Consider the following 72,089-nt stretch of genomic DNA (forward strand, 5'->3'; position numbering starts at 1 on the left):
AAACAAATGCTTTGTTTCAAACACTTTTTGCAACCCACGAAAAGTCAGCTCATGACCCACTGGTGGGTCCTGATCCACATTAGAGCAAAATTGCATGACCCACGTGCAATTACAAGTGTGAGTAATTGCTTTTTTGTTTTGTTTTGTTTTGTTTTGAGGGGAGCTATTATGAAGAAAAAAGTGTTTCTTTTCCAAGCTTTCTAATTCTGTCTTCTTCACTCATACTCAACAGGTTTTGTTTTTTTTAAATACAGTCCATTTATTTCTTGCAGTATGTATGGATATTTTCATTTTGATTTCAAGCACATACTAGTTTATATGACATTTACACAGGCCAACACACATTTTGCTTCCTTAAACGTTACACCAATTCCTGGGTATATTTGGGGTGCCGATTCCAAAAACGGCATCCGTTTTGCCCTATCACGCTCTGGCATCGCTAGGGGGCGCGGGCCGCACTGGGTGATGTGCCGGGGTGTTGACGTGCCCTGAGGGGAGGACGTGCTAACTTTGTGGCATTAGGAGCTACAGCATCATGCCATACACCGTTGGATGTGGAATGGCCGGCGGAGTGCAATGCAAAAATCTGAAGTGAAATAGCTCCTTTCGTACAAAAGTTATGGCCAAAACACCAGAAGGAAAAAATCATGGAGCTCTATGGAAAGTAAAAGTGAGCCATATCACGCATTTACTCGTGAGTAGGTGTACTTGCCATAGTTCATTGGAAAGGGCAGGCTGAGAGGAATCCAACAACACCAGAATGGTCCCGATCCAATGAATGCAGCCCCCAAAACATGGAGAAGGAGGTCCCCCCTCCAGCTGCAAGTCTATGGAGCCCTATGGAAAGTGAAGCTACCTCATGCCGCGTTTACTCACAAGTAGGCAGACGTGCCTTGGCTGGTGGTCAGGCCAGGCAAAGGGGAATGTGAGGACACCAGAATGGTCCCAATCGAATGAAGCTAAAGTGCAGCAAATGTCTAGAGCAGGGGTGCTCAATAGGTGGATCGCGATCTACCAGTAGATTGCGAGGCAAAATAACTAGATCGCGGAGTGCCGACCCCCCCTTCAGGTGCCTCTGGGAGGAAATGCCGGGAGTAAGGCCCATTGTATTCAATGGGGATTACTCCCAGGTAAGTGTGGTTAGGATTGCAGCCTCACAGCCTAATCCTAGGCATGTCTACTCAGGAGTAAGTCCTGTTATACTCAGTGGGGCTCAAGGTACACCAACATACATTGTACACATAAATGTTATATGTTATGATGGCACGAACATTGTAAAAAAAACTCTGGTAGATCTCTGGGCCTTGCTGGGTTTCAAAGTAGCTCTCGAGCCAAAAAAGGGTGAGCACCCCTGGTCTAGAGGCAGCCTCACCCCCCTCCCCCCACTAAGAAGGACAAAAAAGAGGCTTGAGCTGGTAAGGGGAAAGTTTTCTATTTTGCACTTGTGAAGCCAGGAGGGCCTTTGTATTGATATGCCTGAAATACAAGAACCTTAAACTGGACACTGGGGAGGGCTGCAAATCTCACTGATTCTTTTTGGGGGGTGTTATTGCAGGCAGGCTACAGAGTAAGCTCCATTGACCACTATGGGACTTACTTCAGAGTAGATTCACTTGGTGGATCAGGACTGGCTCCCCCTTATTTAATTCTTTTATTTTAATTTAATTATTTATTTTAATTTGCTTGATGATGTCACTTCTGGCCATGACATCACTTCCAATGGGTCCTGGACAGATTGTCATTCTAAAAAGTGGGCCCCAGTGCTAAAAGTTTGAGAAGTGCTGCAATAAGTTGTTAGTAAGTTGACATGTGTGTGTCAAGTCTACAAGTTTGTGTGTGAGACTCTACAAGTTTTCAAAATCACTAAAATCAGAGTTTGGAGGACTAATCCCATCATGTTATATATCAATCAATGTGTAATTTCATGCAGAATGCAATGAAACAAACCACATTGAAATATCTGTGTTCTAACAAAATGTACAGCCAAAAAACCAGTGGGGGCAGGGCGATGGTACATTACCACACCCACCACCTGGGCGTTGCCCCACCCACTGCATGGGGTGATGCACAGGCCTCCCGTATTGGGTGACTCGAATCCTAGTGACGCCACTGCTATCACTTCTAGTTTTGGAGACACGGCATAGCCTCTTTAGTGAATGGTTCAAGCAGCTTCCTCATGAGGAAAACTATACCATGGCTTCCTCATGAGGAAGCTATTTGAACCATTCACTAATGAGGCTATACTATATCTCCAAAACTAGACATGATAGGGCAAAACGGATGCCATTTTTGGAATTGGCATGTCGCCTGCTTACCTGTCTCAGACCCCTTCTCTCCTCCCAAAGAACCTGTAGCAACCATCAATAAGAACAGAGAGGGAGGGGGAGCAGAAACAAAGACAGGAAAAGCAAGAACTTAGGGGAAAAGCTCAAGACTTACTGCCTTGCTAATTTTATCATTAACAGACCCTTTTTGCTGACAAGTTAACAAAGTGCTTAATGTCACTAACAGACCCTTTTTGCTGACAAGCTAACAAAGAACCTAAAAACCGCAAGCCAGACATATCCACCAGACATATGCATCAGACGTGGCTGGAAATAGAAAACACAAACATGTTCGAAATGGTCAAACCAAAACCAGTCTACTTCCCTGAGAAGGGGGGGCAAGTGCATGAGAAGGACAGTGGAGGGGGGTGAGTGCATGAGAAGGACAGTGGAAAGCTACCAGGGAAAGTTACTAGGGAACTTCCCTTTTTGGGAGACTTTGTTCTGAATTACAACACTGAAATGTATAAAAGTGTCTCGAAAGCCTGAGGGGGGGCTTCTGGATTTGAGCTGTGTCTCCCAGAGGCCACGGACATGTCTTGTTGAAACAATAAACAGCCTTCATAGCCTTCCACCTTTCAGTGTCTTGCTCATCGATCTCAGCGGCACTGGACAGAACCTACACCCGTCTACCAACTGGCTCTGCCCTTCGGGGCAGGGGTACGAAAGGCACCCCAAATTCATATCAAACCACCATAAAGTTTGAGAAAAACTTTTCTGACCCTCAATTTTGTAGGCCTGTGTTATCAATACTGGAAGCAAATGGCCAAAGTCAAAAGGAGCACACAAGAAAACTGGCAGACTTTCTTTTCTTGGAAGATAAAGCTATGTACTTCCAAATGTAGTAAAGTATATCCATTTAAGATTATCAAGCAAAACAACAACCTTGTGTAGTGACATTGCGGAAGATATTACCGAGGAGATAGGGTGTGGTGTCCACAGTGCCCCTTGCTCTAAGTGAATGCAGGATTAAGGCCCAGGTGGTAGCTGGAGCTGTGCTGCACAGCTGCAGCCACTAGAGGCCAAAGGAGATCCCTCAGGATATAAGGAGCACCTGAGATAGAAAGGATTGTGGGTTGTAGGAGGAGTGAATGTGGAGAGATGTGACTGACCTTGGACTGTGACGTGGCTTGCTGACTTTTGCATGCTGTACTGGTGAGTCAACCAAGGAAAACTAATCAGCCTTAAGTGGGCACAAGGCCCAGTGGGGAGGAGCTGTGACAAGACACCTTGCAACAGTTATATCTGCTATAAGATGTGACTATCCTGGCAATGTTCTTATGTTAAACTTCCTGGTTTTTAAACCCCTGCATATCAGGAATGAGGCTAAGCATGCACCACTCTTATGTAGTTTGCATGAGAAGCATGGCAAATTCTTCAGCATGTTCACCAAACATTTGGTAGTAGCATGGCTGAATACACGAGTTCTCACTGCACGGTGATAGAGGCCTCTTCTGTGTTTGTGGTATGTGAACCACAAACCACAAGTGTGCTCCCTGGAGCATTTGGTGGGCCGCTGTGAGATATAGGAAGCTGGACTAGATGGGCCTATGGCCTGATCCAGTGGGGCTGTTCTTATGTTCTTAACACAGAGCCAGGTTCTTGGCATTTGCTGAAAGACAAGTTTCAAAGAACTACTTGATTCTGTACAGGACTCTGTAGCTTGCAAAATATTTTTATTTCGTTAATTCTTCAGCTTGCAGTTAAGACAAAATCAATGGTTATAGATGTGGAAGAGGCTGCCAAGAATATCTTGAATTTAAATGACTATTGAGAATGCTGATTTTGGTTCTGTATGCTCATCACTTGCTATTTATTAATGATTTGTGCAATTCTTGCTTCAAGTGAAATAGACGCCTTAAGGTACTGTATATCAAGCCCCTTTGCTGGTCATGTATCTTTGTGATTGTCATAAAATCCCTATATTTTATGTGTGTTCTATTCCCTTTTGTGCAGTTTTGTCTGTATTCTCTGTACGTTCTATGTAATCATCATGGTCTTTTACTCCCCACCTCTGCTACCAAAGAGTATTTCAAAGACCCTTCTTAGGTTTGCAAGCTGTCATTAGGATCTCACTTCCTGCTGGAATTCAGGAATGTTTGAATTAGGGTTGAGCTGGCTGATTGGTCTTTTAGGCAGAGAAAGACGCGCGTGGCCTCTGGGAACCAAGTGCCTCGGGAACTAAGTGCTAGGTAAGGCACAAGAGTTTAGCATCTGGGCGAGGAGAAGGCAAGGAGACCTCTGAGTTTTGGAGAAGGAGAGGAGGAGGAGCAGGAGGAGGAGGTAAGTGTACTCATTCTAACGCTTTGTCTTTCTAACTCCCTGTCTTCTAACCTTCTTCTAACCTGTCTTCTAACTCCCTGTCTTCTAACCTTAACCTTACCTTTAAAGCAACCTTAAATCAAAATTGAAAGTTAGCACCTAAGGGAGGTACATAGGGCTACTCGTGAGTAAGAGCAGAGTCCTACTTGTGAGTAAGAGCCCAAGGGTCAGGCATTTAAATCAAAGTTGAAAGTTAGCTGCACCTAAGGTAGCACTTAATCGAAGGAAGGGAGGAGGATAAAGTGGAAAGCAGGTTTTTTCTACTTGTTTAAATTAAACCTATACTTAACCCAGGTTAAACCTAATCTAAGTTAGAACATAACCTAAACAGGTCAGTAAATTGGGACACAGGATCTAGAGAGCAATAAATAATTAAACAAACCCAAATAAAAACTAGCTTGAGGTTACAAAAACAGTCCAGCCTAAGAGAACAGAACTAGGAGGGAAAGGACCTAGGAAGGGCCAATTCCCAACCCATTAAGAGCCCCATTAGGCTAATCCAAGCAGTCCATTCAGGAGCCTGCAGAGTAGGTCACGCCCATCAGCAGCCATTTGCCTTCCTGAGCTTTTGTAAACTCACCTGGGAAGGCCAGCCCCCTTTCAATCAGGAAGGAAGGAGGGGGGAGGAGCCAGCCAGGAGTATAAAGCTAGGTAGGCCATCGCGTGAGGCTCTCTGCAGACGCGTGTGGCCTCTGGGAACCCAGTGCCTCGGGAACTAAGTGCCAAGTAAGGCACAAGAGTTTAGCATCTGGGCGAGTTCAGCAGCAGGGTGAGGAGGCCAGGGCCCCATACGCTGCCCTTCCTCTTCCCTTGAGAAGAGGGCTGCTATCCAGTGTACGGTTTTTAAAAGGACCCCTAAATAAAACAACAACAACAACAAAAAAGCTATGCAGTCAGACAGCCAGCAGCAGGGTGGGGGCTATCCAGTGTTCTGCATCAAGTGCCACATGTATGATTATATGCCTCTGGGGCATAAGTCATGGGTGTGTCCTCGATGCAAGGAGCTCCAGGCTCTCAGGGAACGCGTCCGCTCCCTTGAAGCCTTGGTGGCCGACCTGGAGAAGCTCAGGCAGCCAGAGGAGGACCGTGGGGAGACTTCCGGGGACGATCAGGCTTCGTCCCAACCTCAGGCGTGCAGCTCCTCGGCTGCCCGGGTGGGAAGTCTCGGGACTGGAGGACGTCATCCTGGAGAGGAGGGAAACAATCCCCTAGGGGGGATCCCTTCTCCAGGGGATGGGCCCGTATCCGAGCGCACTCGGGATACTCCTCGGCGGGAGGGGGGTCGGGGGCTTCTTGTAGTGGGGGATTCGATTATTAGAAACATAGAGAGGGGGGTTTGCGATGGATGTGAGGACCGCATGGTGACTTGCCTGCCTGGTGCGAAGGTTGCGGACATCACTTCTCGTCTAGACAGGCTGGTAGACAGTGCTGGGGGAGAGGTAGTGGCTGTGGTGCATGTCGGCACCAACGATGTGGGCAAGTGTAGCTGGGAGGTCCTGGAGGCCAAATTTAGGCTTTTAGGCAGGAAGCTGAAAGCCAGGACCTCAAAGGTAGCATTCTCTGAAGTGCTACCTGTTCCACGCGCAGGGCCAGCTAGGCAGGCAGAATTCAGGGGTCTCAATGCGTGGATGAGACGGTGGTGTAGGGAGGAGGGGTTTAGATTAGTTAGGCACTGGGGAATGTTTTGGGACAAGCGGGGCCTGTACAAGAGGGACGGGCTCCATTTGAACCAGAATGGAACCAGACTGCTGGCGCATAACATTAAAAAGGTGGCAGAGCAGCTTTTAAACTGATCCCTGGGGGAAGGCCGACAGGAGCCGAGGGGCATCCAGTTCGGGACTCCTCATCCCTATGGGATGAGGATGGGGAGGTTAGAGAACAACAAGACAAAGGCAGGGTAGGAGAAGAAATTGGGAAAGGTAGGGTGATGGGATGTGATAGACGGTTTGGCACAATGAGAGGATGCGGGGACAAAGGAGCGAATAAGCAGCCCATCCTGGGGCATTCCGTGTATAAATGCTTTTATGCGAATGCCCGAAGTCTACGAGCAAAGGTGGGAGAACTGGAATGTCTGGTGACAAGGGAAAATATTGACATAGTGGGCATAACGGAAACCTGGTGGAATGCGGAGAATCAGTGGGATACCGCAATCCCGGGCTATAAACTCTACAGGAGGGACAGGCAGGGGCGTGTTGGAGGTGGGGTGGCCCTTTATGTTAAGGAAGGGATAGAATCCAGCAAAGTAGAGATTGAAGGTGGGTCCGACTCCACCGTAGAATCTCTGTGGGTTAAATTACCAGGCTTGTGCAGCGATGTAATACTGGGGGCGTGCTATCGTCCTCCAGACCAGAAATCGGATGGGGACCTTGAAATGAGGAAACCGATCAGGGAGGTGACAAGGAGGGACAGGGTTGTAATCATGGGGGACTTCAATTATCCTCATATTGACTGGGTCAATTTGTGTTCTGGTCACGATAAGGAAACCGGATTTCTTGACGTGCTAAATGACTGTGGCTTAGATCAGCTAGTCACGGAGCCCACCAGAGGACAGGTGACTCTGGATTTAATTTTGTGTGGTACGCAGGACCTGGTTAGAGATGTAAACGTTACTGAGCCATTGGGGAACAGTGATCATGCTGCGATCCGTTTTGACGTGCACGTTGGGGGAAGAATACCAGGCAAATCTCTAACAAAAACCCTTGACTTCCGACGGGCGGACTTCCCTCAAATGAGGAGGCTGGTTAGAAGGAGGTTGAAAGGGAGGGTAAAAAGAGTCCAGTCTCTCCAGAGTGCATGGAGGCTGCTTAAAACAACAGTAATAGAGGCCCAGCAGAGGTGTATACCGCAAAGAAAGAAGGGTTCCACTAAATCCAGGAGAGTGCCCGCATGGCTAACCAGCCAAGTTAGAGAGGCTGTGAAGGGCAAGGAAGCTTCCTTCCGTAAATGGAAGTCTTGCCCTAATGAAGAGAATAAAAAGGAACATAAACTGTGGCAAAAGAAATGTAAGAAGGTGATAGGGGAGGCCAAGCGAGACTATGAGGAACGCATGGCCAGCAACATTAAGGGGAATAATAAAAGCTTCTTCAAATATGTTAGAAGCAGGAAACCCGCCAGAGAAGCGGTTGGCCCTCTGGATGGTGAGGGAGGGAAAGGGGAGATAAAAGGAGACTTAGAGATGGCAGAGAAATTAAATGAGTTCTTTGCATCTGTCTTCACGGCAGAAGACCTCGGGCAGATACCGCTACCCGAACGGCCCCTCCTAACTGAGGAGTTAAGTCAGATAGAGGTTAAAAGAGAAGATGTTTCAGACCTCATTGATAAATTAAAGATCAATAAGTCACCGGGCCCTGATGGCATCCACCCAAGGGTTATTAAGGAATTGAAGAATGAAGTTGCAGATCTCTTGACTAAGGTATGCAACTTGTCCCTCAAAACGGCCACAGTGCCAGAAGATTGGAGGATAGCAAATGTCACGCCTATTTTTAAAAAGGGAAAGAGGGGGGACCCGGGAAACTATAGGCCGGTCAGCCTAACATCCATACCGGGTAAGATGGTGGAATGCCTCATCAAAGATAGGATCTCAAAACACATAGACGAACAGGCCTTGCTGAGGGAGAGTCAGCATGGCTTCTGTAAGGGTAAGTCTTGCCTCACAAACCTTATAGAATTCTTTGAAAAGGTCAACAGGCATGTGGATGCGGGAGAACCCGTGGACATTATATATCTGGACTTTCAGAAGGCGTTTGACACGGTCCCTCACCAAAGGCTACTGAAAAAACTCCACAGTCAGGGAATTAGAGGACAGGTCCTCTCGTGGATTGAGAACTGGTTGGAGGCCAGGAAGCAGAGAGTGGGTGTCAATGGGCAATTTTCACAAGGGAGAGAGGTGAAAAGCGGTGTGCCCCAAGGATCTGTCCTGGGACCGGTGCTTTTCAACCTCTTCATAAATGACCTGGAGACAGGGTTGAGCAGTGAAGTGGCTAAGTTTGCAGACGACACCAAACTTTTCCGAGTGGTAAAGACCAGAAGTGATTGTGAGGAGCTCCAGAAGGATCTCTCCAGACTGGCAGAATGGGCAGCAAAATGGCAGATGCGCTTCAATGTCAGTAAGTGTAAAGTCATGCACATTGGGGCAAAAAATCAAAACTTTAGATATAGGCTGATGGGTTCTGAGCTGTCTGTGACAGATCAGGAGAGAGATCTTGGGGTGGTGGTGGACAGGTCGATGAAAGTGTCGACCCAATGTGCGGTGGCAGTGAAGAAGGCCAATTCTATGCTTGGGATCATTAGGAAGGGTATTGAGAACAAAACGGTTAGTATTATAATGCCATTGTACAAATCGATGGTAAGGCCACACCTGGAGTATTGTGTCCAGTTCTGGTCGCCGCATTTCAAAAAAGACATAGTGGAAATGGAAAAGGTGCAAAAGAGAGCGACTAAGATGATTACGGGGCTGGGGCACCTTCCTTATGAGGAAAGGCTACGGCGTTTGGGCCTCTTCAGCCTAGAAAAGAGACGCTTGAGGGGGGACATGATTGAGACATACAAAATTATGCAGGGGATGGACAGAGTGGATAGGGAGATGCTCTTTACACTCTCACATAATACCAGAACCAGGGGACATCCACTAAAATTGAGTGTTGGGCGGGTTAGGACAGACAAAAGAAAATATTTCTTTACTCAGCGTGTGGTCGGTCTGTGGAACTCCTTGCCACAGGATGTGGTGCTGGCGTCTAGCCTAGACGCCTTTAAAAGGGGATTGGACGAGTTTCTGGAGGAAAAATCCATTATGGGGTACAAGCCATGATGTGTATGCGCAACCTCCTGATTTTAGAAATGGGTTAAGTCAGAATGCCAGATGTAGGGGAGAGCACCAGGATGAGGTCTCTTGTTATCTGGTGTGCTCCCTGGGGCATTTGGTGGGCCGCTGTGAGATACAGGAAGCTGGACTAGATGGGCCTATGGCCTGATCCGGTGGGGCTGTTCTTATGTTCTTAAAGGTAGAGAACAGAGATCCAATAGCATGATGTCATTGCAGCAGAACAATAAAACTCCCAGGTGGAAAGAAGTTGTTCTTTTTCTAACAACCTCACTCCATGAGCTCCCAGGAGGAAAGGCCCCTTGCTGGATGAAAGAGTAAAGAGTTGGTGATTCCATCACTCAGTTAAAATAGATAAGGACTGTGTATTTAGTATCATCAGGTTTTTGTGTTATTTTAGAGTTTGTCTAAACCAGGGGTGCCCAAACCCTGGCCTGGGAGCCATTTGTGGCCCACGAGGAATTCCAATCTAGATCCCAGCCTCCAGTGAGCCTCTGGCCCTCTGGATACTTGTTGGAGCCCATGCTGGCCTGACGCAACTGCTCTCAGCGTGACGGAGACTGTTTGACCTCTCGTGTGAGCTGTGGGACGAGGGTTGCCTCCACTGCTTGCTGTTTTATATCTGTGATGCAGCAGCGGCAGCAAAGGAAAGGCCAGCCTTGCTTTGTGCAAAGCCTTTTATAGACCTTGAACTATTACAAGACCTTCATTCATTCATATAAAATCCATCTCTAATATATTCATTTATGTCAATTTATTCAAATTTTAAATGTAAATTAATTCTTTTTATTCAGCCCCCAATACAGTGTCAGAGAGATGATGTGGCCCTCCTGCCAAAAAGTTTGGACACTAAACCCTTCATGATCTAAACCCTTCATCCCCTCTTTGTAACATACTTCTTTGGAATTCAGACTGAGACTCTGAATGAAAAGGAACAAGATTCTGCAACTCCTCAGTGCCATCTGTTGGTGGCCAGTATTATTGCAGGAAATAACCCATTTCTACCAAATTTGATACGGTTTTCTTTTTTTCATTCGGTTTTGTTATGCCCTTTTTCTTTCTTAGGACTTTTAATTACCCTTTTACAGTTTAACTTTGAGGCTGCCTGGTTCCTGATACAGGAAGTCCAGGGGTTTGTTATGACTGCAGCACTACTGTGAAAATGATTTTGATAGCAAGTCCTGAGGAAGTTGTTGTTGAGGTATTGTTCTAAGAAGGGGGTTCTGTCCAAGCAGCCTCTCTAGCTAGCCTGGCCTCCTGGGCTGGTGGGCAGTGGATTCATTATAACCAAACTTTTCCCCAGTAAGCTGTGTCAGGCCTTTGGCATCCCAGGCCCTGAATTGTTATTAGCCAGGAAGTGGCAGGAGGCCCTGATATCTGGGCCTGGTGTGCAACAATCTGTAAAGCAGCACAGCTGATACAATCTACTGCACCTGTTGCAGGTGGGAGTCATGTGACTTGGGAAGAGATGAGTGTTGAGTCACGTAGGCTATGGAGGAATGGTGCAATGCACCACTGGACAGCCAGTCACAGTGGGTCACAAGACTGTCTTGTGACTATGAGGTCGCCCTACTCTGATTGGCTGGCCCTGGTATATATGGGGGCAAGCACAGACTCCAAGTGTGGGTGGTTGAGGTGGAGTTTCTGTGTGTTGTGCTGCTGGTTTGTTCTGTGACTTGGACAGCTTATCGTGACTGTGCATCTCTGTATCCCTGATTCCTGGACCGTTTGACTGACTGCTCTTCTGCCTGCTCCTTTTACCAATACATGCTTTTGCAAAAACAAGCCTGTGCCTGCTCCTTTGGCTCTGTTTGGGATCACCTGCTTCTTGTGCTGTCTTCCTACACTCCCATGCCACTCTGCTATCAGGAAAGCAAGGGCTATCCTTCCCTGCTGCCCTGACAAGCTGCGTGTCCAAATGGGAGAGAAAGAAGCAAGAAGAGGGTGAGAATGTTAACCACTAGGCACTACTGCCCCAGATCAGCATGTGGTTACTAGTAGCCCCTCTCTTGACTCTGACAGTGCTTCTGGAGGAAAATTCAAAATCCTGAGTTGTTAATGTATTTCTTAAAAAAAAAGAAAAAAAAAGATTGGCTTTAGTGGGGTTGATTTTGGAGGTAATGGAGGCCATCATCTCACAGCCCAATTCTGAGTTGCCTGGCGCACCCAGGCTTGGCGGCACTGAGAAGGGCTGCTGCCAAATCCTGCACCTCCCGCACTACCGCGGGAGGCGCTTCAGGAGAAGGGGACGGGAGAAGGCAGGACTCTGCAATGCTGTGGGATTGCACTTCATCTTCCATTGAGCACTTCTACAGGTGCTTTGGCATACACAAGATAGGTAATGGAATTGCTGCACCCTAAAGTCCAGATTCTAAGGATACATACCTTAGTATGCATCTATGTGCTATTCTTGTAGTTCCACAGTTTATTGTAGTAGGAATCTTTTCGTATTTTAGAAAGTTGACAGATGACAGGCAAATCAGGGCAATCATGTTCTGATAGGTATAAAAATCAGGAAGAAAGAGCTTCTGCTCTATCCTTCCTTGAAAATTAGAACTCATCTCAGCCCAGAATCTCCCGAACGCACTGCAGACATAGTTACTTATTTCCAATCTTTCTTTTTCGCCATATCAAACAGAGCTAGCAATGCACAGTGCAATTCTATGCACACTAACTCACAAGTAAATCCCATTGTGTTTTTTATATTTTCACATACGTGGATAAAGAATTACAGTTTTACAGGTATATTGTAACGCTACACACAGTGTTATGGAAGAAAGTCCCATTGACCTAATTTGAATTTTCTACTGAGTAGACATGCATTTGATTGGGCTCTTCTATGCACAATTACTCAGTAGTAAGACCTGTTATGTTCAATTATCTTTTCTCCCATGTAAGTACACCAAGGATTGCAGCCTTACAGCCCAATTCCATGCATATATATTCAGATGTAAGTCCTATTATAGTCAATAGGGTTTACTTCCAGTTAAGTGTGGATAGGATTGCAGCCAAAGGGCGCAATCCTAACCCCTTATGTCAGTGCTTTCCAGCACTGGCATAGCAGTGCCAAAGGGACGTGTGCTGCATCCTGCGGTTGGGTGTCACTCACTGAGTCCTCCTCAAAGTAAGGGAATGTTTGTTCCCTTACCTCAGAGCTGCATTGCCCTTATGTCAGTGCTGGAAAGCACTGACATAAGGGGTTATGATTGCGCCCATAGTTTATTTAAAATTCTACCTAGTCATAAAAACAGGTACCTGGGCCAAGGGCCAGCCCAAGACATTCTGCTACCCGAATCAAAGACTGAGAGCCAAATCCTGTGGTTGGCAGCATGGAGCTGTGCTGCTGACCTCAGTTGCAAATGTGCCGTAAGGCACGTTTGTGGGGCTCACTGCCGGGCTCCTGCCAGTGCTAGCCCAGCAGCGGCCAGTGCTGGGCTAGCGCAGGGCACTTGCCCAGTTTCTGCGGCTCCGCAGTCTCCCGGATCATAGAGCAGTGGAATGGCGGGTGGGGCATGGACGGGGGGAGGAGGCATTCTGGGGAGGGGGGAGGCTGGCAGGGGGTGGAGAGAGCGCAGAGGGAGGTGTGCTAGGGGGCGGGCAGGAGGCATGCCAGGGGCAGGGAGAAAGGAGGATCCGTGGAGCTCCGCTCCGCAGGATCCAAGGCACTGGTGCAGGGCTGCGCGCCTTACACGAGCGCCTTTACCTTACCACCAACCTTTTTGTCTGCGGTAAAGTGAGTAGCCCCATTGCGGGATTATGGAGCACATAATTTCAGGAGCACATTTCACAACCTCACTCTATTCCATGGGCCTGTTGGAATAAACCAATGAAATGCGTTTTCTCAGATGTAACACTACAGGAGATTTTACACCTCTTTCAGCTAATGCAGGGATGCAAATGCAAACCTCAAAATGCATTTGAATGCATGAGACTTTCCAAAGAATATTGTACTCATGTGCCAATGAATGAATTGCACAAAGTTCATCATGGTGCACATTTTTTTTCTCCTACCAAAAAAAAAAAAAAAGGAATAAAAGGATAATCATGAATCATAGTTTACAGGTATGACCCAATTCTGTGAGCTTTCTATGACAGCAGATCTTATCATCCACTGTCATAAAAGGCTCAGCAACAGCGCAAATATCGCGCTGTCATTGCACACAATCGAGCCATTGGTGGAAGTGGCCAGTGGTGCCCTGTGTGAGCCAGAACCTCCAGGATGCTGAGACGGAAACAGTAGGTTAATGGTATGGGTGGTTTAGGGGACGTATGGGTGGGGAGGGGAAGAAACCTGGTGGTGGTTTAAGGGAAAGTTGAATCCTGGTGGCAACCACTTGCACAGGATGCTATCCCCTCTTTTACTCCCCAGCATGTTCTCTTCATCTCTGTAGACTTATGCCAGCTAAATAGCTGTTGTGGGTCTGATGAGACCCATTGCTGACCAGGCAGCCCATGAGAGCTGTGTGTGTGTGTGTGGGGGGGGGGGGCACCTGTACAAAAATGAGTGCTTCTTTTGGAACTCTGAGAAATGCCTTTGTCATTCAAGAGGTTGTATTACTATGATTTACTACTTCAGCCACAGGCCAATTCAGCTGAATAGTAAAATTCTAGGAAAGCATGGAAGGAAGTTGTTTTCTAATCATGGAGCAGTGGCATGTGAGGATGCCTGAAAATAAGAAATTATATTGCAGCTCTCAGAGATGAAGCTGATAGTATTGAGAGCTGATGTTGAAGCCTCAGAAATGGAAAAGCCTTGGAAATGGAAAAGGTGCAAAAGAGAGCGACTAAGATGATTACGGGGCTGGGGCACCTTCCTTATGAGGAAAGGCTATGGCGTTTGGGCCTCTTCAGCCTAGAAAAGAGACGCTTGAGGGGGGACATGATTGAGACATACAAAATTATGCAGGGGATGGACAGAGTGGATAGGGAGATGCTCTTTACACTCTCACATAACACCAGAACCAGGGGACATGCACTAAAATTGAGTGTTGGGCGGGTTAGGACAGACAAAAGAAAATATTTCTTTACTCAGCACGTGGTCGGTCTGTGGAACTCCTTGCCACAGGATGTGGTGATGGCGTCTAGCCTAGATGCCTTTAAAAGGGGATTGGACGAGTTTCTGGAGGAAAAATCCATTATGGGGTACAAGCCATGATGTGTATGCGCAACCTCCTGATTTTAGGAATGGGTTAAGTCAGAATGCCAGATGTAGGGGAGAGCACCAGGATGAGGTCTCTTGTTATCTGGTGTGCTCCCTGGGGCATTTGGTGGGCCGCTGTGAGATACAGGAAGCTGGACTAGATGGGCCTATGGCCTGATCCAGTGGGGCTGTTCTTATGTTCTTATGTTCTCAGGGTCAGCTCATCCATTAAGTAGAAATGTGTAAAGAAGAAGCAAAGTATGTAACTCGTGCATCTTCATTCCTTGGTTCTGATTAACAGTGAACCAGCTCTCAGTATCTGGGAGATCCTGAGTTTATTATATGAAATCAGGATTACTGCACTGAATGTCATGTGCCATGCCTCAGGGCAGCAATCATAGGGAGAGGTATGCCCAGTGGCATAGCTGGGGGGGTCAAAATGGTAAATACTGCAGGTACCACAATGTGCTGTGTAAGCAGCCCCTCCCACTTGGAGAGAACACCTGCACATTGCCATTGCTGCCCAAGTGGCTCCAACAGTGAGTGGGAAGGGTCACCTACACATCACATAACATTGCCTGCAGTACTTACTGTTTTGCTCTGCTTCTAGCTATGCTACTGGTTATGTCCTCATCTTCTACTTGTGGGCACTGCAGTTGGAAACAGGATGCTGGACTACATCGGCCTGATCTAGCAGGTCTGTTCTTATGGCTGTATTCTGTATAATTGTTCACATCAATTCAGTAACTACACACTTACATGCGAATAAGTCCCATTGAGCCTTACTTCTGAGTAGGTATGCAAAGACTAGGAGTGCAGTGCATACAAGACTGTTTTCCCAAACTTCATCCAATGCTGTCTGCTATTGCTTGTTTTAAATCCTGCCACATGGCTCCATAAGTGCCCAGGGTAGCTTCCAAAATCACAAGAAAATAATTTTAAAGCATAGCATCATTTATAGTGAAACAGTCCTATCTATAAATAAAGAAAAATTAAATCCCATTTAAAATGACAAAGCAATGGACAAAAGAAGCACAACTCAGTTCAAAGCAGCAGTCTTCCTCACCTTTTGAATGTCTGATGGACTAATAATAATGTCTTGATTAATTTTCCGAAAGTACAGACCGAACTGAGTGGGTGACCTGCCCTGGGCGTGGAATTTCAAAGAGAGGGCACCACTGCCCTTGTCCCTGAAAATCTGATCTTAGATAAAGAGAAAATTCAGATCATGGCCTATTCTGAAAAAAATCTACTAATTAAAGTATCCCTTTATGTAACCTAGGCCCAGGCCATTTAGAGATTTAAAGGTTAAAGCCGCTACTGTGAATTATGCCTGGAAATAAATTAAGAGTCAAGGTAGCTGTTACAGCACTGGAGTTTTGGAGTGCTAGAGGTAATCATGACACACACAGTCCAGCCATACTCTAAGTATCGGTATATGCAAAAAATAAAAATAAAAAAAAAATCAACATTAAATGTCGTCATTAGAGCATATTCTTCTCTCTGCTACTTATTCTTATTTTGAAACTTAGTATACTTCAGTGCTTCCCAATCTCCTACAAGGGAGTTGGGAGCATTCTAAGTGTATGTGTGTGTGTGGGGGGGCGCTCTGGCAGCAACATGATTCCCAGGATTGTGATGCTGGGTGGGGGAAGAAAGGTTTTTACACTTATCAGAGGAAGTACCAACCTTGTGGCGGTGTGCGTGGGGATCCCTACAGACACTTCTGCAGGGCTGTCCAAGCCACTGTAACACTAAAGAAACCAATCGAAAACCACTTCCTGTTTTCAGTTGAAAACTGGAAGTAGTTTTTTTTGATAGCTGTATTTTACTTATTGAGGCCTGGGGAGCTGCAGGGCTCCCCACACCCCTTGGAGGCTGGCATTCCCTCTGGTAAGTGAAAAACCCCCGTCCCCCAGGCAGTAACAGCAGGGACAAGCGCTTCCCTAGCTGGTGGGTTGCAACCCACCAATTTGGGAACCACTGGTTTACTTCATTTGGGATCTAGCTCTTTTCATCACCAACTCTTGGAGTGGGTTGCAATAGCTTATAACACAAATGTATACAAAATAAAAGGTGGGATTAGAAAATACCCATATAAATATAATATCACTGATAAATCCTGCTGTCTGTTTTTTTGTGGGGTAAATCCCACCAATACCTGGGCCAACTAAGCAAAGAGGCACTTTTTCAAGTGCTGGTCCTCTTGTATTTAGCAGGCGGAGAGTAACTGTCCTTCTTTTTTCCAGCACAGTGTCTTTTCTGTGGCTGTTTGCTGGTGTTTCTTCTGCATCTTTTTAGATTGTGAGCTGTTTTCAGACAGGGAGCCATTTAGTTATGTGATTTTCTCTGTAAACCATTTTGTGAACATTTTTGTTGGAAAGCTGTATATAAATATTCTTAATCATGACAATAATAATGTGGAGTCTGTTGTTTATTTTCAATTCTCAAAAAAGTTTCAAGGGCAGCACCAGAGAGCTCATGCTTTTTCTACCACTACATCATTTTGATCCTGCATCTGGCAAATTTTTCTTTTCTGTACAACTCAGGACTGGAGTTGCTACAGAGAGCCTCTTAGAGTCCAAACCCAGAATGCCTTGGCAAGAGGAGAGACTTACTGCAGCATGGAGAACAGTGGTTGGGGGGTGGAAATAAATTCAGGAACTTTTTAAACAGCCCTCCCAGCTGCTGCCTCTCCCTATAAATCTCTCCCCCCACATTTTGCAATGAAAAAGCAAAAACAAGCCAGATTCCTATTTCTTAACCTATGTTTGCTGCTGAACATTCAGCTTGGTTCTGAGCTTACAGCCCTTTCCATTTAAGACAAATAGTTTCAATATTATTCTCCCAACAGGAGATCAGCACTGTTCAAGCTCACTGCATACAAGGATATATGGATCAGGACAACTGGATATAAAACGGCTTAGATACAAATAGACTGGCTTAAGCAGTTTTTGGTTCAAAGCTTTAAGTAACTAGATTTTACCACAAGAATTCGTTGCTGACCACATTGGCTGTCAGCGTGTGTTCACATAGGTAGATCTATTTCTTTAAGGTATCATAACTTAAGAAACTAATAAAACTCCTGAAGTGGGAGGATGAAAAGTATAGTTACAAAGTAAAAGATGGGGTGAATAATTGAATTCACCTTTTTTCATTCCAAAAGAAACAACTCTTTTTTTCATCACCAGATAAAACACAGACTGTTTAGTTATAGCACAACACTTTCCAGTGCTTTCACTTCTTTTGCCTGCCTGTGTTTTCCGCTTGTCCAAAGGAGAAAAACTGAGCCCAAACTGAAAATTAACTATGACTATTAGTGAGGCTGCTTTTCTTGACTAATAGGGGAAAGCACAAAAGACTTCAAGTTCTGTGCCCATCTGTGATACTTTGAATTAGGCTGCTTATTCTTAGATGCTGGGCAAACAATCTGTGGAAGAACCTTTCTAAAACAAAATATAGTATCTACTTGGACATGCCAGTGCTATTACTCTTTCAGCCTGAATTGTCAGTCTTTTAAATCTCGTCAGCCTGCATCTGTGCAAACTGTTTGGAATGTTCCATTTCCCCCAACCCTTTTTGGTTCTAAAATGCAGAAAGTTTTAGAGGACAATGATTCAGAATGACTGTAATGTATCTGAAAGAAGTGGTAACAGCTGTTCTGAGAGATGCTCTTCTGGACTTGTCCTTTTGTCCTTGGTCTCATGTTTTTGTGACACTTGCTCTAGAAGTAGCTTGAGAACATTATGCTATATGCTACCCCAGTGGATCCCAAACTGTAAGTCACGGCTCATGGGGGAGCCTCAGAAACCAGGCAGGGGAGCCGCAGAATCCTCACAAAAATCCCACTGCCTATACAGTGTATAGGATTGTAGCCCAAATGGGGAGCTGCAGCCAATGGCCCACTAGGCCAAGGGAGCCGCCAGTCAAAAAAGTTTGGGAACCACTGTGCTATACTATCTTCTATTCCTACACTGCCAAAAGTGTGCTTCAGCAGCCATACCATCATACTTCTATTCTGCCAGCTTCATGTTACAGTGGAATATGCCTACTGGGAGGTAAGCAAAAAGTATTTTTACTTACCTCTCACTGGCAGTCTGATTGCCCTCCCACCATTGCATGCAATGCACATTTCATCAGTGCAGCCGCCTGTTACTTAGCCTACTGATTAATCCATCTGTGGGATGGGACTGCTTTTAGAATAGCTGATATTTTAATTCTGTTTTTTTTTTTAAGAAAAAACACCCAAAGAATTAGCTTCCACGTGGGAATTACTGTAGCTGGAGATAATTAGGGCTGCCCAACTCTGGCCAGGAGCCTTTGAAACTGCAAAGCTGTCATGCATGAGGAGTGAATGGACTTCAGTCAGCTTTGTTAGATTTGATCCAGGATTTTGCATTCAGTAATAACTGTGCTCCCAGAGCCTATTTCCCAGGGTTTATGAAAACAGGACTTTAAATGGAGAGTGCATCAGCTTCAAATATCATCATGTTCTGAGGGGGGAAATAAGCTACATCCCTCTATAGCAGCCTTTTTGGGGGGTATATTAGAAATTCCTGACAACACAGATTACCTCAACTGTCAAGAACTATTCAAAGACTTTCAGCCCGGGATTATGGCAGAACCGCAAAGTACATAGTAATAATTCACTGATTGCAGGAGCAAAACTATTTCCTATTAAATGTAAATCTCCTTCTTCTGCACATTCTTCTTCCACTGCGATTCTCAGGGAAATTGAGACAAAACCGAAGTGGAAGGTGTGAACATTCAAGAGTTCTGTGCATGTGAATTAAGAAAATGTTTCAACCAAAATTAATGAGAACAGAACATGAGTTTTTTTAAAAATTGTTAATACTCTGCTGTGACCATGGCATAATTTTAGTAATTATGCAGGTGTGTATGTTACCTTTAGCATGGTGATAATCACATGAAGGCCCTTGGGATATTGTCCCCCTGGGATATTGTCCATCTCTCTCCCCCCCCCTCCCCCCACATTCCAAGGTAATGATTACAGGGAGAAGCTCTCTGCTTTCAGATGAATACTGATCAGATGAATACTAATCTCTGAGAAAGAGTGGGGGCAGGTGTAGCAGCATACATGCAAGGAAAACAAATGTAAGCATGGGGGCCCCACACATGTTCTTCACTGTGCTAAAGGTAATATCTGCATAGGGCTGCTCCCTCTGTCAGGTTTGGAGGCAAGCAGGTACAGATCTTGCAAGCAAGGAGTTGAGCAGGCTCGTGGAGCAAGCAAGTAGGCCAGTGGAGACAGACAGCCTGAGAGCAGCTTGATCACTGCGTACTCAAGCAACAAAGTGATGAAACTGGGAAGCCAGTTCAGTGTCAGAAGTCTTACATGGAACCCTCTTGTATCATCTGATTTTTGCTAAGCTGTAGTTTTGCCAACAATGGTGGTGCAGCAGAAAGAAAGGGAGCATATTCAACCTCTTGCAAAATAGGATTGGGGTGCCATCCTATGCATGTATACTCAAAAGTAAGTCCCTAGCCAAAGGCTCATCTAGATCAGCTTCCTGTATCTCAGTGGCCCACCACATGGCTGTGAGAGCATACAAAACAAGACAACAAGGTAGGTTGCATGCAGTCATCATGTCTGGTAACTTGTGATGGTTGTTTCCTTCACAAATCTGTCCAACTTCCCTTTAAAGGAATCTAGGCCAGGTTCTATCATCACATCCTGTAGCAAGGGGTTCCACAGATTAATTACATGCTGGGGAAAGAAATATATTCTTTCCTCTGTTCTGATTCTCCTGTCTGTCAATTTCAGTGCGTGACCTCCCATTCTTGTATTATGCATGAGGGAAAATAACTTCCCTTTCATCCACTCTGTTTATCCTATGTTCAGTTTTATATGTCTCAATCATGTCCCCACTCAGGCTTCTTCTTTCTAGACTGAAGAGCCTAAACATTGTGGCCTTTCCTTGTAAGGGAGGTGCTCCAGCCCACTAATCATTTTGATCACTTTCTTCTGCAACCAGAAAAAGTTTAGTATCATCTGCAAACCTCACTGCATATCCCCACCTCTAGATCATTTATGAATGGATTGAAAAGAACTGGACCCAAGATTGAAAAGAACTGGACCCTGGGGGCAAAGAGCTTTTCACCTCTCTCCACTGTGTAAATTGCACCCACTCTTGGTTTCCTGTTCTTCAACCAGTTCCTAATCCATAAGACCTGCCTTCTTACTCCCTGCCTATTGAGTTTTCTCAGGAGCCTTTGGTGTGGGACTGTGTCAAAAGCCTTCTGAAAGTCATATCAGTGAGTTCACCCACATCCACTTACCTCATTGCAATTGAGGCAATTGAGGCAAAGGCACTCTGTGTTCACACAACTCTGTAGCCTTGGTTACGACTCCATAACTCCATTGCTATGGAATGATGAACATACTGAATAGCCTGGAGTACAATGGGGTTTTTAAAAATACAAGTATAATAATAAACTAATGAAAGGATAAAATATTCTCGTGTTCTTTAAAGTAACTCTGAAATCACTGAGCTCCTTTTTGAATTGCAAACACATGCCAATGTCAAGAAGAAAGATAATATACTTGGTAAATTAGCATTTTTATGGAAGAGAGGAGAGAAAACATTCACTTTGAAAATCTGAACTTCCTTTATAGTACAATTAAAATCCACTTTAAAACAATTGTCATAGAATCAAACTTTTTAAGAAATCTGTACGTATAAGTAGAGCATTTGAAAGCTTTGAAAACGTGGTTATTACAGCTGGAAATTACTGTTCAGTGGAGTTCATTTTGAATCTCTTTGTTTCATGGAAGAAATACATGCCAGACAAACTTTTGCCCTTTATTAGTGCTGCTAATTTTGGTATTACAAGGAGTGTCCACAAGCTTTAGGGTTGTTAGAAACGTCAGGAGTTAAGAGGTATCCTGGACTAAGTGTCTGCAGAGGGCATTTTGCTAAGTGAATATATATACTGTACCAAAATCCACAAATTTAGGGTGCAGTTTGAACCCGCGCTGGAGCAGGCAAGCTAGGAGGCTTGCACTGCATCCAACGCAGGATTGCAGAGAGCAGCGGCTCAGCCATGAGCAAGGGGAAGCTCTTCCCCTTACCCGTGGGTAAGGGCTGTGTGCCCCTGTGGGTCTCCTCGGACCTGCGCCACCTCCAGAGGTGGCGCAAGTCCAAGGAGAGCAGAGCAGCTTGAAGCTGCTCTGCTCACCCCGGGGACGGGGGTTGGGATCCGGCATAACTGCCGAGTCCCAGCCCTGCCCCAGCTCCCTGCGCGTTTAGATTTTGTTTTGATAAAAGTATAGGATGTACACCATACATTGATGCATGACCTAACAGGATTTTATGTTTGTTAATGTGTGTTGCATACTGAATGTAATGACTAGATCAGAGGTGTCAAACTCATTTCATGTACTGGGCTGAATAGCTTTCATGGCACCTGCTGAGGGCCAGAAGTGAAATCAGTAAGCAGGAAGTGATGTCATTAAGTGGATGATGGCCATAAATAAGTACTTTGTTCTCACATAGAAGTTCTTTAGCTGCAAATGAAAGAGGAAATGTCCAAATCTTGATCATACATTCAAGGTATCAGAGAGCCCAGTTATCACAGGGAGTGGATAAAGAACTTCCGGAGGCTGCCACCCCTGAACTAGATCATTGTTCTACTCTAGATGTTGGTGATTCTAAGGTAGGCCCTGATATGTAATTGTGGTGTTGATTACATGGTGACAAAATACTGAATTCCAGTGATTTCCACAAAGTCCATTTTCATGTCTGTATTTCTCATGAAATACAGACATTTCTCTCCTTACTGACTTACGTATAGATAAAGATATCTAGAAAACATTGGAAATACATTTAGCTAAAATTATAATTTCATAAAGTTGGAATGCTATGTGAAGATTTTATTTCCAGAATTTTGAACATTGATTTTTTTTTAACAAAATCAGTCATTTAAAATTAAGATAACATCTACTGACAGTGGACCACAGTCCCCTGATAAGGCTGAATGATGAAGCCAGCCGTTTTCTGCATGTTACTGCAAGAGGCAATAGAGCCAGGAGAAGAGTGCTGGACCCCATCATGTATGTCTATACAGGTAAGCCACCAGTGGGAGTTGGGATGGGTGGATCGGGGGCATGTCAGGCCCTGGCAGAGGTACCGCCTTTGTTTTGTATATACTCTGCAGCTTCCTTAAAAGGAGAAAACAGCACTATAATGTATACAACTGCTGATGATAGTCAGAAATAGTTTGCTTGGAAATGCTTGGATTTAGAAGTACGTATTAGAAGCTTCGGTAATGACTGTTCACCTGGGAATGAAGTAAAATCACAGCCGCAATAAAGTTTGATAGCTGTACTGAAACTTGATTGGATTTTCCACTGTGGGGCTCCTTCTGAGGCAGAAAGTTAAAAATGCATATCTACAAAACAGAGGGGGGAAAACAACCCTCACATTAAATAAAATTATAATATGCTGTGATGTAAATTCAGTATGCTGCTTGGGAGTAAATTAAAAAAGAACAACTGGAACAACAACAAAAATGTGGCCATGCTATATATTCCTGAGAGAGCGACAGAAAGAATCCAATGTGAACACTAGTAAAAAGGAAATGGACTACTGTATTACACAGTGGGAAACAGCATATGGCTGTATTTTAGTGCTGCTTGTTCATAGTATTCTGTTCTTTTTTTTTCCTTCCTTGGTTTATATTCGGTGAGACTCTATGAGGAGCAACTGCTGTTTTTATTTCATTTAGAATTTGACTGTTAGTATTTATATGGAACTTTATGAGGAATATAGGAAGCTGCCATATACTAAATGTGGAGCCGTGGAGCTTGGTATTGGAGTGAAGTCAGGGATTGGCCAATTTGGGCACTGGTTGAGGGCCCATGGCCATCAAAAGGCCCACCTGGTTTGACTGAGCCTTGAATTTTCAGTGTCAGTGGTAACTGTTGGAAGGGAGAGGAAGGAAGGGAAGCAGTGTAAGCAGTGAAAAGCATCCCTTTCTTGTGGTAAAAACAACCCACCATCCGGACTGGTAGCTATCAATAAAACGTATGCAGGAATGGAGGCTTGGTTTCATAAGAAATACTTTGCATACAGTTCATAGTTGAATACAAGCATCTTCTGATTGTTCAGAGTTCATAATACTTTAGAAAACCCAGAGCTGTTCCCTTTGTGTGCAAGAGTGGGTGGGGGAGATGCCATTGTGGAAATAGAGCACGCGTCCTTCTTATGTGATGGTCTGGAGAAAAGCGAGAAATGTGTGAAGGATGGGAAGAATCTAATAGTGTTAAAGACCACATCTCCTGCAAGAACCACAGAGAGGGATAGGTAGATGGTCTTAGGTGACCCTCCAGAGTCCTGACAGCAGTTGGGAGCCAAATGGGTCCTAATTGTAGAGCTTTGCCGGAGTAACTTGGTGCCAGCACTGTTCAGTATTATTATTTATGAAGACTTTGCCTACCATCTGCCGTCTTTGCATCTAGCTTTGCACCCACTGTCCCACCCTATTTCGGTATGAGATCAGGGCTGAGAAGAAATTTGTAGCAGCCACTAGGATTAAACCATTAGTTTGCCTACTTTCGTACCATAAACCTTTATTGGCATTAAACCCTACTTCATGTTAGGAATTGGGCTGGGATACGAGTCTTAGTGAATAGTACCTTAAGTAGTATAATCTGCTATCACAACTGCAGGTCAGCACAGGACATCTTTGAGTGTTATTGGTGAGCATCTGGAGAACACTTTTATGGTGAAAGAGGATTTTGTGCAAGAACCCCTGTAGGGCCTGGGAATGTCCTACAAAAGGAATGAAGATCTATCGGGGAATTGCCTGCTTTGCCCACTCTGAGGCTTGAGCAGTGATGATTCAGGTACTTATCTCTCCAACACAGTGTGGCTTTGTGGCTTATGTGGGACTAATCATGTAAATGGCTGGTTTCTGAGCCAGGATGTATATGGTTCTCACAGTGGTGGGGATGTCACCACCTTGAAAGTTTAGTACCAGCACTACAATTGAGTAATGGTTGATTAATGGATAGAAGCGCTAGCATACAGAAGTCTTTCCCCTGATGTGACAGGATCCTTCAATCAGAGCAAAACCTTGCCCTGAATAGTAATGCTTCTTGTCCATAGAAATTCCCATTGTCTCTTTATTGCATCCTTTGACAGCATCAATGTAACAGAGACATGCAACAGGGAGATTTTACTCTATATCTACTTTGCCCTTTTTGCCCCACACCCTTTGTCCACTCCTTTTCCATTCATAGCCCTCTCCCTGCCCCCAAAGACAGGAGCCCTATTCAGGTATGGAGAAATCAGACAGTGTCCACAGTTAACCAATCCTTGGAGCATGGCAATTTGCCCCCTCCCCCGTCCTCTTATCTTGCTTCTCTCACTGTGTAAACCCTCTAAACAAAGCAGGAAGTATGGGAAATGATGGTGTGCTTGTCGTTTTGTGCTTCGTTTAAAATGCCCAAGTGGAGCAAGGTAAGTGTGTGTTTTGCCAAATTCCCTTTCTAAACTTGGCCTAGAGAACATATGCCCACTTTGAGCTAATTAGTCCCCCGCCTCAAGCACAGTTAGCTCTAGTGGTGTGTAAACTTACTGCTGAGCACCAGCAAGAAGGTGACTAATAGGTAGTTTGCCTCCGAAACTGCAGGGTCCCTCCTCCCAGTTCTCCAAGCAGCAGCTCCTCTAGGTACAGCAGCACCACCTCAGCTCTCCACCACTCAGCAATCTCTGTTTGGTTAGTCAGTTAGCTAGTTCATGAGTCAGTTCACCAGTTCATTGTCCATCCGCCAGTCCGTCAGTCAGTCTGCAAGTTCATTAGTTCTTCAGCCAGTCAATCAGTCAGTTTAGTCCTCTCTCCTTCCTTCCTCTAAGTACTCCTCCTTCTACTACTCAGAAACTCTCCCATCTCCAGGTGCTGCTTATATCCTGGAATGACCTGGCTGCCTCTAGCAGCTGCAGCTGCACAGCACACCCACTGCTAGTTAGAGCCCTGGGGTTAACCCTAGGTTTCCTGGCTGATCTTGAGCAAGGGGCCACTGCTAGCACCACACCCTATCTCCTCAGGAAGGGGGGCCCTCTTCTGTGTTTTCCCTTACAGTGGGCTGACTCACCATCAGTGGTGAACTGCAGAGAGGCTATGGATGATTCTTTGCTGCTGTTCCCAATCTGCAACCTGATGCAAATGTCATCATTTGGGTCATGGGTGGGATGACCATGCGACCCCACCTAGACATCAAGGACGTAGCGGGACCAGCAGTGGGCCCTTCTGAAGGCCCCAGGCATTTGACAGCTGCCCCCAGCATCAACATTTGATGCTGATCCCCAATGCTGGCTCTGTTCAGCTACATTTGTAGCTGAACTTCAAGAAGTTGCATGTGTTCGGCTGTAACTTGTGTGGGCTATGATGACATGGGATGGGCAAAGTTGCCTCAGTTCATCTCACGTTCGCTCTTTGATTTTCAAGGCTTCTGTTCTGTGATTCTGCTGTCATCTGTACCAGTATGGTGAAACCTGTTTATATATATCCACTAAAATTGAGTGTTGGGCGGGTTAGGACAGACAAAAGAAAATATTTCTTTACTCAGTGTGTGGTCGGTCTGTGGAACTCCTTGCCACAGGATGTGGTGCTGGCGTCTAGCCTAGACACCTTTAAAAGGGGATTGGACAAGTTTCTGGAGGAAAAATCCATTACGGGGTACAAGCCATGATGTGTATGCGCAACCTCCTGATTTTAGAAATGGGTTATGTCAGAATGCCAGATGCAAGGGAGGGCACCAGGATGAGGTCTCTTGTTATCTGGTGTGCTCTCTGGGGCATTTGGTGGGCCGCTGTGAGATACAGGAAGCTGGACTAGATGGGCCTATGGCCTGATCCAGTGGGGCTGTTCTTATGTTCTTATATATGGTTTTTATGCCGCTATCTAACCTTGAAATTTGTCATACTTTGGAACACATGTCTGCAATGAAATCATTGTCCCTTCTCAAAAGCCAAAACCTTTTTTTATTGCCATGTAGCTTATATTCTTTTCTCCTAGAGTAGCTGCTTTGCTTTCTTTACAGAAGAGAAAAGGTACCTATTTCTTTTTAATATTTTTGAATTGTGTGTTACTAGAAGTTGGTTACATAATCCGCTGAATTCAAATTCCCAATGTTGAAATGGCAAAGATTTTCAGCCCAGTCTTATTGGCACAGAACGCCACCAGAATGGGTGTTTTGGCAGCATATGGCACTTGCCGGCTCTTGAAAAAGGCAACATGCCAGAGTGTGCAGACTGGCTACCATCACAAGCAACGGGCTCTGCATGCCAGTGGACTCCGGATGCCCATTGGTCCCAGTAAGAACAAGTAGGAAGTGAGAGGGAGTTGGGGGATGGGTGGAATGGGGTGGGGAGGAGGGTGGATTGGTATTGGGAAGGGGGAGAGTTTGGTGGCAGTAGAGTCCACCAAATCCAAACCACCTTTCAGAGTAGACCCAGTGGCCCCGCAAGGGCTTACCCTGGGGCAAGCAAACAAATGTTTCCCCAGTGAGGCTTCTAAAGGTTGAAACACTCCTGCGGGATACAGCAAGTACTGTTGTATCAGTACATCACTGTGCAGGATGTTACAGCTCAATCATACGGCTACATTCCATGGAGAGTGGACAGAATGGGAGGCAGAAGAAGCACTGGGGAAGGAGATGGCCAGTGCACCCCCAAGGCATAGAGGGCTTGGGCTGGAAGGGAACTAGAGTCTTCAAAAGGAGACTGGGTGACTGTAATGAGGACTGTAATGAGGAGAGCAGCTGAGGGACGTGGGTTAAGCACCCTCTGCAAGCCGACTCACTCCTCCCAAGGTGGCCAACTAATTCCCCTCAGGTGGTGAAGGGCAAGGGTGGAGCAACCCTTCAGGGGCTCCTCGCCCCAGTGAGCACCTTGACAGCTTAAAGGCTCTCCACATTCCGTGGGGATCTCTAGCCTGGAGGACTCAAGCTTACCCAATTCCTTCTCCACACCATGGCAGGTTTGGCAGGGGCTCACACTCTTATTGAAAATGGCAAAGTATGCATACATATGACTGATTAAAAATTTAGAGTTTTATAGTAATCAAATGTGCTCCATATCAGTGATGTACATACTGTAGATGTTGGAATTACTGAAACATTCTGTTCATATTTCTTTCTGAATGTACATATGAAACATTGGGCATTCATTTGGGCTACATAAATATGATGCGGGTTAGGGTGCTGTCCCTTTGCTACTTTTACTACGTACACAACGCTTACAATTCTTAGGGCCCAATCCTATCCAACTTTCCATTACCAATGTAGCTGTGCCAACAGAAGATGCACAGCATCCTATGGTGGTGGTGGTGGTCAGTCACAGAGGCCTCCTCAAGGTAAGGGAATGTTTGTTCCCTTACCTCAGGGCTGTATTACAGTTGCATTGGTGCTGGAAAGTTGGATAGGATTGGGCCCTTAGAGGATAGGCTGGTATTTGGGTTCCACATGAAGTCACAGAACAGAGAATATTTCTTTTGTAAAAGAGCCTTATCTTTCATATGTTCTCTGTGGAAGGGCGAACCAACCTTTTCACAGTATCTTGAAATGACAGAGGGCCCAATCCTATCCAACGTTCTGTAATGCAGCCCCAAGGTAAGGGAACAAATGTTCCTATACCTTGAGGAGGCACTTGTGACTGCCTCTCCACCACAGGATGCAGTGCATGCCCCATTGGCACAGCTGCACCGGCACTGGAAAATTGGATAGGATTGGACCCACAGAGCTCAATGACCTAGAGCAGGGGTGCCCAAACCCCAGCCCTGGGGCCACTTGTGGCCCTCGAGGCCTGTCAATGCGCCCTCAGGGAGCCCCCAGATTCCAATGAGCCTCTGGCCCTCCGGAGATTTGTTGGAACCCACACTGGCCTGATGCAACTGCTCTCAGCTTGAGGGAGACTGTTTGACCTCTCACGTGAGCTGTGGGATGAGGGCTCCCTCCACTGCTTATTGTTTCACATCTGTGATGCAGTAGCAGCAGCAAAGGACAGGCCAGCCTTGCTTTGTGCAAGGCCTTTTATAGGCCTTGAGCTATTGCAAGACCATTCATTCATATAAGTTCATCTTTAAAATATTCAATTATGTAAACTTATGTAAATTTATTCAAATTTTAAATTTAAATTAATTATTTTTTCCCCCGGCCCCCAACACAGTGTCTGAGAGACTGTGTGGCCCTCCTGCCAAAAACTTTGGACACCTCTGGCCTAGAGAGTGGCCAGAGATGGTGAAGAATTCACATTGTGCCAATTCCTGTGGAATGTCTTGGCAGAGATGACACTCGAAAGGATGACTATTTGGGCACCAAGCTCCCAGAAATAAACCAGGTAATTTTTTCAAACCGTAGTGTGTCTTTTAGAAAGAAAGTCAATCTTCCTTCCGATGATGAAAAATCCACGACAATTTGATATAAATTGTTCCAGTGCTTCATTACTTGCACCATTAAGAAACTGCCTTTTTCACATGGGATATTCTAACTTTAGTTAGTTTAGAAGTCCATTTATTGGACTTCAGTCTGCTAGATGAATTCACACTGGCATCAAAATGCTCTTCTCAGTAAGTATGTGTGCATGCAGATGTCCTCTTGTAGATGGTGATAAAAGTTTCTCTTGGATAAAGTCAATAACTTTAAATCACCAACCCACTCACCTCTCCAAATGCCTTTTTGGTTCATTCAGCTCCACAGTAAGATTTTAAAAAGAGATTCTCTAACTCTTCCTCTAGTGAAGGAAAACATTGAAGAGGAATATTACCCATGCCTTTTTATGTGATTTTTTTTTTTTTAAGGTTTTGTAGGAAACATAGGAAAGCAAGAAAAAAACTTCTGTGGAATCCCTTATATTACTATTTGGTATCTTGACATTTTCTCAAAGTTTGTGTCAATGGCCTCTAATTCAGGAATTACTTCCTGTAATCAAGGAAATATACTCACCCCCTAATATTTTCATGCACAGTGTTCCTGTTCAGATCATAAACCATCCTGAACAAGATCATCAGCGTGAACAATCTATTACAGAAATAACTTTTCCTAAATAAAAAAGAGAATAGTTTGAGTTCCTAAAATCCATCTTCTGAGCCTTGAAGACATGGGTACTTTAAAGCTTAACCTTTAAGCTCAAGTATCTGTTAAATGAAAAACAGTGATATTCAGAAAGAGTACCTGAAGAGAATGCCAAAAGCCCCAAACCAATAAAGTAATGATGTGACATTTTAATACTTTAAACATTGCATGTCCCCCAATACTCCTTCTGCTTTCTTGAAGATCAGGTGCTAAACTTGGCAAGTTAACATGTCCTAGCACATAAGAGTGGCTAAATAAAGTATCTGCTGAAGTATCTCCCAAGTATTGAAAGACAGTTCTAAAATGCCTCCTGCAATGATCACTTTTTGACTGTGAACTTCTTTGGGACAGGCAAGCATTTTCTCGTTTGTTATGTAAACAATTTTGCTAACTTTCTGGTTGAAAAGCAGTATATATAAATGCAGTACAGGTGCGCTCCAGTATTTGCAGGGGTTGCATTCCAGATCCGCCTGTAATTAAGTGAAACTGTGGATTCCAGAGAATGCCCTCCACTCTCCAGAACTGAGAGGACCTCTGCTCCTTGCCACCTCTGCAGGGTCTTCTCAAACCGGCAAATGCCATGCATGTCTGCCCATGGCCTCTGCCAGGCTCAGACTGACTCTTAGAGGGGAAAAAAGGTGACTTACGGTTTTTTTTTTTGAAAAATCGTGTTTTTAATGCTTTATAAGGCAAGGCCTGGGGAAGCCCTCATTGGCTAGAAGTCACTTGTTTTTTGCTCTGCAATGGGTTGCTATGCTTCTGATGGTGCTAGAGGCCTCTTCCAGCCCGGTCACCTACTGTCTAGGCCACTGTGGTCCTCAGAAGCCTCTGTAAACCACTTCTAGTTTTTGGAAGTAAACTGGATGTAGCTTCCAAAAATTGGAATTGGCTTACAGAGGTTTCTGAGAGCCATTCTGAGGCCTGCAGAGGCTTGTAGAGTGGGTCGCCAGGCTGGGAGAGGCCTCCAGAGGCTCTAGTAGGGAATGGAGCTTCTGGAATGGCTCCTATTTGGAGCCAAACCAGCACAAGGGTGGGCAGGAGGGCCCAGATTGCCACCCACTGTGCTTGGGCTCACAACCCACACTTTGGGAAGCGCTGCCCTATGTCATATTACAAACTACTTTTGTAACTCACCTGTTTCAAGTGAATCTTACCTTACTGTGTAGCATAGGAGGCTACTGTGAAAGAAAAATATGCTTAAAATGTCTCTTGTGCGCTTGTAAGTAGATGTTCTTTTAGGTTTGACTTCTCATTTATGAAGGCAAGAGACTGGGGGTGGGACTTTTACTCATTAAGGGCCCAATCCTATCCAAATTTCCAGCACTGATGCAGCCATGCCAATGGGGTGTATGCTGCATCCTGCAGTGGGAGAGCAGTCACAGAGGCCTCTTCAAGGTAAGGGAACAAACATTTCCTTCAAGGTAAGGGAACAAATTGTGGCTGCATCAGCATTGGAAAGTTGGATAGGATTAGGCTCTAATAACCTATATGTTTCTTTGAAGGCTGTCATTGGTGGTACACCCTATTGAACACAGGCTTGAACGGCGAGTACTCACTTGTGCATGCCCAGTCTTTATCAGTCAAACAGCAGGGAGGCATGGCTACAGCTTCATCCAGACAAGTTCATAAACTCCCATATGACCAGGCACATCCCCTGAGGCCTGATATATTTTTTCTACACATATATGAGAAATTGGGTGCATGCCAAGCAGGTACGAACCAAATGAGTCTAGTGGTATTTTGCTTTGGCTGATAGCAAGGAAGCATCTAGCTCCACAGACCTCTAAGGAAAAGGCTAAACTTTGGTTCTTCAGAGCAACACTTTCCCCTTCTCACCTGTCTGTCTGTCTGGCTGGCTGGCTTCATAGAAGCCTTGCCTTTCAGGAAACTTCCATGATCAGTCACACTTTGCTTGCTCAGTAGATTTAAAGCTGTAAACAAGCCACACCCTGGAAGCCTCATGACCCTGTTTGCTTTTCACTCATTGCTGTGCCTGCCATCTCCACTTGTGGATTGATCAGTGGCCAGCCTCTTTGAACAGGGGCAGTATGTGCCACCTGAATTTGCCACCTCTGCTCAAGCATGCTTGCGCATTCCTAGGAACAAACAGTTTTGCTTCTATGTCCCCCCTCCCTTTCCTTATGAAAATTGCTCCATGAAGCCTCCTTGGTCTGTTAGTCTTTGATTTGAAATGAACAGGCTGGGAACTGAGCATCCCTGGCTCATGCTCATTACCAACAGGGCAGAGTAGGGAGGCTGCATGCAACAATTGTCATGGGTGCAGATAAGGGATGAGCTGGCTCCAAATCACCTTTCCTTTGTCCTTGGCGTTTGATGGAGCCATGACAAGCACTGGAGAGAGAAGGAGGCTGCTGCTGTCATCCTCTTCCAGCTTGCTCCCTGAAAGATGGATCAGAGCACTCTCTGGAGCGGTGGACTGGAGAGGGCAGCAGACAGACAGGCTGTGGGATGGTCTGTTCACTGCCTCCAAGGGCCCCTGAAGGTACTGCTCTGTGTGATGGTTGGGCCACCTCTGCCTTTGATTGTTAGAGGACATAACAATCAGTTTAACAAACTGACGAGTTTAAAATATTTGTTAATTAGTTGAAGACACTTTTTCGCATATTTCAATAAAGACAAAAATGTTGCATTATTGAGCCTTTCCCTTTGCTCTTTCGTTCTAAAAATGCAGCTATTTGTGCATAAATGATGTGAAAAGAACTGAATATTTTCTCCTGCCTTTTGTGTTTTTATTCAGTAGAAGGAAAGAAGCTACAGCTTTCTCAACAGATACTTGAATGTGTTTTTTAAGCTATTGTTTGGCTGTGATAGTCCCATTGTCCAGTTATAGAGGATTGGCTTCAACCTAAAGTGTTGAAAACCACCCGATATAAATGACCTTAGATTGAAATAACATAAAGACAGTGCAGGCTATGTAGCTTGTTATTCAGGACACTGTGTTTTTATTATCCTGACATCACAATTCTAGGCATGTCTACTCAGAAGTGAGTCTCATTGGGTTCTGTAGCACTTATTGCCAGGACAGTGCCACTGGATTGCAGCCTAAGATGTGCTGTGGCAGAAAATAAGTGTTTGAGATGTGACATACGGACTATGCACCTATGCAGCATAATGAACATGATACGTACTTCATAGCTAAATTTAGGCCCAGTTCTTATTCTACTAAAGTGTTGGTCTTTCCCATGCTATTCTAGAAACCTGAGACCACATGCAAGGAATCCACAGTGCAGGTCCTCTTTGTGCCAAGTTCCAGAGACCAGATGCTAGCATGGGGAGGAGCTATGCTATGTGCACCTCCTGAAGTTAAAAAAAAAAAATGTGAGTGGTCTGACATTTCTCATATTACCCTAGTGATTCAGGAAGCAATGGCACTAGTGAGATTCTCACACTGCAGGAGTACTGCAAGAACACACCTTTAATGTTAGTCTGGAGTTTGGTGGGCTTACTTTATTTATTAAGATCTCCTTACTAAATTTAGTAGTAATGTGGCAGAACTTTCTCATATAGTCTTTTCTATCAAAATAGTGTTTCACTGTGCTCTAAGGTCTTGGTCATTACATGTTCTACAGTTTGTGCCGACATACTTTGGCATTAGAGGCAGTGCCCTCAGGGGTGTAGGATTCAGTTCCATGACTTTTCTCAAAGGTTGCAGAATCGCTCCTTGTGGTCATCTCTTACATTTCACAAAAATGGGGAGTCTGGATCATATATTTCCCACGGTGTCGATGTGCAACACCAGAGATTACGAGCATTTGTGCAGTGCAGGGTGACCAGACATCCTCTTTTTCCATGACATGTCCTCTTTTTTAGCCTTGTGTCCTGGAAAAGAACTTAAATGTTCTCCTTTTTCCTCTGAGCAGACCCTGCAGGCAGCACATAGCCTTCTTGTAATATAGTATGGGCGTAATCCTAACCCCTTATGTTAGTGTTTTTCAGCACTGGCATAGCAGTGCCAATGGGACATGTGCTGCATCCTGCAGTTGGGTGTCACTCATGGAGGCCTCCTCAAAGTAAGGGAATGTTTGTTCCCTTACCTCAGAACTGCACTGCCCTTATGTCATTGTTCCAGCACTGACATAAGGGGTTAGGATTGCACCCAAAATGTATTAAATTATATGTAATATAGTTTTAAATTTAATAATAAGTAATATAGTGTTTAAATTAACCACATGAAATCAATATACAAGTATTTTTTGTGTCATGTCCTACATTTTTTGGATATCCTACATTTTGGGGTGCCTTGTCCTCTTTTGTGGTTATAACAACTGGTCACCCTGGTGCAGTGGCAAGTCACCTGCAAAGGCAAAGTCTGAATTGGGGTCCCAGGGCCTATCCTATCCCACTTTCCAGTGCTGATACAGCTGTGCCAATGGGGTGTGTGCTGCATCCTACTGTGGGGAGAGGGGGCAGTCACGGAGGCCTCCTCAAGGGAACATTTGTCCCCTTACGGTGCTGGAAAGTTAGATAGAATTGGGCTCTCAGTTCTTAGGAATGAATGAAATGAAATGGAAACATGCCCAGCAAAGGAAAACAGCAACATAATAAACCCTTAGTTTTATCTTACACAGCATACTCAAGAGGCCTGCCGTCAGGACTGGCAAAGCTGTGAAGCCCAAATGCTAAACAGGGGTGGTTAACTCAATTACTTTTTACTGCTCTTGTTTTACCATTTGCGTCTGTGTAGTGGCAGGAGAAGGAAAGCACAGTGAAAAATACGTTCCGCTCTGAGTAATGAAACAGCAACTGTCAAACCAGTCACTCCTTCGTGCAGAAAGAACATTGCTGGTGCAAAATAAATGGGAAGCCGGGTATTTTAAAGCATGCTTGAAGAGGATCGAAAAAACTCCTCTTAACAAAATAAAAACAACAAAAGTGAGTTTCCTCTTGCAGACCCAGGAAATTCTGAAGTTCAATGATGAAGAAACCTCTAAGGCTGGAGTGGAAAAGGGAAGAGGAGTGAAAGAAATCAAACGAAGCAGGGAAGGACTCAGATGGATAATTTCTTGAGAACGCAGTCTGAGGTGTGATTTGCGGCTGCTTGTGGAAGCTTGGGAGGCAAGAGCTGCAGCCAGATGGATGATAATCAATCAATCAATCAATCAATGGAGAAAGACTCATTACCAATGTTGTTTGGATAGTTGTTTTGTGTGTGGGAAACATTAAGCACCACCCCATTGTCCTTTAAGGGTGATAGCCTGTTCATCTGTTGTAACTACTCACCATCATGGCTAGCTGTGACTATAGGTTAGGAACAACCTTGGACCTCTTGTAGGGGACATAGGAAAGAACAGCTGGGTCACTGCTTAGTAACTACTAAGTGCTTCTCTCCTGGATACAGGCTTTAGGCTAATTTGGAACACAGAGGGAGAGTTCTTTTCTTGCAGGTGTGAGTGTATGTAGATATAAGAGTTCAACTTAACTCCTGGCTGGCAACCTTCAGTCTCGAAAGACTATGGTATAAGCCTACAGCACCCGGTATTCCCAGGTGGTCTCCCATCCAAGTACTAACCAGGCCTGACCCTGCTTAGCTTCCAAGATCAGACAAGATCAGGGATGTGCAGGGTAACAGTTGCTGTGTCAATGCTAAAGGCACTGAGGTAGGGGTCATTATGGTGATGGCTGATAGAACTAAATTACTGTAATTTAAAACTTGATATTCTGCCTATCCAAAACTCAAAACAGTTTACAACAAATAGGGGAATGTGGGAATTCCTTTATTCTTTCATGCTCGATGGGAAAGCATTGAAGCTGGTTTACTACTAAAAGAACCTACTTTTGTGGTTTGAGAAATTTATTTTTAAACTCTGATTGGCTGGGACCACTCAGTGAGAGACAAAGAAACAGTGCCCAAGAAGCTACTGAAAGCATGGACAAAATGGCTCAAATAGCTATGATGAGAAAATCCAAAAAGGTACTTGGAAGAGGGTGCAGGGGACATTTTGTTCCCATCCAAATCCTCTTTATATACTTGAATTTTTTTGTGGGCAAAGTTCAGTGCAAATGTAATAAGAATTAATAATCACTGTTTAGTAAATAACAGTTTTAGTTCCCAGGTAATGATTCATTTAGTCTAGGGTGCAATATGTGATATGATACCTTATAGAAGATGGCTAGAGTTGAAAATCATTGTTTACTGTTGTCCATAGAGATGGAATCTAACAACCCAAATTACATGGGTGGATGGGAGGGGAGAATAAAACACTTAAATTAAGGATAATTATTATGTGCATGCAGGCCACCTAATATCCCTTGAAGGGGGGACACATTAAATGTCATTAGAGTATAGTAAACATGATTAACAACTGGTGGATCTGGACTTACCCTCCTGAGCTGAAGACCTAAAACAGAGAATAATTAGCAAGTGCATGCGCTGGCAAACTCCCAAGTGGGTACTGTGCCATGACATAAAAGATTTTAGAAAACATTAAGAGCAACATATAAATTGGAATTGCAGGCAATATTGGAAGGGAAATTGGATAAATACGGAGATGCAGTTTTATTTCAGAACAAATTGCTTTCTACTGGCCATAACATATCCCATGACACAGGTCTCCAATTAAATATTTAGAGCAACAAATGTAATGTCCTGTATTTTAAAAATTAATTTATGCTGTTCCTCCCCTTGCTCCTAAATCTATACATACCTACAAGAATGAGCAGATTAGAGTGCATTAACTCTGCTGCAGTGGCATCTTGTGGGAAACAAGTAGGGTGATATAGTGACCTGCCTAAAGCTATGCCTGAATCAAGGAAGGCCAGTGTCTCAGGTGAGCCATAAAATAAGTTAGCAAGTGAATGAAGCAGGTTGCTACTCTTCCGTTATGAAAGGGCTATGATGAGTCAAGTCCCCTGTGTTTGCTCAACTGCATCACAAGGGCATCCCTATAAGCTGTAAGCATTGCAAATGGATTAGGAGGCTTTCATTGGGGAGGGAGTGAAGATAAGAAAGAGTGCGATTCATAAATCAGGCAGGTTCCGGTTCCGGCGGCAGCTGATACAGATGCTCTGTGAGGAGCTCTGAGAGCAATGAGGCCTTTTAAATGAGCAGAAGAAGCTTCTTTCATCTGCTGCCAGGTGTTGTCTTATAAGAATAGCACAGAGGAACAGAAAAAACCAGAATGACCTCGACACGGGAAAAACAGTGATAAGAGTTTGCGGCTGGCTACAATCTTCGTCTGAAGATCTGCGGCACGTGACAGATAATTAATTGTAAGTTATTCCAACTGAAAACAAAGTGATAGAAGTATCATGGGACAGAAGAGGACCTACCTTCAGGAGGGTGAGGAGGGAGAAAAGTTATTTCCAGCAAGCAAACAATCTAAGCTTGAGGATTTCTTTATACCAGTAAAGTCGCCATTAAAGAAGCAGAACAGCTTTGACCATCTGGAGGCTATTCTCACACAGACTCCGGGCTCTTTAAGGCAAACTTCCCCTAAAGTTACCCAGGTGGCTAGTTGCTTATCAAGCGTTAATAAATTTAGGGAAAATAAGGGCATTGATTTTTTAATACACCAGACTTTCCTCATGGCTGAGATACTTCAGGTAATAACTACTCAGTTTGAGTGTATTACAAACTTGCTCCAGGAGAAGGATAAAAACATTGAGCCAGACAACTTGTTGAAACCTTTGGTGTGTGATAGGGAGAGCAGATCTACAAATAGAAGGGTTACTCCCGATGTGCAGCCAGATGGTAATATCTTACAGACTGCTTCTGGAAAAGACTCTGTCACTCTTATTTATGATACAAAGAGCCTAGCCATCAATATCTCCCCCTTTAGGGAGAAACACATTGATTGGTCCACCAAATGGAGGGCTAGACAACATCTTGCATTTCTTCTCAGGAAGGCTCCTTCAGTGATATATCTCCAGAAGCTGGAAAGACTGCCCAGCATGGGAAGCCAGGAGTGTTTTCTCCTTTACTTTCACACAAATAGTGTTCCAAGATTGCTTTTTGTGCAGGCTCCTGAGTTAATTGGCTTTGGGATCAGGCTGCAATGACACTTTTATGATTCCTCATTGCAGAAGCTTGCTCTTCCAAATTTCAAGAGAAAAGAAGAGGGCCATAAAGAGTCAACTGAAAATCCAAGGTGGACTTCAAATGGGAAATCTGGAACCCTATTAGATCAACCTGCACCATTAGATCCATCTTCGCCAATGGAGCTGACTAATGTAAAACTCTCAAACCCTCCTGCCACTCTGGTTAAGTCATCCCCCCTAATTAATGACGAACTTGATAAGATTGACTTCCAACGTGGCATGACAGAATTTGAGATGGATGCTAAACTTCTGTCTTCATTTGGTTTCCTACCTCCTGAAGAACAAGATACTTTGATCACACGACTGGTATCTTTGGTTTTTCCCCTCAAAGATATCAAACAGTCATCTACTGCTAGTGTTCACCTGCCTACTTCTAGTTCTTCTGCTTACAATCTGTCAAAGGAGACCTTAAAGAATAAGGGACTGTCCTCTGTGGAGGGGCCTCAACCCCTGTTGGAACCAACTGTTACAACCAACAGAAGAGCATTAAGGTCCAATGTGATTGTTTCTTCGGATGACCCTGAACTTTCCACCATAAATGTTGAAAATAACACGAATTAACAGCTGGGAGAAGCAGAGATTTGAAAGGTGCGATAGTCACATTGAGTGATGATGGTCACCTACAATGCTCTCACCTTGGTACAGATCCTTCTTTATTTCAGGCTCCCAAAGTTGAAACTAAGGCAGCTAGCGTGCCTGTATGGGCATGCTAGCAATGATTGCCAGGCTGATCCCCCCTATCAGCCGGCAGCAGGGCTTTGCTGCCAGCTGATTGGCTGGCTGGCTTTGGGGGGGCGGGACGACTGAGCCTGATCTAGCGCGCAGGCGCTAGACCCGGCTCAGTTCCTTTCCTGGAAGCGACTGGGCAGGTCGCTTTTCTGGGAGCGGAGAGAGGCTGCCCCACGACGGGGCTTGAGGCGCGGGGATCCGTGCTTGCAGGCTCCTGTCACTGTGGCAGAGGGTAGCCTCTTGGGAGTGAGCTGCGCGCTCTGCATTTTCGCTCCGGGGCGCAGCGACGAGTGGCCCCGTGAGCGATAGCGAGGAGGGCGTCCCGCTGCGCGCTCTGCAGACGGCGTCAGGGGGGTGACCCGCTGCGCGCTCTGCAGAGTGCAATCGAGGGGGGTGGCCCGCTGCACGCGCTGGCCGAGCGGCGGCAGTAGGGGGTGGCCTGCTGCGCGCTCTGCCAGCCGCGTGGGTGGCAGCGCTTGGTGGCTGTGCATGCCCCGCGGCAGCGGGTGCATTTGGGGGGTCCGTGGGGGGGCGGCAGATGCCCGTGGTGGGCGACCACCCCGCATTCCTCCTTGGCGGGCCTGACCGTTGGGGCGCATTTTGGTGGCCATTGGGGGGGTGCCTCATGGCTGGGCGCCATTTTGGGCCCTGCCTCATGGCGCTCCGCCATTTTGAAGTTTTAAAAAATGGCCTGGTGGCCATTTTGAGGGTTTCAACTGCCCAAAGGGTCTTTCATTTTCAGAGTTGGGGGACTTCCAGTTACAGCGGCCTCCCGCCACAGCGCAGAGGGCCAAGAAACTGTGCTGCTGCAGCGGCACTGTTGGGATCGTCATCGTCCCCCCCTTTTTTCATATCGTATACAGTAAAAACTTAGAACATAGGGGGTGGTGGGCCCCACTTGGGATATTCCTTCACTTGGGGGTGGACATGGGGAAGAAAGCCCAGAAGTCGGGCGGCAAGGCCGCCAGAAAGGGAGTTCCAGCTTGCCCCCCCTCCCCTCCCTCATCATCGGATTATGAGGATCAAATGGCGGAGTTGCGGGCCCTCATGCCTCGCTACAACGCGAGACAAAAAGAAAAAGCCCTTCGCAAGTCGGGGGCACAGGTGGCTGTAAGGGCCCAGGGCCATTTTGTTACTAGGCAAGGGCCAGGCCTGGTTACTACTGGGCAGGGAGAACACCTGGGAATTCTGGGTGTTGTAGGCTTATACCATGGGGAACGCCTGGGAATTCTGGGTGTTGTAGGCTTATACCATGGAGAGTGCCTGGGAGTTCTGGGTGCTGTAGACTTATACCCCAGACTTTGAGATTACAGTTGCCAAGCATTTTAGGGTGATTAGGGGGAAACACAGGTGCTCATCCCCAATGCCCAGCTTCGATACTTCCGATCTATTTCACCTCCTGCGTAGTCAAATGCTCAGGCCCACCTGACTTGTGCAGGATGTCAGATTTACATTTCCTCAGGAAATGCCCTTGTTTTGCAGCCAGAAATGTCATTTTATTTGCATTAGGAGGGAAAACTGTTAGGCCCTTTCCCTCTTTGCAATTTTTGTGTTTAAAAAAGGTTATGATAAAACTAGCTCAAAGATATACTAGCACAAATTCATAAACCCTCTGCTTTAATAATATCCTTTTACATGAATCCCTGTAATCTTCCTGTAAGGAAAGGGTTTCATTGTCGGTGACAGTGAAGATTTTATAAGGCTAGGGTTTTCGCAATTACTCCTCTTAGGTGGATGATGCCTTCAGTACCCTGCTCAGGCCAGGCTGCTGCACATTTACCAGGGTGGAGCCTTGGGCACGTAGGCACAAATGTAAGGGCTGGCGGTTTTTGCAAGTATTAACCCACCTCTGTGGGTTAACCCACAAGTTATTAATCCACCTAATGATTTTCCCTGCCTTTATTCATTGAGAGCTGCTGCACATTTAACAGGTGCAGTAGGCCCGTACGGATAGGCATAAAAAGTAATGACCTTTTCAAGGCTTGTGGTTGGAATTGTTAACTCACCCACCTAATGGGTCCCCTGCCTCTATTCCTTGAGAGCTGCTGCACATTTAACAGGTGCAGTAGCCATGTGCGAATAGGCACGAAAGAACGGCCTTTCCCAAGGCTTGTATGTGGAATTATTTACTCACCCACCTTAGGGGTTTCCCTGCCTTTACTCCTCGAAAGCTGCTGCACATTTAACAGGAATAGGCATGAAAGTATGACCTTTCCCAAGGCTTGTGGGTGGAATTATTTAATCACCCACCTAATGGGGTCCCCTGCCTTTATTCCTCGAGAGCTGCTGCACATTTAACAGGTGCAGTAGCCATGTGCGGATAGGCAAGAAAGAATGGCCTTTCCCAAGGCTTGTGCGTGGAATTATGTATTCACCCAGCTAATGGGGTCCCTGCCTTTGTTCCTCAGGAGCTGCCGCACATTTAACAGGTGCAGTAGCCATGTGCGGATAGGCACGAAAGAATTGCTTTTCCCAAGGCTTGTAGGTGGACTTAATTATTCACCCACCTAATGGGTTCCCTGCCTTTATTTCTCGAGAGCTGCCGCACATTTAACAGGTGCAGTAGCCATGTGCGGATAGGCATGAAAGAATGGCCTTTCCCAAGGCTTGTAGGTGGAATTATTTACTCACCCACCTAATGGGTCCCTGCCTTTATTCCTTGGGAGCTGCTGCACATTTAACAGGTGCAGTAGCCATGTGCGGATAGGCACGAAAGAATGGCCTTTCCCAAGGCTTGTAGGTGGAATTATTTACTCACCCACCTAATGGGTCCCTGCCTTTATTCCTTGGGAGCTGCTGCACATTTAACAGGTGCAGTAGCCATGTGTGGATAGGCACAACAGTAATGGCCTTTTCAGGCTTGTGGTTGGAATTATTAAATCAACCACATAATGGGTTCCCTGCCTTTATTCCTCAGGAGCTGCCGCACATTTAACAGGTGCAGTAGCCATGTGCGGATAGGCACGAAAGAATGGCCTTTCCCAAGGCTTGTAGGTGGAATTATTTACTCACCCACCTAATGGGTCCCTGCCTTTATTCCTTGGGAGCTGCTGCACATTTAACAGATGCAGTAGCCATGTGTGGATAGGCACGAAAGAATGGCCTTTCCCAAGGCTTGTAGGTGGAATTATTTACTCACCCACCTAATGGGTCCCTGCCTTTATTCCTTGGGAGCTGCTGCACATTTAACAGGTGCAGTAGCCATGTGTGGATAGGCACGAAAGAATGGCCTTTCCCAAGGCTTGTAGGTGGAATTATTTACTCACCCACCTAATGGGTCCCTGCCTTTATTCCTTGGGAGCTGCTGCACATTTAACAGATGCAGTAGCCATGTGTGGATAGGCACGAAAGAATGGCCTTTCCCAAGGCTTGTAGGTGGAATTAATTACCCACCTACTGGGGTCCTCTGCCTTTATTCCTTGGGAGCTGCTGCACATTTAACAGGTGCAGTAGTCATGTGCGGATAGGCATTAAAAGAATGGCCTGTTCGCAAGGTTTGTGGGTGGAATTATTTACTCACCCACCTAATGGGTTCCCAGCCTTTATTCATTGAGAGCTGCTGCACATTTAACAGGTGCAGTAGCCTTGTGCTGATGGGCACAACAGTAATGGCCTTTTCAGGCTTGTGGTTGGAATTATTAAATCAACCACCTAATGGGTTCCCAGTCTCTACGGAGAGGGTAGTGCTGCTGCACACTTGCCAGGGGCAGTAGCCCTGTGCAGTTAGGCACAACTGAAGGGGCCTTTTCCAAGGCTGACATTTTGGAACCTTCAGTTCAGTTCAGTTCAGTAGACCTTTATTGGCATAAAATACAGAGAAAGAACAAAACAAAACAAAAATATACAAAGACACCACAACATAGACATCAGTCTTTTCCTCACATACTGCCCAGAGTTCCAGAGCTCTGCCTGGCAATTACCCCAGATAAAAAGGCAGCGACCCTATCAAGGGTCTCAGAGTCAGATGTGGAAAGGAGAGACTGAAGCATGATTGAGTCCTCCCAGCCCTGCATCCTAGTTAGCAAAGGGCCTAGATATTTCTTGCGTGAGACGTCATGAAGTGGGCAGTAGAAAAAGGTATGTGTTATGGTCTCAATACAATCCCTACCACACTTGCATTTCCTCTCCGAGTAGGGAATACCACTGAACCTGCCCGATAACACGGCTGATGGAAGAGCATTACATCTTGCAAGTGTGAATGCTCTCCGAGCCTGTGGGCACTCCAGGTGATAAAAGAAGGAGGCCAGTTTCCCAAAACGGATTGGAACATGCAGATAGAGTGGAGAGCATGTGGTTCTGGCGGCACTAAACAGCTCTTGTTGTTCGATGTCAAGAATTCTTTCTTTGACGATTCTGTAAGCAGCATCACACCCAATCATGCCTAGCTCTGCAGTGTCCAGCCCTATTGACTTGAGCTTGGTTAGAAGATCAGTGATCTCTAATGGCAGGACTGAATCCGACAATAATTGGAGCATTAGACCAGAGGAGGTAGGGTTAAATAAAGTCCTAAACCAAAATTTCAGTAATCTAAGCCAAGCAGTCGTCTTTAGCCGAATTAACCCCACCTCAAGACACAGAACCGAGTAGGGAACGCACCTGGGTAAACCCAAAATCTTCCGCAGAAAGGAGGCTTGAATGCATTCTAATGGTTGGGTAATAGCCTTATACCAGACGGGAGAGCCATAAAGGACCAGGGAAAGAATCTTTCCCTTAAATGCCTCCAGAGCAGCTGGAACATAACCATTGCCGCAGGTAAAAAAGAAACGGGAAATAGCTGAGGACGCCAGTTTGGATGCGTTCTGCACTGCCTTACGATGAAAAGCCCAAGTGAGCCTGTAATGGAAGTTGATTCCCAGGTACTTGAAATGCTTAACCTGCTCCATTTTATTGCCATTACAAGACCACTTAAAAGCCTTCCATCTATTGGCAAATATCATTATCTTAGATTTAGCATAGTTGATTTGCAATTTGTTGGACAGAAGATACTCTTCAGTGCGATTCAGCAGACGTTTTAGGCCAATCCTAGTACGGGATATCAGTACTGCATCATCCGCATACAGAAGTAGCGGCACTTGGCTTGCGCCAAGCTTCGGGCAATGGCTATCTACTTCCTTCAGGGATGGGGCAAGGTCGTTTAGAAACAGATTGAAAAGCATGGGGGCCAAGACACAGCCCTGTTTGACCCCTTTGTTGGTAGCGATGGAATGAGTTAGATTCCCACTCCAGGAGCGTCTAACCCTGCATGAAGTATTTAGATGGAGGGACCTAATCAGCAGCAACAATCTTTTATCAATCCCCATGTTTTCCAACTTGGACCAAAGAAGCTCCCTATCCACAGAATCGAAGGCACCTTTCAGATCAAGGAAGGCTACATAAAGGCGAGCCTTGCATATCCTAACCTGCTTATGGGCCAAATGAGATAGGATCAAACAATTGTCCAAAGTTGATTTGCCCCGACAGAAGCCAGATTGCTCGGGGCCTAAGATGCCTTGCGAAGTAACCCAGAGAGTAAGTTTATTGCATAGATATTTAGCATAAATCTTACCTATTACAGAAAGCAAACTAACGGGCCGAAAATTTCCTGGTGTGGTAGGGTCACCCTTTTTATGGATAGGAATAACTGTCGCTGTAAGCCAGACATTGGGCAATAGGCCAGAACTGTCAATCACTGTAAAGACGTGGGCAAGTAACTGGGCCCACCATTCCGGATTGCCTTTTAAAAGCTCAGGTGGTATTTCATCTGGACCTGCAGCCTTCCCTGGCTTCAATTGCATAATTAGTTCTTTAATTTCCTCAGGGGTCACAGGAGGCCAGATAGGCAGATCCACAGAGGTGAAGTCAGGGTAGGCGTCTGGGGATTTGCTCTTATCGTAAAAAATGTCTGTGAAGTGTTGAACCCATGTAGATGATGGAATAATAGCAGGGTCGTATGTTTCTGATCTACACGAACCTGCTACAACTGCCCAAAATTGTTTATTATTTTTTTGTTGAATTGCTTGATGCAGCTTGTTCCACTGAGTTAAAACAAACCTTTTCTTTTTCTCTGTCAATAAAACACTTAGTTGTTTTTTAAGGATAGAGTATTTAACCAAACACTTGGAGTCATTGTACTTTCTAAAATCTAAATAAGAAGCCCTAATACACACCTTAAGATTCCTACATTCACTGTCAAACCAATCCTTTTTGTCAAATGCACCACAGGATTCAACCAACTTAGGCTTCGTACTCAAAACCTTAAAAACGTGACCAATAAAACCTTCAAAGGATTTGATTTGAACAAGGGGATCCGGATCCTGTAGAATGGCTGATAAAAAATCTCTGCTTGCTGGTTCCGTACTTAGACGATGGAAATTAGGGGAAAGGGCGCTGTTAGCCACAATTTTATACCTACCCTCTGGATTTGTATCCATCTCAGCTTGTGATGGAACACTCCCAGAATGGAGGTCAAGGACCAAGATTAAAGGTAGATGGTCACTAAGGGTTAGGTCCCCAATGGCAAAATCTTTCACATGATGTTTCATTTTAGTGGAAACTAAAATGTAATCCACAATGCTGGCACCACGAGAGGATACAAAAGTAAATTCATCAGCGTTGGGGAACTCTCTTAGACCATTGAGCTAGATCATGTTAGAGCTGATGGAAAACTTAGCAAGGGCCATACCATTAGCATTATAGTATGCATCTTTGGACCGCCTGCTTAATGCGCAAATGGGGGGGAGGGAGCTGTCATCAACCACATCCCAGGCTCTGCGAAAGATATCTGCTGAATTTCCCACCCTGGCATTTAAATCGCCCAGCAAAAGAATTTCAGCATGGGGGTGGGCCCTCTTAAGGTCATTCATACATGATGATAGATCATTCCAGAGCTGGGTCCTTTGTAAACTATTAAGCAAAGGAGGGATATAAGTGTTGACGCAAATTAAGTCAATGTCTGCAAAAGACACCCTCAGTGCTTGTATCTTGCAACAGCCTGGAATGATGTCTAGAGGGCATGACTTAAACTGCCTCAGTACAAAGCTGGCTAAACCCACCAAAGGACGACCATTAGAGGTGGATTTAGTTGCAGGTACTACAAAAGCCTTGTAGCCAGGGATATACAGATGGTCCAAAGCCCATGTCTCCTGCAACAGAATAATGTCAAAGGTTCTAAGATAGCTTAAGAAGCCACTGTCATTTTTCTTATTCTTCCACCCTGCAATGTTCCAGGAAAGAATTTTTAGTTGGGAAGAAGTAGCAGGGGCTGGAGAAGCATTAATTAGTCAATCTTTGCTTCCTGATGGACACTCAGCACCAGAAGGATGATGAGACATGCAGCTACTCAGGGCTAAGTTGGTCATCGGAGATGGTGTAAAATCCCTGGAATAAGGGACGGGAATTGCCTCAGTGGCTACTTCTAAAGCAGATTGATGAGCAGATGCTGGCACTGGAAGGGTCAGAGAATGGATTTCATAGGTCGAAGTTTCCGTATTATAATTGAGAAGTTCTGCTTTAACCCTGTCCAGGGATCTGATAATATTTATTTGTTCTGGTCTTGTGAGTTCCTTAAAGGCGCTGATGGCACCCTCCACAATGTCATCCCCCTCCAGCTGTAATTCCATTATCAGATCTTTAGCCACCAATGCAGGAGGATCTGCCCTAGGGTCTTGTTCCGTTGACAAGGGGCCTTTGGGGGCTGGGAGCGCCCTTGCAATGAGTGAATGGTCGTCAGTAGGTAAATGCATTGGGAGGGCAGTAGTAATTGCGTTAGCTGAACCTGAATTTTGGTCATTCACTTCTATGTCCCCAAGGAACCTGGAGGGTAGGTGGGAGCCAGGAATCTTTGGCAAAGCTTTACAGGACACAAGAGCTGATTCCAATTCCTCATCGCAGGGAGCAGCAGATGTTGCCCCTGATGGTACCCCATCCAGGGCTTTAGATAAGGAGTTCATATTAGGCTGTGATGAGCTTGGGGAAGATGACAAGACCTGGGCTGAGTCTCTAGGCAATTGTTGGATAGCCACAACATGATGCAGGACCTCCTCCGAGTTAGTTGAATGGCACTGCAAACCCACTCCATTGAGATAGTCCACCTCACTGGCCGATTCATTCATCAGCACAGGCTTAAAGGCTTCAGAAGGAGAGCTATCCATAGACTCATCTGCTCCAGTTAGGGGGGGTATGCAGACAGAGGGTGACTGAGCTCCCATCATCTCAGAAATCAACGAAGAATGTGCCTGGTCTGGTGCTTGAGGTTCGGTGCCAGCGCCAGAAGGCTGGACCTGCCATTTGCTATTAGAAGCTGCACCAGTTGAACAGCCAATTGTTGAATTAACTGGCTGGGAGAAAGCAAAAGCCTGTGGCTTGTGCAGTGAAGACTTCAAGTGAAGCAAAGCATTTCCCAGAGAGTCAGCTGCAGACCTTAACTCATTAGCACAAGGCAGCACCAAGGGGCTTGAATCAGGAGAAAAGCAATTGGCAACTCCCACGCTCTGGGTACGATTATCTCTCCTCCAGCGACTGGGCACAGAGCCAGCCTGCGCAAGGCTGGATGGAAGGAGAGGAGGGGGAGGCTGCATTTTGTACCTTGGGAGCAGAGGTTTAATAATCAAGTCGGTAAACACCCTCCGCAAGAAAATGCCAAAGGACCGAAGAAACAAACTCTTCCCATGCAGCTGGCCTGGGATCTGAGAGGTGCCAAACTTCAAAAGAAGCCGGGTCCAATTTGGAGACTGGGGAATCCAAGGGAGTTTTATGATTTCCTGCAGATCAACACAGTCAGCCTGAGATGGATCAAGGTATAATAATCTGCATAGAGAGTCTTTTGCCCTCAGTTTATTGGCCCAGCGCCCCTTATGAATGGGAGAATCCTGGAATTCCAGCAGTATCTGATTTTTCAACAAACAATAGGCAGCTTCTCCACAATCCAGATTCTCACACAGCCCCAGCAGTTCAGCTTCCCCTGGCTTGTTAAAGTTCAGACCCAAAGCTTGAGCAGAGAGGGAAGGTAAAGGCGGTTGAATGGCCTTGTGAAGTGAGTCCAGCTGCGCAAGAATAGTATTAAGCTGTTTACATACAAAAAGGAGCGTGTTTCCAATGATAATATTGTAATCGCCCAACAAGGTCAAGAAGCAGTTACTGGGATCGTTCTGCTGAGATAATGACTGCTTATCCTGTGGAGAGGGAGCTGAAAGGGTGGGTGAGGGAGGGCAGGCTGACGCTGTGCCAGTATGACTGAGGGGAGACTGATAATTCCTCTCTGCCTCTGATTTGGAAACATGAAGAGCTTCATATCTGTTGGGAGAAGCGAGATTCATGAGCTCACCTACTGTGTCTGACCATGCTGGGAGATCCTCCAGACGTAGCTGCTTGGCTGACTTGATAGGAGAGTTGCCCTGTCCAGGGGAGTGTTTATGCCTTCTCCTCTTCCCCATCGAAGCAGCTTTTTAAAATCCACTGTAATCCAAAGACAAGGGTGCAGACTGGAAACAACTGGTAGTGTTGCTTTGCTCTACCAGGACTCAGGAAGCATCCAGAGGAGGAAAAAGAATCAAAGGATCCAACTAAAGAGAAATATCAGGGCATAAAGCAGGAGCACAGTAGCAGGGATCCTACCAGGTGGCCATCTTGAATCCCCCAGAAGTGACCCATTTTGGAACCTTTAACTCACTTACCTGTGGGGTCCCTGCCTTTATTCCTTGAGGGTACGGGGAGCAGTGTGGGCTCCATGTGCAGCGCCAGTGGGCGTGTGCAGCACCATGTGGGCGCGAGAGTACGGGGAGCAGTGCGGGCTCCATGTGCATTGCCAGTGGATGTGTGCAGTGCCATGTGGGCGCGAGAGTACAGGGAGCAGTGCGGGCTCCATGTGCAGCACCAGTGGGCGTGTGCAGCGCCATGTGGGCGCGATGTGTCAGAGCCGCGTAGGCTCTGTTGGCAGCGCTTGGTGGGCGTGTGCAGCGCCATGTGGCCGCGATGTGTCAGAGCCGCGTAGGCTCTGTTGGCAGCGCTTGGTGGGCATGTGCCGCGCCAGTGTCAGCATGATGGGTTGGTGGGGTGTCCTGGTAAGGCGGACCAGGTCACTGACCGTGACTGGCCATGGGAGTGAGTATTAGAGCGGAGGAAGGATTCCTCCTTTCTCTTGGCCTGTCCAGTGAGCTTATCTCACAATGTGCTTCTTTTTCCAACAGGTCCGCGAAGGAGCTGCCCAGCCAGGGTCTTGATCTGCGGACACTCCATAGTTTTTATGGGCTCGGAAGCATGCCATGTCATCCAGTTTTGGCTCTCAGCTGGCGCTGGGTGATGTTGCGCACATTGACTAGTTGGCCAAGAGGGGTATGTGTTGGGCCAATTTTTCCCGGCCTTTTTGGAATACGTTGCTATCAACCCCCTGCCGCAGGTAATCGTGGTACACTTGGGCGAAAACAACCTGGGTCAGAGGACATCCATGTCCTTGAGGCTCCAGGCCCACAAGGATTTTAACTTGTTAGTTCATCAGTTTCCTGGGATCACTATCCTGTGGTCTGATGCTGCCTAGGCGAGTTTGGCGGTGGGCGAGTGGTGTTAAAAGAATTGACGTAGCACGCAAAAGGGTCAACGCTTACCTGGGCAGGGTCGTCATGGAGCTTGGTGGAGTGGCTATACATTATCCCAGTATTGGTTTTGAGGAGGCTACTCTTTACAGTGGCAATGGAGTTCACCTTTCCCCTATGGGTTATGGGTGCTTTCTTTCAGATTTGCAACAAGGCTTGAACCTCTTTTTGGGTGCAGGGAAGGCCAAGCGCTAGGCTGACCTCCCCTTGTGGCGGTAGAAGTGTGGGGTGGGTAGACAGAAGACCTTCTCGGCATCCAATCTAAGCCAGCAAGGGCAGGGGTGAACCAGAACCGCTCTTTGGATGCTTGACCGGCTCAGGGAGGCAGGCTGGCTAGCCCCTGGTCTGAACTTTGGGGCCTTGCAGGGGTGACCTGAAGGCAGAGTAGTTTGGCTGGCTTACCCTTTTCGGGCGACAGGGAAAGGCGGGCTTAATAACAATTGAGCTACGCCTGGAGTCGGGTGGACGCCCTATGAGACTGGGGGACGTAGACAGCTAGGGCCGTTTCCCCCATTTAGAACCCCGCACTTAGTTTGGGTATTGTTACCTATTTTGCCTTGTTGCGCTTGTTGTAAGTTAATAAAGTGGCCCATTTAATCCCATACCTGTTGTCGGCTGTATTTATTGGGGAATGCATGGTAAAAGATATAAATTATGAAGACTATGATGCTGAGATGAATAAACTTCAGAAAATAATCAAAGAAGCCACAAAAACCAAAGACATTATACCTAAACCTGGAAAAAAAATAAATGAAGATTTGGCTCTTGTTGTGGAAGTTTTGTCTGATCTTGATTCAATATCTTAAGTTGCTGATACTGAAGTAAGAGCAGAGGTGGTTCTTTCAGTGACAGTAAAGATCATGCAGGAGAGTAAACTGACAGCACTAAAGACCAAATCATCAGTGCGTGTACAATCTTCAACAGCATTGACTCATGACAAGTTTATCCTCGAATTAGATTCATCTATATCTAAGACAGTGGCACTCTCTGCCTTTCTAAAGAGGAACTGCTCAGCAGTGGATCTGGATGGTAATGCTCTAGTTTCATATAGCACACCAACAGGTATACCCAGGGCTTTTTTTGTAATGGAACGCACCGGAACGGCGTTCCAGCACCTTTTTTCCCCCCCTCCTCTCTGCCCCCACCTTTTTTCCCTCCTGCCTGCACCACCCCGCCCCCTTTTTTCCCTCCTCCTTGCCCTCACCTTTTTTCCCCTGCCTGCACCACCCCGCTCTGCACTGCTGGCTAGGGAGGGATTCGAACCTCCAACCTTGTGCTCCACAGCCCAGCACTCTCTCCTTTGGGATGTAGGAAAGCCTATTGTCAAAGTGTTCAGAACTAATATATAAGGTCTTCAGCCCAGCTGGTGGCTATCAGTGCCTCAAGTCTTAGTTCCAAACACTTTGAGCCTAAGAGCTCTGGTGGCTGAGTGGTTAAACTGTAGGTCTATGGAGCCAGAGGCTAGGGGTTCAAATCCCACTGTGGAATAATTTTTTTTTTTTTTTTTTAGGTGGGAAGGTGCTCCATGGCTGCAAAATATAAAGGTTGGTTGCTAGTTGCCAAAAGGGGGGCCAGTTGAGGCTGCAAAACTCCTCAAAGTTCAGTCCCAGGCAGGCTCTTTTTTGACCTTTTTTTTTTTTAGTTCCAGTTAGGACTTAACCCACAGTTAAGCTCCTGGAGTGAGCCCCCTGCTGGAGGCTGTGGGTTAAGTCCTACCTGGGACTTAAAAAAAAAAAAGTTCAAAAAAGAGCCTGCCTGGGACTGAACTTTGAGGAGTTTTGCAGCCTCAACTGGCCCCCCTTTTGGCAACTAGCAACCAACCTTTATATTTTGCAGCCATGGAGCACCTTCCCACCTATCTATCTATCTATCTATCTATCTATCTATCTATCTATCTATCTATCTATCTATCTATCTATATATATATATATATATATATATATATATATATATATAGCCACTGAGCCAACAGAGCTCTTAGGCTCAAAGTGTTTGGAACTAACACTTGAGGCACTGATGGCCACCAGCTGGGCTCAAGACCTTATATATTTGTTCTGAACACTTTAACTACTGTATAGGCTTTCCTATAGCCCAATGGAGCACCTCCCCACCTAAAAAAAATGGGGTGTTTCACTCCAGCTGTGGCAGGAGTGCTTTTGCTATCAGGGAGCTCACACAGGATGGACGTGTGTGTGTGTGCATGTGCGCGCGAGCGCATGTATAAAAATGGTTTATAAATAAATAAATAAATAAAATAAAATAAAAAGTTGTGAGTTCCTGCACCTATTTTTTTTTACAAAAAAAGCACTGGGTATACCAAAATTTGCCCAGTGCAGATTTCGATTACCCTTGTGGTTACTATGCTTTCTAGCCCAGCCATCAAAAACTGCAAACCAGAGATTAACTATTGACACCAACAAGCCTCCAGTCAGCCTTCTTATACTTTTTCCAGACTTTGCTGATCAGACTGATGGAGATCAACAAAATGCTTTAGGATTCCAGTTATTAGCTGGGTCAAGGGTGAAGTTCCTTGCTTCAAAAACATCACAGCATTACAGAATTCAAAGTGACCTGTTAGAAGATATTTGGCTAATTGCGAAAGAGCTCACTCTTTGGCTTAAAGGACACTTCAGAAAGCAAAACGGCGAAGACTTCACATGTAGTTTTTCTGGCCCAGTCCCTCTACAGGAAATTTTTGAGATAATTGATCATCATTTTGAGTTGTGCTCAAATGTTGCAGAATATGAGTTACTATTATCTGAAAGAGCCATACAGTTTAGAGCTATTGAACAACGTCTGCTGGCACAATTTAAAGATAAAATTCTAGTTCCTCTTCAATATTCGGATACTTTGTTAGAAGGAACTTACAGACAGATAATAGCTCTAGTACAGGGGTGTCCAAAGTTTTTGGCAGGAGGGCCACATCAGCTCTCTGACATTGTGTTGGGGGCCAGGGAAAAAAGAATTAAGTTGCATTTAAAATTTGAATAAATTTACATAAATTTACATAAATGAATATATTAAAGATGACCTTATATGAATGAATGAAGCAGCCCTACAGTTTCTTCAATCTGATGATATTCTTGATATAGAATACCTATTTTGCGATACAAGGACATCTGCAAGAGGGATCTGAAGGCCTTAGGAGTGGACCTCAACAGGTGGGAAACCCTGGCCTCTGAGCAGCCCACTTGGAGGCAGGCTGTGCAGCATGGCCTCTCCCAGTTTGAAGAGACACTTGGCCAACAGACTGAGGCAAAGAGGCAAAGAAGGAAGGCCCATAGCCAGGGAGACAGACCAGGGACAGACTACATTTGCTCCCAGTGTGGAAGGGATTGTCACTCCCGAATTGGCCTCTTCAGCCACACTAGATGCTGTTCCAGAACCTCCATTCAGAGCGTGATACCATAGTCTTTCGAGACTGAAGGTTGCCAACAGAATACCTATTTTATAATTATCATTCTCTTTGTGCAATAGTTACATTTAGGAGCTGGATGACTGCCAATAAATTGTATAAGGCCAGGTACAAGCTTCAAAATGTGGGTCTTAAAGTGACTAAGTTATCTGAAAATTATACAACCACCACACTGATTCATCAACAACTAAGAAATAATAGTAGTCTCAGGAAGGATGGCCCACCAAGCACATTAGAGGCTATACGAACTAATCAATGTGAAATGCCCAATAAGAACTTGGAGTGGCAACAGCAACGGAATTCATATGAATTAAGGGCTGAGTTTGATCCGGAAGAACTGAAACTTTTAAACTCCTATAAAGCCCTGCCTCTGCACGCACAAGAGGAAATAACTGATAATTTTTTTCTCTATGTGATGCTTTTTTTAAATATAAGAACATAGATAAAAACGTGAGACCCCAGGTGCAGGTTAATGATATAATCACCAAACAAACAAAAGAGTATACTAAGAAAGCCACTATGACTAGTGAGGAATGGCTACAAAGAAGATACCTGGATCCTGAAGAACTGGGTCAAAATGCCCCCATGTCATCATCCCAAGTGATAGCACCTAAACAAGAGTACTTTGATCCCTCAAAAGGAACTGGGTGTGCTCTTCTGGATAAGGATGGTGAACTGAACTGTATTATGGAGATAGAATGACAGAGATTACATCAAGATGCCCCCACTGTTAAATTCATCTCTCCAGTACCTGATAGTTGTCTTGGGGTTAAACGAAAGATATTGACTGAAGCATCTGAGAAATTTAAAATAGTCTCATGGAATATAGCAGGATGGGCCTCTAAGCAAAATGATGTTAAGGTTTTGGAATACTTAAAAGCCCATGATGTGATTTGTATTAAAGAATCTTGGGCTATTGAAAAAAATCTATTTAAATGGGTTTCTAACAAATGACATATTTGCCGAGCCACTTAAAGGAAAAGGTAGACCTAAGGGAGGTTTGGCAATATTGATATCAACAGCCCTGCAAGCATCAATTAAACGGGTTTCTCCTTGTGGGAAAATAGCAGTGGTCAGTCACATAGATTTTGGAATTAAATCATTTTTGTTGATTAATGTATATATTCCTCCCTTTTCAACTCAAAATTCTATCAAGCAAGCCTGGGATGATTTAGAAAATTATATAATAGGGTTAGAATCTAGGTTCCCTAAGGCCCAATTACTTGTAATGGGTGACTTTAATGCTAGACGAGGCCCAAATAATAAGGTGCTCTTCTCTTTTGCTTTGTGGGGGACAGTTGAAAATGATATTTTTATGCCCACTTATGATAGGATTTCTAAAGACCCTCAGTGGATTATGGAGGCATTTGTCTGACTCAAGTGATGAGTCATCTTGGCCTTATAATTTTAAATGGAAATTCTTATTATGGTAAGCAAGCAGAATTTACCTTTTTATCCAGACATGGAAGCAGTGTGGTGGATTTTGTGCTGATTTCTCACTGCTTATTTAGTTGGATATCTGAATTTTCTGTGGGATATAGGCTTGATAGTGATCATCTCCCTCTTACTGTTACCCTTTCTTTGATGCATGCTGTTCACATAAATATCAAATCTCAATTTCAAGATAAATTTTTTTTTCATTTCTAAACATAAAAGGATATATTGGACTGAGAAAAACAACATTAAGGTGAAAGATTTCTTTGGCTCTTCTGCTGGAGAAACACTGAAAAATTCAATTATAGGTGCAACAACTGCTTCCTCTGTTTTAAAGAACTATGCTTCTTTAATTAATGCTCTGAATATAGCTTTAACTTCAAAGCAATCTGATACGGGAGTAAAACCATGAATAACTGGCCCAAAATGGTTTGATGGGAACTGCCATGCACTCAAAAAACAGTTGATATATATATATATAATCATTACAGAAAGGGAAATTTGAATGTATTACCATGAGAATATTATGAAGTTAAAAAGAAGTATACAAAGATGATAGCTTTTAAAAAGAGACAAGAAGTTCATAAGAAATGGAATATACTGATAGAATCTTCATTGAATAAGAACTCAAACCTTTTTTGGGCTTTAGTTACAGATGCTTTGGCCGCCCCAACAAATTTGTTTTGTTGCAACTTTTCAACAGACTTGTGGGAACAGTATTTCTCCAGCATGTTCAGGGATGTAAAAGAGAGTCCAGTGAATAACCTTGTTACTATAGATCTAAATGACACTCTCCCCTGGGACCCAGTTAGGCAAACTGAAATAGAATTTCTGATTAATTGTATTAAACCAGGCAAGGCTCCTGGGCTAGATAATATTCTTCCAGAAATGTTAAAAGCAAATATAAGCTGGTGGGCACCTCTACTGGCAAACTTGTTTACACATATTAATAGTTCTGGAAAATTCCCCATTGCCTGTTCTGAGGCCATAGTAATACCCATCTTCAAGAAAGGGGATAGGGAAGATCCATCAAATTACAGGCCAATCAGCTTACTCTCAGTCATGGGTAAATTGTATACCAGCTGCTTAAATCAAAGACTAGTCTCCTGGATAGAAGATGAAAACATCCTGGGAAATGAACAGGCAGGTTTTAGAAATAGTAGATCAACAATAGACCATTGCATTATCCTAAATCATCTTGCCGAGAAGTATGGCAATGGCCTCTTTACTGCATTTATAGATCTAAAATCTGCTTTTATAGATCTAAAATCTGATTTTATCCCAAGACAATTTATGGTTAAAGTGGTCCAAACATGTATAGACAAGAGACTCCTCTATCTCATTATGCATCTCGACTAGGGCACCACACTTAGAGTAAGATGTGGGATAGAAGGGAATTTGACAAAATCCATTTCTGCCACCAGAGGAGTCCATCAAGGATGTATACTAGCCCCCACGTTATTCAATCTTTATATAAACGATTTGAATGAGTGTTGCCTTGCATCAGATTTCCATACACCTAAGTTGGGAGATACTAAATGCCCATTATTATTGTATGCGGATGCTGCTGCTTTGTTGTCATTATCTGAAATAGGCCTTAAGCGCTTAATGCGAACATTCATGACTTATTGTGAGAACAACCTGCTGACCATAAATAATAGTAAAACAAAAATTTTGGTCTTTTGCCGGCATGGAGTTGGATAATGGGTAATTAATGGCCAATGTTTCGGCCAAGTTAAACACTTGGAAATATTTGGGATATTTGGGAATTACATTTCAACATAATCTCTTGTGGGCTGCCCATAGGAAGTCCGCTATACAGGCAGCCCAGAATGCTACCAAGGCAATCACCCATTTCTTTTTTACTAAAGGAGCTCAATTTATGCCCACTGCAATTCAAGTCTTTAAGGCCAAGGTTCTCTCTCAACTTTTATATGGGTGCCCAGTTTGGATTCTGGGATTTCATTTAAGTATTGAAAGTGTTCTTACTATATTTTTAAGATCTATTCTTGGACTACCAAGATATGTCCAGGCAGCAGGATTACAAGTGAAGGCAGGTGTTTCTTCATTAGATAGTATTGCCTGGCTATATGCATTTAGGTATTGGATAAAAGTGTTATATGCTGATGCTTCGGCAGGATATTTACATGCGTTACAGAATGATGTTTACACTAGCTTCTGGTTTAAAACTTTCTCTGACAAATTACATTTTCTGGGCCTATTTGGGGATTCTATCTATGGTTATGAGTTTAACACACTTAAGTCCATTATGGAAAAACAGATTAAAGATATTGATTTTCAGCATGCCATGTCAAGCGCCCGCAAGACCTGCTCACCACTGCACTTTGGTTTGAACTTTGAATTTAATCAAAGTGCTAGATATCTGGACAATTTAACTAAATAAATAAATCTGGACAATTTAACTAAATAAATAAATCACAAAATATCAGCAAATTTTTTCAAGAGCTAGATTTAATTGTCTTCCATCTGCAGTCTTGGAAGGATGCTATAATAATGTGCCATATAAAAATAGATTGTCCCTGTAATAATATGGAAATAGAGACCTTGAAACATGTTATTTTTGTACGTAATTTTTATAGGAACGAGCGTACAAAATATATTAACCCTATTATGTATAATCTCCCAGGTAGGACTCTTACATGGTATTTAAAATATATCTTAGCTGATAAGAATAAGTCCATAACTGAATCAGTGGCCAAGTTTCTTTTTTCAGCACAAAGAACACAAAAGAAGATTCTTGCTTCTTTTTAATAAAAGTTTTGTTTAAAACTTTAATAAATGTTTTTAAATGTTTTATGAATGTTGGGTCTGTGACCGTAAACAAAGGATGATGATGATGATAAAACAAACAATTACATCAACACAGCAAGGATTTATTGAAAGGAGACGGGTACAAAAAAGAGAATAAACACACATATATAGCAAGTGATTAAACATTAGTATCAGATATAGTACCTGGCTGTACATGCTTCCTGTTGACCTGAAGCGTGGCTTCAGATCTGCCCATATGAACCCCAAACAGTTTTCTTCTTTCTTATATTCCCTGGTTCAGAACCTCCTAGTATCTTTTGCCTATTTATAGTTGGAATGTCCTGGTCTCATACCCTTATATGGCAGTATTGCCAGTTGAGTCAGGTGTTCACTTTACTTCATCTGTCATAATGGCCACTTTTGATTTTTTTTCTGGAAAACATTAATTATAACAATTCAGGAAGAAGGCACATTCAAGTGAATGTTGCATTTGTTCTTGTGCATGAAAAGAACCAGTTCAAACATGCAAACAAAAAACGCATCATTTTCTTCAGTTGCTATTTTGCAATAGGTTTCGTGTAAGGGAGACGTCTCTTGGGCAGTACATAATAACCAGTTCTTCCGGTTTGTTAGGAATGCTTAGGCATGTAGCTAACTACTCTCATGACCTTAGCTAGACCTTACCTTCATTTTCAAGTGTGGACATCAAGGGAGCTATCACTAGAATGGAAATGAGCCATGAATGAGCTCAAGTTGAGCTGTCACTGGTCATTAGGGCAATTTGCCTATCTCCTGCAGATGTGGAACTTGTTGGCCATTGCAAAAATAGTACATGGATTTGACCTTATGTGTTGCATGTCTTTTTCTCTCTCTACTAGCCCAGTATAGCTGCTTAAGCTTCAATTAATGTGTCAGAGCAAGGCTGTGCACATTATTGATTGCAAGGTTGCTAAGTTGACTGATGTTCATTGCCGGGGACTTTTCACATCCCTTTATGCCCTCCTAACAGTTTTCCATACAATTGACTGACCAGGATCTTCATTTAGAACCACTACTCCTGATAAATACCGCAATTAAAAAGTGCAACGGAAGCAAAAATGGAGGCAAGGTCCTTAATGATTTATATATTTAAAAAACAACAACATAGCATGTTACCAAGCATGATGCTATTCAAAGGAGAAAAGAAGACACAAGGAGCCTTCCATCATTTAAAAAATTTGGCCTGCATAAAGTTCTCTGAACAGAGTTGTGCATGCTTGGACTGCATAGAAAGGAAGGAGCATCCTTGTGTCAGTCTTTGATGGGGTGACATTTCTAAGATATCTTCTCTGTTCTCAACATTTATCTTTTTTAATTTTTTAAAATTTACTGATTAGCTTAAATGTTACCTTTTGTTGTTCCTATATCTGTGGGCGGAGACACACATATTATTATGATGGTATGTAATATATTACCTTTGTATCTGTACAATGTTTCCTTGTCAGGGGTGCATCGTTACTACAAAGAACCAGTTTTGTTCTGTTTCTCCTCTTTGTGTAGTTATAATTGTGCTATTTTATGACAAGATAGGAGAAAAGTTTTCATTTGGTCCTCTTACCACTTTTGATCTATTTTAGAATTTATTGCCAGGTTTTTGAATCGGTTGGTTTCATAGACCATATGTTGAGTGGATGGTGGCTTAGGATACTGCTGTGCCAATTGCCTCAAATCTACCTCTCTATCTCCTGAATAATCAGGCACTTATTATTTTATGCCATTGTGGCACATGGATAGCAGCTGGTGAGATTCAATAGCTTGGGACACCATCAGAGGCTTTATGAGAAAACGAACACTGATGAAAAATTTTGGGTAGCGCAAGGTTGGGTTAAATGACCTCTAACTGTAAACATCTCCTCTGGACCCACACATTTTCTGACCAAAAATCACACTTTCTTTTCAGTAGGTATTGACTAGGCCCATATTACTACAACCACACACCTAAACTCACCTTTCTATTTTTACCTGTTTTATTTTTCCTGCCCCTGTAACCTTTAACGGTATAGGCTGCTGCTGAACTCTGCAGCTCATGAAAAACAAGACTACAAATATCCTAAAATTTCATGACCTTTTCTGTCATGAGGAACCAGTCGCTATAATTTTAATGGCAAAAAATTTGGAAAAAAAAGGAGATAGCAAGGACCAGATAATTCTTCATGGCAGTGACTCAAATATGGCTGAGACCCAATTCCATGGAACTGGGGCAGAACTTTGTTTGAACCCCAAGACTGATCAGAAAGATCCTCAGAAGAGAAGGTGGAGAAGTCACCACTGACCCCAGCATAGGCTTGGCTATGGATCTATTGATCTGCTGACATAAATGATGCTGTGATTGTGCAAATGTTGCACAGTTAACATGTGTTGGAGCCACTGGTGGAAACTTGCGACTTGCGAGAGTTCCTCAGGTGTCCAAAGGCCCAGGTAAGGTGGTGAAGGGGTGGTTTGTGGAGATCTGGAGCAGGGATGGCAGGGTTCAGAAAGTGGGATGGAGGGCATGGATCTTGGCAGCAAAGGCACAAGTCAGATCCTAACCTTGATTTTTCAACCCTCTCTTCTGACTTACCCCAGCAAAATAGCAGGTGTGGCTTCAAAGAGCCTTTAAAGATGGTGCAATGGCTACCATTGAGTATTTGGCTGTCACCACCCTCTTGATCCTTCAAGTACACCTCCAGTCACTGTGGGGTGATTGTGGAGGTTTTGAAAATTCTCCACCCCATTATACCTCGGGAATGGGGAGCAATTTCCAGCACTGTACAAGTGTATGTGGACTGGTTGGATGCTTGCCAGCCAGAGCCTTGATACCAGCCTTAAGCAATAACTGTTATCTAATCTGGTAATTCTAATAATGATACTGAAAGACCAAGTGACAGATCCAAGGGACATTCTCACTGACTGGGTGCCCCTAAGGTGGTTGAATTTGCTATCTCTGTCTCAAGTTGCAACGGGAGAAATAATTTCTAGAGAGAAGCGAACTTCAGCCAATTTTTAAGGAGTAGCAGAGGCTAAATGTTAAATAAAACATCCAGGCAGATGAATACATATATAAGGTTGCCATGAGTATGGATGACTACTTCTAGCAGCACTGCCTAATTAACCCAGATAAGACTAAAACCTCAAATTTTGCATTTTCCTATGAATATTTAAAAAATCTCTTCACTGAGAAAAGTATTATACTGAAAAAAACTAACTATCCTTCCTAATGCCATGAAGTAGAACTGTCAGCAGCACCCATCTTCCTATAATGATGTGATAGAAATAATATTCTCATTAGTGAATAGGTTTATGTTATTTTCCTGCTTTAGAGCTGAACACTGCCATTAATGTATTATTTACTTATTGATTTGCTCATTGAACAATGAATGACTAGAGCAGGGGTGCTCACACTTTTTTGGCTCGAGAGCTGCTTTGAAACCCAGCAAGGCCCGGAGATCTACCAGAGTTTTTTTTACAATGTTCGCACCATCATAACATATAACATTTATGTGTACAATGTATGTTGGTGTACCTTGAGCCCCACTGAGTATAACAGGACTTACTCCTGAGTAGACATGCCTAGGATTAGGCTGTGAGGCTCCAATCCTAGCCACACTTACCTGGGAGTAAGCCCCATTGAGTACAATGGGCCTTACTCCCGGTGTTTCCTCCCAGAGGCACCTGAAGTGTGTGTGTGTGTGGGGGGGTTGGCACTCCACGATCTACTCATTTTGCCTCGCGATCTACCGGTAGATCATGATCCACCTATTGAGCACCCCTGGACTAGAGGCATGTATTACTGCATAACTAGAATCCCTTGAAGGTGATACTGGGTCAAAATTAGATATATAGTGCAGGTATGTGCATTGCTTGTAAAGACGGTCACACTATGGAAGGGCTCAAGCAAAGCCGCTACTAACAGGCAGATGACATTTCTAAATAACACATTAATAGAAGAGGATTAAGCATTCAGCAGGCACAGATGAAGGCATTCTTGTTACATTCCTGTTTAGGAAGGCGCAGAACTGGGAAATGAGTGATGATGGACTTTTTGCAAGAGGAAAGGAAAAGGAATCCATCCTCCATTTACTCATGAATATTCTTGGTCATGCTTGAGGAAGTTTAACCTTTCCTTAGCTGGATTAGGGAGTTCCCCAGAATTTTTGCATGACATAGAAGTTCTGTGCTATTTGGGAACTAGTCAAGAAAAATACGTATGCACTATTTTGGGTGTAAAACTAAAATGTGCCTTCCATTTTAATTAAAAAAGAAGAAGCTCTTTGGGGACAGGAAATATTCATTTGTTTTGTGATGTAAACTTTCTCTGTGAACTACTCTTTGTTGAAAAGCAATATATAAATATTCTTAGTAATAATCAGGGATGGGAACTCAACTTATAAAGACTCGACGCAAGTTACAAAACATGTGTTTTCCACGACTTGTGGGAACTCGAGTCAAATGGCACTGACTCTGACTCATGACTCATGGCAGTGACACAGAAAAGTCATGACTCATAAATACTCGAGTCATGAAGACTTGTGTTTTTTGTGCCCGTGACTCAGTTTTGTGTGTTTGCTTACTATTTTTTTCACTGCTTCCAAGTTGTGTGAATGACCTCATCGGGTGATCCAGAAGCCTGCACAAACAGCACAACCAGCACAAACAGCAGATGTAGTGGGAGAAGGGTAGGTTGGTTCCAGGAGGCAGGGTCTAGGGGGTGGAGGGGAGAAGGAAGGCTTAACGAGCTGGAGAGGAGGAAACAGAACAAGGTGGGGGAAGCCAAGATATAGGGGAAGGAGTGAGCTCTCTTGTCCATCTAGGAAGGAATGGACAATCTACTGGATGAAGGGTGGATGGCCTGATTTTTTTTTTCTGGGTGAGGAAGGGGAGGCCCAATGCAAGGAGAGGGGTTCTTGCAATTGTAAGCAGTGTCTGGATAAACCCAGAGAGGGGGCAAAGGTGACGGGCAAACCAGGGGGAGGCATTTCCTTGTGATAGAAGGAAGGAAGCCCCACTGACTGTAATGGGACTTCTGGGTAGAGTGATTGAGATTCATAATGTAAGTCTCCTCGCTGCTGCAGATGACCTTCCCTCCTGCCTGCCACTTCTGTCCCCTAACACTCCTGCCTTGCCGGATGCCTCCTTGTTGGTCCATAGTATGCTGCTTGGGGCTCCTTCTAAAGGCAAACTTGGGAGTGATGTGATGTGAACAGGGAGGTTGTTATGAAGGACACCTTGCTGACGGCAGATAGGATGGAAACATCAGAGCAGCCTTGAATGAGAAGTTTGACACACACACACACACACACACACACACACCCTACCGCATCCATTTTTTCTGTGGAGTTGCACCTGACTCGTGGTTTGTCTTCCTTCTTGAAAAGACCTGGACTTGAGTCAAAAAGACTCTTAAAAAGGTGCAGGACGAGTCGTAACAGCTGCCTGTTATGACTCATGAGCAAGTTGAGTCAAGGGGGAGGAGACTTGCTACTAGACTCTGGCGTCTCCCTGATAATAGTACTGTATGTTTCTTGATTATGATTTCCTTTTTTAAAATATTATGAGCTGCCGTAAACCTGGGGATTGAAAGGTCTTCAATGAAATAGTAATCCAATAGTGGCATGACTTAATCTGATATATTTTATACTGTATGCCTACGTGATCATCTTCAACTTATATTCTGAACACCTTTCTATTCTGGGGAAAAATTCCTAATTCATATTTCATGAAAAGCGGCCCCATAATATATCCTGAACATCCTTCTACATTTTGCTGTTTAAAAACAAAAACAAAAACGTCAGGGTCAGCATTTTTTACCCTTCAGAAGGAACTTGGAACATCTTCCGATACTCTTTTTATTCTCTAATTAGGAGTAAATTTTCAGCTTGGCAGAAGATCTTCCATGAAAATCTCATTAACATTAATAAGGGTTGTGCATATAAACCTCTGCTCACTAAGATGGAAATTTACTTGCTTTCAAATACGAGCTTCAAATTGGTTCCTTTTCTGCTAAAAGTTATTTAATCCCAGGGAAAAAAATGACAGTTTGAGTGTTGGGGGAAGTGTTTCAACTTGTATTTTTTTTTCTTTAGAAAGTCAATTTTGTTTTCAGTATGGCATTCCTTTCTGATAAATGACTGATTTTGTTTAGAGTGTTTAGGAGAAAGTAGCTGACAAACTTCTGAACACAATGCCAGCACAGAATACACACTGATAGTAGTATAATATTATGATAGGCATATCTTTATCATCTATGGCAATTTTCCGACAAAAGGGAGGCTTTAGCAAAACACGGCATTGTTCAAAATCCAGGCTTCTCTATTTTGTATAATTCTCATAGCTCCTTGGAGAAAATGGACCCTACAATGGCCCTTTCATCACACCAATGTTTAATCCTAAATGGTTTAAAAATGTAGAATGTATAAGATAAAAATTCAAGTGACAATTGAAAATTTGCTCTTTGTTGGATTACAAGGTGGTTTTCACTGAGACTATCTGAGAAGAAAGAAAATGTTGGCGTCCTTGTTTGTAAATAGTAAATGTTCCCAGATCCAATGAATAGCAGAGGAATATAGAATCACTGAACATTTAAAACTATTTTTTACACTATCCTTCTTTCTCCCTTTCAGAAACTAATAAAAAAGAGGCTGTCTGTTAAATCCTAGCACATCTTCTGTACTCTCAAGTGGAGAGCAAACCCAAGCAGCTGCCAGGATTATAAAGGCTCATCGGTTCTTATCTGATGGATAACTTGGACTCTTGCTAACATTACATACACTGGGGGCCCATATTATTTTTTACAAAGTTAGGTTGCCTTTAAGCAATGAATGGCACAGGCATATAATTCTGTCCTGCAGCAACAGAAAAACGTTCTTACAGAGATCGAGAGCCCAATCCTGAGCTTTGCGCTCCAGCTTACTGCCGGCGCACATTGTTGCAAATGTGCTATAAGGCACGTTTGCAGGGCTTAGCACCGAAGTTAGCCCAGCACGAGTGTGTGCTGGGCTAGCACCAGCGGGAGGCTGGCAGTCTGTTGCTCGGCAGTCACCCAGACCGCTGGGCAGCAAAGAGGTGAGTGGGGGGGGGGAGGGTGAGCAGATGGTGGGGAGGAGGGGTGGCAGGGGGAGAGGATGGATCAGTGGACCAACATGCCCTTCTCCTGAGGAGGTGGTGGCAGCTGCCCAGGGCTTGCTGGATGCCACAGCAGCCATTTTCGCCGCTGCAGCAACCCTGCGCTCTGGGCGGCTCAGGACTGGGCTGTAAATTGCACAATGGAAAATCCTGTTGTACTCAACTTTTATCCTATGCGTGCACATGCGTGTACACAAACATGTACACATACCATCACATGTTGTGTTATTAATAGATTAATACCACAGAAGACACTGATGGGCAGCCCAGTTCTAAAGCCAGCAGCTCTGCCGGGTGCAGCAGTGCCAAAACGGCTACCACTGTATACAGCGGCACTGCCGAGGCTGCCAAAGGTCTCCTCAGGGAAAGGGGACTTTTGTTCCCTTCCCCAGGAGAAAGCCCCAAACCCCACAATGGGGCTTCTCAAGTCTGCACTGGCTATTTTACTGGCACAGACTTGAGAGACACCATGTTGGGTCTTCCAGCCTGACATGGAATTCTGGAAACACCCCTTCTGCTCCAGTTTCTCCCCTGCCCCACCCTCCCCGCCCCATTCCACCCACTCTCTGTGTGTCCCCTGCCGACCGGCCTTCTGAGTGGTGCTGAGGCTCAGTGCCAACTGGTGTTGTCCCATCGCCGGTGGCCCCTCCTCTCTGGGTGTCACAGACGTGCCTTACGGTACATTTGCGACACCCAGTGCAGGTGCTGCAACTTTAGGATTGGGCTCTTATTCCTGTGCATATATTTTAAATATGGAATATTCTTCTAGATTGCAACATTTCTATGTCTGCTGACCACAGTGCTCTATGCCAATGGCGCAACATAGCAGAGGAAGAGGCTAGGGCATAATTTTGCTATCTTATTGAGCAGTTTTCGCAGATTATTTTTTTTTCTCCAAAGTGATGTAAAGCCACAGTTAATTAAAGATCATAAATGTTTGAGTTACGTGATTGTAATCTTGCGCTCAGTTTCCACTGGGAAATTCTCCCATGGAAGCCACATTGAAATGGATGGAAGTTGCACAGGTTCTTCTGTAGCAGGGTGACTGATGTTATAACCACAAAAGAGGACAACGCACCCCAAAATGTAGGACATCCAAGAAAAACGTAGGACACGACAAAATAATAGCGAACACTTGTGTATTGATTTCATGTGGTTAATCTAAACACTATTTTACTTGTTATTAAATTTAAAACTATATTACATATAATTTATTATATATAATTTATGAATTACAGAAAGGCTAGGTGCTGCCTGCAGGGGCCCGCTCACAGGGAGAAGGAGGACATTTAAGTTCTTTACTAGGACACGAGGCTAAAAAAGAGGACATGTCCTGGAAAAAGAAGACGTCTGCTCACCCTGTGCAGTAGGATGTGCACAGAATTGTAACTTCATGGCATAATGGGAAGTTCTACAGATGCTCCATTGAAAAAATGTAGTTACTGTTTACTTAATCACAGGTTATGCATGAGAACATCCCAGTGCACTACACCAGTCATCAAGAATGCATGTTCCTTTAAAGAAACTGCAAAGAAAGTTCTTTGAACTTTCAAAGAAAGTTCTTTGAAAAAGAACTTTTTTCAAAACTGTCTTACCTGTTGAACATAAATAAATCAAGAGATGACCTCTTGCACCTCCTGCCTCATTTTGTATTTTTCATACATTTTCTCAGAGGTTTCGAAAGACTAGTCAATAACACCTTCCTTCTCTGAACTCTTGTCTTAGCTCTATTTATATACTTTTATCCTTCGGCTCACTCTTCTCATCTCACTTCATGCATCACTTTCCATTTGTCTACCTTGACCCTGAGCTGCCTCCTTCTATTGGATCTTCAGGACTGTGGTTAATATGCTGTTGGCTGCCTTGATCTTTCCACTAGTCATTCTGATCTCTCTAAGCTCCTTCTTTCTCTTCACCATCCAGGGGCTCTTCAACTTTCTTCTCTCAATGAGAATCAACATTCATACCTACCTATGAAAGCCTACCAGGTTGATGAATTTCACAATATTTTGATTAAAGAGTGAATTTGGTCTCAGTCTGATTACACAGCAGGATTTCCTATGCTCTTACATCCATAGTGTGGCAAACCGGACACCTCCCTTATGAAAGACAATGAGCATAATAGTGAACTACCCACAGGTATCATTAAGATTTTTTGTTTCTAAAGTATTGTCAAAAGCAGCTGCCATCACTTTCAGTGTCTCCTGATTTTTGTTTGAATTCTTTCTTTTTATGCTATTATACACATAAGGGGATTAAAGCAAATGAAGATGTCACGTCTGCTGGAGGTTTTATATAATGTATACCTTGTGACAAAAGCTGCAATTCTCAACTTATACTGAAACCAAAAGGATTACTCTGAAGTCAGTACCTGAGAGGTCACAGTGCAAAATAATTTTCTGTGGAAAGTATTTATTTTAATCATTATAATTCCACATTTCTTCTCTTGATGGAGTCACCCAAACTGGAGAGATCCACATCTCAAAATTAAAACAGTTTAAAAAAACAATTATTTTGATGTGCACTGTGAAAAGATAGACTGCAATATTTCAACAAAATGTTGCTGAAAACATTCTCTCTCCATGCACAGCCAGGGCTTAGTTTCTAAAATTCAATAAGAATTATTTTAATTTCTAAAATAAAATAAGAAATATTTTATTTCTAAAATAATAATACGGCATGTTTTACCTGAAAGTCTTGTGTTCTGCCCTAGAAGTCCTTATCTCTGATTCTGAGTATGTACAAATGGCTGACTGTGCGTGCCAAATGGTGCAGATACATCTGGTTAATGTACATGTTTCACAACTGTACTGTGCCTTGAGAACAGGTTTAAAACCTTAGTTTTCTGTAGTTATGATCAGTAAAAGGAATTATGGATACAATCATTTCAGTACTGAAAAAGTTGACAAGTATAATTCCTACCCAACAAGACAGCTTTGAATATTTCAGGAACACCATTTTTTTTCTTGGGGAAATGGCAACATCTGTGAAGACATATTGCATAAAGGAGGTATACCAAATAGGTTCATATTGGTTCAGCCATCACTCTTGATCCCTTAGGCTGCAGATGGGCTATCTGTCTTTTTTTTTTTTTTACTTTTTAATGCCATAAGTGTCTGTTGATCCTTTATGTGGTCACGTTTCATCATTTTGAGAAATGCAAACTTTTTAAAAACAATTGTAAAGTTGCTCTGGGGATTATGTGTGTGTGACTTCACATTGTGGGCACCCGCCTATCACAGCCAGTTTTTCGTTGTTCAGATTGAAACACTCCCCAAAGCTGCAAAATCGATTCTCTCAAAACTTACCCAGAAGACAGACAGGTGGATTTGGATTTTATGCTCTGATGATAGTTCACTCCAGTGCTGTACAAGCAATACATCTATCTTCTGCCTAAACCAGCTATTTAAAAGATAGGGATTTCATAGAGCTATGTCATCCAACAAAGTATGTATTGTTCTATATGCTAACACTATCTGCTACATTCTGTGTTCTCTTAATGATGTATACCGTATGCCTGTTTTTATTTTTCTCAGTATCTGGGTAGTCAAATTTAAATACCTAGGCTCAAAATTGTTATTATCCTAAAACAAAACAAAACCAAACCAGCCTCTTGCATGTTCACAACAGATGCAATGCTACTGCTTACTATTTTATTTTATTGCTTCATCCCATGATATCATGTTGACCACAGTTGTCCTCAGGTCTTGCAGAGCCATACAACCTAAGGCCACCTCTGCGCTGAACAATTCTGAATAAATCAAATTTCTCATACCCACTAACGCATTCCTCGCAGCTTGCCCAAATCCTGCTTATGCCTCCAAGATGTCCTCTTTCCCTTATCTAACTTCCAGAACATCTTCTCTTTAAAAAGGTGATTTGTAAATATGACTCAAAAAGAGCTTCATTTGCTGACTGTTTATTTGAGCACTTGACCAGACATATACTCTTTTTGGGATAGCCGTTGTCTAGTAGCTGCTGTGCTGACTTGACCAAAGATGATCTGTTTATTGCATGCCCTTATAGTATTGTTCTATTGTGGAATAAGTATAAGGATCAGATTGGGTTAAAAAAAGTTCAATGACAGAAAGTTCAATGACAGTTGCAATCTGAAATAGACAACTTGCTATGGCTTCAAAGCTGTCCTTTAGAGAGTCAGGGGGTTTAACTGTTCTCTCTACATTCAACATTCTGGATATTCCCATGGACTTTGCTCTGACAAGTCCACTTTCTTTGCAGGAAAAGACCCATTAGGGAGTCCAGTACTAAAATAGGAAAATTCTGTAGATCAAGTCTGCAATGTCTGGGTAAATCAAGGTAGGAGGATATCACAGAAAAGGACAGCAGGTTAATGCTAAAGCCATAAACACATTATTGAAGACAAGTGGATGGAATTGCAAGACTTCGCTTGGGTCAGGGGAGTTTTCAGCACCCACTTTAATGATCAAATGATTGAAAGGGTGTAGGCCTGGTGTGAGTGTACCAGTTGAAGTCACTATACCTTTGAGATGTCTTTGGCTAGGGTTGCCAGCTTTTCAACATGGCTTTGGCAGCTATGTTTTGCATGCAGCGTGATCTGCAGCCATTAGCAGGTAAGAAGGTGGTGTAAAGCTTCACTTGCTAATTCTTGAATAGTTAAGGCACAACTGAAGAGGTCTGTTGAAACAAATACCAAGGCAACTCTAGAACAGTGATCTCCATTTGTTTTTCACCATTATCCATTGATGGAGAGTCTACAGATTCATTGCCATTACCCATTCATATTGCCATTACTCTTGAACCTGAAGTCAATCTAATAAAACCAACAGAAGTGAAAATATAACAATGGATAACCTTTTCAGATATCAGAGGGAAGATCAGAATATTCCTCCAAGGGAACTCCAAGGACATTTGGGGCCCATTGCCAGTTCAGTGTCTGACACAGATATATATTGTGTCGGTATAGTCAATAAATAGTATTCATGCATAAAAATTTGAGGAATTATTTCCTAAGCCAAGTGCTGCTTGTCCCCTTGTACAATTTCCCAAGGTAAGTCGGTAGCAAGTCACTTTCTTGCCTGCAGTCTAACTCCCAGCATGAAGATTTGCGCTTCATTTTCTAGATGAGCACCTGTGCTGATCTCTCATTCAAGTTCTAAACAAAAATCAGTTTTTTTTCTAATTGTTTATGGAAGGCAAACTGAAAAAGGCCATCTTTATTTTTAGCCCATCATCGCCCAGCATTTTCAAGTGTGTTGAAATCAGTGGGACTTCGGTGGCCATCAGTACTTACTGGATTTCAGCCAACATTTCTAATTCCCTCTGGAATGGAAAAAGTCACATTTTCAGCTGCCGCAAAGGCAGGGATAAGAGCAATTTGGTTACTGACAGTAGCATAGCAAGTTCAAATTCATTACTGCATTGAGAAACTCTTCAAAGATCTAATACTGACAGATAAGTATTAAATCCTTTAAATTGTTTCATTCCTTGATGGGACACAGAGACCTACTACTGCCACTGAAGGTTTAGGATGGGCCCTCTAACTGGTGTGGTCCACAGCCAGTGTGCAACCTGGCCAACCTGACGCCACTTCCTAGATATGACATGATCCCCCCAATGAGGCTTTGTGACCGCATTTTGGTCACAACCCACAGATTGAAGAACACTGAGCTAGAGGTCCTCTTTGATGATACTGTAGTGGTTATGGGAGCCATTGCATTATATGTCATTACTGCACTGTTTCAATTCTGCTAGAAACCTTACAACACACAATGGCATTGGTTACTTCTCATGTCACAGTTGTCCCTCCCAAACCTGGCATGGAAAGAAACTACAGGTGTGCGCCACTTAACGATGGGGATACGTTCTCCAATCCCTGTTGTTATGTGATTAGGTTGTTAAGCAAACATTCAGTCCAATCTAGTGCCTTTGTTGTGTAAACAGACAATTGCAGCCAGACACTAGCTGGCTGCATTGGCTACTGAAGATAGATCGCCTATTCTTTGCATTAAGAGCCTCTTTGCTGTATAAACAGACACTGTGCTGCTGGCTATAGGAGACCTGACTGCCTCATGAAGAGCATCTTTGTTGTGCTTTGACCACCATCGTATATGTAGTCTGTTGTTAAGCGGATGGTTGTTAAGCGACACACGCCTACACATAATGGACTCTACCCATAGGGCCTGGGCTTCCAACAGACTGTGGAAAGTACTAACTCCAGCAGATCCTATGCTACTAAGATAATGCCATGAAAGAGGCCATGAGGTTGTGGTGATAATGGCTTCACACTATTAAGGTAGTTATCTCATGATGCTTAGACTGAAGTCGTCATGTGAATAATCATATTTGGAAACTGATGATTAGACACAGACAACCAACAGAGAGCAACAACAACAATCAATACTATAATGAAAATATCTGCTAGTAGCTGTGTTCTTATTGACTCCAACTGCTACAGAAAAATCATCTATCAGGACAGAAATATATTCTTTCAGAAACGAAGCTATGCAGGCTTATCGTACATTGTGGCAGTGTGAAAAGCTAAGGTGTAATTATTTATATGTGATCTATCGCATCACGTAATTAAGTTCTGGAGAACTATTTTCATATTAATATACAGCTCTGAAACCCTTCATCATGTGGGGAAACTGCAGGTCAGATTAATCACTATTCATAAGTGCACTGAAAATGAATTTGACAATTTCAGCCTGCTCATTGTGCGGAATAATTTATTCCAACAAAACCCAACAAAATTATCCATTGCAATATTCTTTCTATAAACATTTACAGATATAACTCCGAGCGATAAATGGACTGTAAAAAGCAAATTAAATAAGCCAACAAATGTTTGCATATCATGCTTTTAAAGGATGTGGTAATGCTCCCTCACTGACTTCCATTTAGGGCGGCCGCATTCACTTTCTAAAGTAGTTTTTGCCAGGCTTGGAACTTGCAGCCAGTTTTTCATTCTTTCTCATTGTGAACATTTACCATGCTTCTCCTGTATACTTAAGCTTGTCACCAGATAAGGCCACTTTCACTTGCAACCATCTAACATTTCTTGTTTCCATGTTGTTTGTTTTTTTCCGTACCTGCATGAGACACGTTCAGCCTTGGGGGAGTGAAGGGGGAGCAAAAAGGGGGCAGAGTAAAAAAGAGAACAAGAGAAGGTATGGAGGTTGTTTCCTCTTTCTGATTCCATTCTTTCACCTCAGCTAGAAAGTTCATGAAAGGAAGGCAACTTCTTCTGCACCAGCTGGGTTCTCTTACTGTCCACAGCTGCATCCTGGGTTCTCCACTAGTAGGGAGATCTTGGCTTAACCATCTGTCCTCTTTAGCTCCTCCTTGGTGCTTTCTCCAGTGCCCTTAAGCCATTTCTGCCCAACATTGCATATACGCAACAGGGATCAAATGTGCACACCTGTGGGTTGGGAAAATTGACCTCTTCCAAGGTCCTCCCATGTGAACCAATGAACTCCAGCATCCCATTCATCTTGGCGATGGGGCCACTACACCTGCAGCCTCCGTAAGATGTGGTCAACCCAGCAAGAGCCCATTGATGTGATAGTGTTTGATAGTGTTGCTAGTATTCCTCTTTATTTCTGCACCAGCCGTGCAGCTTGCCTCTTCAAAGCATAGACTCCTTCTGCAGATTTGTATTCTGGCACATCTGTCCTTAATAAATTCACTGCCAGGTGAAGATGCATGTACAATTACAAATATATGGGGGGGGGGGAGAGCCCAGTGATAAGCAGTGCACGTAGACCTTTGAAGAAAGCAAATCTGATTGCTGAGGAGTTTCTGTTATGCTATAACAAGTAAAAGGTGCTATAACAAGTAAAAGGATAACACGAGTTAGGTGACAATTTATCACTGAAGATAATGAAAGAGAGAGTTGAATAAATGTGAAATGGGAGTGACCTGCTCATTTTTGTTAGCCGGAGTCGGTGGAAAGAAATTTACATTCCAAATCAGTATGCAGGAAGGTATGGACGGCAAAGGAGCTTGGTGAAAATTAATGACTTGACTGTAAAGGCAGCTCAGTGGCACAATAACAATGCTGGTTGGAAACTTTCTTATCTTGAAGGTTTGGGCTGTGACAGTGTGCTGAAAATAGCAACAAGCACAACAAGAAAAAGTGCAGCTTTTACAAAGGAGAGGGACAAAAAACAAGAGATCAATGAGTACTTTGTGGAGCTCAACACAGGAGCACTTAATTAAGGCTAGCTAAGCAATCCAGATGGAAACCAAATAGCTTTGGTCTATGGTTAGGCAGGCCGGCAGGCCAGCACAGAA

At 44.1% G+C, this 72,089-nt stretch overlaps 1 pseudogene; it reads left to right on the top strand.

Annotated features, from left to right (window-relative positions):
• The first annotated feature begins 36,971 nt into the window (after positions 1-36,971).
• LOC136645164 (protein PTHB1-like) lies at positions 36,972-53,171 on the top strand (annotated as a pseudogene).
• Positions 53,172-72,089: the final 18,918 nt, after the last annotated feature.

The sequence above is a fragment of the Tiliqua scincoides genome, chromosome 3 (assembly GCF_035046505.1).
Source record: "Tiliqua scincoides isolate rTilSci1 chromosome 3, rTilSci1.hap2, whole genome shotgun sequence".
In the NCBI taxonomy this organism is placed as follows: Eukaryota; Metazoa; Chordata; class Lepidosauria; order Squamata; family Scincidae; genus Tiliqua; species Tiliqua scincoides.